Source organism: Sorex araneus, chromosome 5, assembly GCF_027595985.1.
Source record: "Sorex araneus isolate mSorAra2 chromosome 5, mSorAra2.pri, whole genome shotgun sequence".
NCBI lineage: Eukaryota > Metazoa > Chordata > Mammalia > Eulipotyphla > Soricidae > Sorex > Sorex araneus.
This window is the reverse complement of record NC_073306.1, coordinates 204,708,121-204,778,099: the sequence shown is the minus strand read 5'-3', so window position 1 is coordinate 204,778,099 and position 69,979 is coordinate 204,708,121. Positions and strand designations below refer to the sequence as shown.

The following is a 69,979-nucleotide window of genomic DNA, read 5'->3' as shown; positions in this document are numbered from 1 at the left end:
GCCCTCCCTGCTGTGCTATCGCTCCAGCCCCCCAAAATGTTTTTTTTTATGCTAACTTTTTTTAAGTTTTGAAAGCCTTCGCTTCATTTTTGTTTTGTTAGAGAACTGACAGAGAAGGATTTATTTCCTGTCACTTACTGGGCTCCTCTGACCCTGGTATGGGTAAGTAAAACATTTGTGTCTGGAAATTTATAATCCCCTGGTTATAGCGAAGATAATGTTATTTATTTTATTTTTCTTCCTTTTTTCGGAAGAAGAAGCACTCCCGGAAGTGCTCAGGACTGTCTCCGGGCTCTGTGCTCAGCTGGAGGGGTGGCTGTTGAACCACTGAAACTGAATCATAAACAGCTAAAACCACTGAAACCCGATCATAAACAGCTTTGTGATGGTCTAGCTCACAAATACTCAATAAAAAAAAAATAGATTTTTTTTTTTTTAAAAATAATGTGGAGGGGCTGGAGCCATAGCATAGCGGGTAGGGCGTTTGCCTTGCACGAGGCCAACCCGGGTTCGATTCCCAGCATCCCACATGGTCCCCCGAGCATCGCCAGGAGTGATTCCTGAGTGCAGAGCCAGGAGTAACCCCTGAGCATCGCCGGGTGTGACCCAAAAAGCAAATAATAATAATAATAATAAATAATAATAATAATAATAATGATGATGTGGAGTTCAGGCAGGCTGGAGGGGGTGTGGGGGTGAGGAGGGCTAAGGGCGGAGGACATTGGTGGTGGGAGTGTGCCCTGGTGGAGGGAGGGTGTTGGAACACTGCTTGACTGAAACCCATCACGAAAGCTTTGTAACTATCTCACTGTGATTTAATAAAAATATGAATTTTTAAAAATCTAAAAAAAAAAGGGGGGGCTGGAGCAATAGCACAGCGGGTAGGGCGTTTGCCTTGCATGCGGCCGACCCGGGTTCAAATCCCAGCATCCTGTATGGTCCCCTGAGCACCGCCAGGAGTGATCCCTGAGTGCAGAGCCAGGAGTGACCCAAAAAGCAAAAAAAAAAAAAAATCTAAAAAAAAAGAAAGCATAACAATATTTTTTTCAAGACCTCTACCGTGGCTCTGTCCCGCTGCTCGTCCTGAGTCCAGGCCGCCCCTTCCCCCTGCTGACCGCATCTGTCTGGGGTCCACGCAAGGCCACAGGCTGCCGCCCCGGCCCTGCCGCTCAGCCTCAGTCCCGAAGGCCAGGTCTGGACGGCGGCTGCCTGCGCGGCCTCCCCGCCCCCCGTCTTCTCCTGCCCACCCCCGTCATTTGTGGACGTGTTTATTTGGTTGGGGGGGGCCTCTCTCCACAGCACTCAGGGGCTCTTCCTTATTCTGTGCCCAAGTGCATCCCTGTGTGGGCTCTAACCGAGCATTTGCTTAGCCGGGCACACGGAGACAGTGCCGGGGGGGGGGGGGGCGGGGGGGGGAGAATAAGGCTGATGAGAGCAGGGGGGTGGGGCGGGGAGGCCAGGACCGGGAGCCCTGGACAGAGCTCAGGGGTCCCAGAGCCTTTTCACCGGGCCTTTCTGCAGACTCACTGTCGCTTTGCTTCACGCTCAGGCATCACGGGGTGGGGGTGGGGGGCCCGCACACGCGTGACGGCCTCTTATCAGTACGGCCACAGGGAGTTTCCTCAAAGCAGCATCTTCTTAGCCTGAAACAGGGAAGTTCACCCCCAGTGCAGACATGCTGGGCATCTTTTTAAAACTTTCCGCCCGCAAGCAAAAAGCAAAATCATCTGTCTGTGAGTGTGAGTGTGACTGTGTGTGTGTGAGTGTGTGTGTGTGTGTGTGTGAGTGTGTGTATGTGAGTGTGTGTGTGTGAGTGTGTGTGTGTGTGTGTGTGTGTGTGTGTGTGTATGATGAAACTAATCATTTTTAGGGAACCGAATGAGCTGTTTTCACAGTTACAAAGCTGTTCCTGATTGGGTCTCTGACACAATGCTCCAACAGCCGTCCCTTCACCTGGGTACATTTTCCACCACCAACATCCCCAGTTTCCCCCCCTGCCGCCCCCGGCCACCACCTGTATGGCAGACACTTCTTTCTCTCTCTCCCTTTCTCTGTCTCCTTTATAAAATCATCTCTTTGAAGTACATCCTGTAAATCAATTATAAAGCCAGAGATACACACAGTAAGTTTCCATGGTAACCGTGGGGCTCGGGGACCCTCTGTAGGGGGAGCGGCTGGCTCAGTGCCACCCCCCTGCCCCCGACAGCCAAGGCAAGGCCCGGGCCCCACCTGCCCTGTCTCTCCAGGTCCTGACCTCTCACCCTCAGCTCTCCCCTCACAGTCTCCCACCCACACCAAGGATGACCCACCCTCCGTTTGTCCAAACAGGCCGTGAAGGAATCCTCTCTTCCCTCCCCTCCACATCCCCCGGGAACTCCCGTGTGGCCTCTTCAAACCAGACCAGAACTCAACCACTGCTCCCACTAGGCCAAGCCCCTGCCATGTCCCCAGGACCCTTAGAATCCCCTACATGCACCTTCTCCCTGCCTCACTCTCTGCTGCCAGATACGGCAGTCAAAGTAATCTTGTGAAAAGCCGGATTCGGTCATTTTCACTGCTCCACTGAAAACTAAATTTTTTCTCTCATTTTCAGACCGAAAGTGCCAGTAAACAAAATGCCCTGCAAGAACTGCCTGGCCACCTTTCGTTCTCTCTAGTTCCATCCCTCTTCCTCCTTGTGTCAATAGCCCTGGTGTTCTCTGACCTCAGGACATTTGCACTTGCTTAGATCTCTGTCCTAGATGATCTTTCCAAAGATATTTATTCTCTTCATCTTTTCCTCCTCTCTGTTCTCTTGCTGAAGCCTCCTTAATCTTTAAAATTTAATCCCCTAAGCCCACTGAAGACACCTCTGATATCTTGGAGAGTTCTGCGTATGTTTTCCTCAGTGTTATTTCATGGATTCTGGTCTAACCTCAAGGTCTTTAATTCAATGTGAATTACCTTTTTGTGAACAGTGTGAGATTAAGATACATGTGATGATTCGGTTCTCTCAACGTCTTTTATTAAAGAGGCTTTCCTTGCTTGCTCCGTTTCATACACCCAGTCCCCCTGTTATAAATCATTAATAAATCTAAGCTTATCTCTGGCTTCTCAAGTCTCTGTCGCTGGTGTGAGACTCTCTATTCCAGGACCATGCCCTTTTTTTTTTTTTTTTTTGCTTTTTGGGTCACACCCGGCAATGCACGGGGGTTACTCCTGGCTCTACACTCAGGAATTACTCCTGGCGGTGCTCAGGGGACCATATGGGATGCTGGGATTTGAACCCGGGTCGGCTGCGTGCAAGGCAAATGCCCTACCCGCTGGGCTATCGCTCCGGCCCCAATCATGCCATTTTTATTACTATAGATTTGTGGTATAATTTGAAGTCAGGAAACACAGTATCTCCCATCTTCTTTTTTCTCAGAATGGCTTTGGCTTTTTCTCAAAATTTGGGCGATTTTATGATGCCACACAGATTTTAGTAGAGTTTGTTCTAAGAGCATGAAGAATGTCACTGAGATTTTGATGGGGATTGCTTTGAATCTGTATAATACATTGTGTAAGATACTTGTTTTGACAGTGTTAATTCTTTCCTTCCATGAATATGGAATATTTTTCCGTTTTGGGTGGCCTTTTCTATTTCTTTCAATAGTGACCTGTAGTTTTACATATATAATTCTTCCACATCCTTTGTTAGGCTGATTCCCAGGAATTTGATATTCTGGGACAATACTGTAAATGTCTCAAAACATTACTTTGTAAGAAATTAAAAAGATATATTTTTATTTCATTTTCCACTGGCTTGCTATTTGCATACAGAAATGCAACAGATGCTTGTGTACTGATTTTTAGCAAATATAGCATACTCAAGTAGCGTGCTACATTTGCTACTTTGATTTGTTTCCAAAAGTTTTAGTGAATTATTTAAGGTTTGCGATGTATCTGCAAAAAGAGGTAGTTTAACTTCTTTTCTAACAGACTAGAGGTGACATAGGGAAAGTGATGGGGGATCTGAGGCACTTCGGTGTGGTGGGGTGCAGTGACTTTGTCCATCAATGTCATAAATACAGCACTACGATAGTCATTTCCCTAACTACGATAAGGAATTAAATGTGGAAAATCTAAACATAAATGTACACATGTTTGAGTCACTGAACTAACATGTGTCCCCCTCCTTTAAAAAAATATTGAGTCTTTCGATTCCCAGCATCCCATATGGTCCCCCAGCACCGCCAGGAGTAATTCCTGAATGTAGAGCCAGGAGTAAGCCCTGTGCATCGCTGGGTGTGACCCAAAAAAGAAAAAAAAAAATTGAGTCAGTGCTGGAGCAATAATACAGTGAGTCGTGCGCTTGCCTTGCAGGCAGCTGACCCAAATTCAATCCCACGCCCCCCTCAGAGTCCCTGAGCCCCCAGGGGGTGATCCCTGAGCACAGGTAGCAATAAGCCCTGAGCACTGCGGGGACGGGGTAGGAGGAGCTTTTGTCCAATAGGGTCTGGGAGAAAGCTCAAAAGTCTGGAGCTCATGCTTTGAAACAGGAGGACCAGTTTTTTGTCGTTGTTTTGGGGCTTTATTGTTTTGTTTTTGAAACACACCCGACACTGCTCAGGGCTTACTCCTGACTGCGCTCAGGAATCATTCCTGGTGGTGCTGGGAAACCACATGGGATTGAACCTGGGTCGGCTGCATGCACGGTAGTTGCCCTCCTCACTGTACTACGGCTCCAGCTGCCAGAAGGACCAGGTTTAGCCCATGTCGCTTGGGCCCCTGAGCACCAGCAGGACTGAACCCGAGCACCGAGCAGGAAGCAGTCCCTAAGCACGGCCAGATGCAGTTCCAACACCACACCCAAAGAAATGAACAAAAGAAAGAGACTTTTTGGGAAGAAACCTGGCCGGTGGGCACCACACAGTGGAGAATGTTCCAGACCCCAAACCGAGCCGATAACACCGGGATGCCCTGGAGGGAGAAGGTACAGTCTCCCTGCCTTCTCCAGATGGAATCCTGGAGACATGAGCTGCTACTAACATGGCTATGGTATGTGGGGACCAGGACTATTTCTCCAAACTGCACGGCCGCGCGACCTTTCCTGGTGTACAAAGTACACTCAGGAACGGCTCCTCCACCCCTGAACGGCCATGATCCCAGAGCCACACAAACCAATCTCGGAACGCAGCGGCTGCTGGCAGAAATGCTCCTGGACTGTGAACCAAGCTACAGCCCCGTGCAGCCCCGGGAGGGGAAGGGTTTTTGTCCCTCAGTCTTTTCCCCTTTGTGGCAGCATGGCGACCGCCACCTTTCAGAGCCTATTGGACAGAGAGGTAGGAGCTTGCAGTGATGGGGCATGCGGGAAATCTCGAGGGGGGGGTGGGGTGTGGAACTGGCCCTACTCCCCGCCCAGACGAGACCCCAAGCGGCCGCCCACAAACGGCTCCTCCGGTCCTGAGCGGCCATGATCCCAGAGGCACACAAACCAATCTCGGAAGGCAGCGGCTGCTGGCAGGAATACCTCTGGACTTAATTAGTATAATACCAGAATTCCAAAACTGCGCTGCCACTTTTGCAGCTGTGCAACAGCGTATGCTCTTCCTTATCAGCAATAGAAAACAAGTGATCTTGAGGGCTGGAAGTGATAGCACAGCGGGTAGGGCGTTTGCCTTGCACATGGCCAACCTGGGTTCGGTTCCCAGCATCCCATATGGTCCCCTGAGCACTGCCAGGGGTAATTCCTGAGTTCAGAGCCAGGAATAACCCCTGTGCATCGCCGGGTGTGACCCAAAAAGAAAAAAAAAATGGGGCTGGAAGTGATAGCACAGCGGGTAGGGCGTTTGCCTTGCACGTGGCTGACCTGGGTTCGATTCCCAGCATCCCATATGGTCCCGTGAGCACAGCCAGGGGCAATTCCTGAGTGCAGAGCCAGGAATAACCCCTGTGCATCGCCAGGTGTGACCCAAAAAGAAAAAAAAAAAAGAAAACAAGTGATCTAATGGTGCCTTTTCGGTAGGTCTTGTTGTTGGGGGAAAATTCCAAATAATAATAGTGGGTTTTCTGTCGAAAATTGAATATAATCAAAATAAAGAGAGAGTAAAGTGATAATCATCTGCCACACAGGCAGGGTGGGGGGTGGGAGGGGGATATACTAGGGTTCTTGGTGGTGGAACATGTGCACTGGTGAAGGGATGGGTGTTTGATCACGTATGACTGAGACTTAATCCTGAAAGCTTTGTAACTGTTCTCACGGTGATTCAATAAAATAATAATTTTAAAAAGTCAGTTGCAAAAAATAAAAAAGGGGGACTTATATCCCCAACAACCTAGGAACTAAAAAAAAAAAAGACTTTTTTGTATTATAACCCATAATCCAGTGTAGGTGCATGTGCCTTTGTGACAGAACTATTCAGACTACTCAGACCTCTCTTAGAATTTTAATTTCAGTTCTTCATTTGTGTTACCTCTATGGGTCCTTGTAGTTTTGGAGATTTCCAGGCTTGTACTTGAAAAGGGGTCCAAACCCCAGGTATATTCCATTTAGGAGTATTTGTAGATTTTTCTTTTTGGGCAACACCCGGCAATGCTCAGGGATTACTTCTGGCTTTGCAATCAGAAATTTTTCTTGATGGCACTCAGGGGACCATATGGGATGCCGGAAAGAACCCAGGTCAGCCACATGCAAGGCAAACGCCCTACCTGCTGTACGTGCTGTACGGCCTGGTACTTGTAAATTCTTGGTTGAAGCAGAATGTAGAGTCTTGAGTGCTGACCATAGGTAAACTAATCTTCACCATGTTTTCCTGCTCCTGATAAATGTGGAAACTGGCTGAACGCCCCTCACCCTAAGTTTTTCTTTTTTTTGGTTTTTGGGTCATACCTGGCGATGCACAGGGGTTACTCCTGGCTCTGCACTCAGGAATTCCTCCTGGCGGTGCTCAGGGGACCATATGGGATGCTGGGATTTGAACCCGGGTCGGCCTCGTGCAAGGCAAACGCCCTACCCACTATGCTATCACTCCAGCCCCCCTCACCCTAAGTTTTGAGGGTACAGAAGTTTTGTCACATTGTGGAAAATAACAGTCTTTGTTTTGATTTCAGCTCATCACCTTGAAGCTGTAGATTTGTTTCGTCAAATGTATTAAATACGTCTGCCAAATTAACTGCATCTTTTCTGGAACCAATCAATCCATCTGGCTCGTAAAGCATCATCTTCGCCTTCTACAAACTTCAGCCTGGGTGAAATTGCTTATAAGCCAACCAAGGGGTCAAGCTATAGTATATAGCAGGAAGGCCCTTGCCTTTGCTCACGGCTGACCAGGATTCTTCCCCAGCACTGCGGAGCGTCCCCTTAGCCCCTCCAGGACTGATCCCTGAGTGCCACCAGGAGTGAGCCCTGACACCGTGACAGCCAGCCTTGGCCCAACCACCCACACCACCCCGCCAATAAAACAGCCCTAACAAGCCCCTTTTGGTAGCCAGTAGACTTCTGTAGAAAGAAGCAAGTGATTAAATCCTTCGTTGTTTCAACACAACGCTGTCCAAACAATGTCACTCCATGCGTCTGATTTTGTTCATCGCTTTGGTGACATGTAGACGATAATAACTATGTAGGGATTCAGTTTGATTTTTGGCAACCAAATGCCGATGAATGGCACAGTAGAAAATGAATACATTTGGACTCACCTTTTAAAAATTATGCAAGAAAACCCTTGTAGTGCCCCAGTCATTGCTGGGCACCACCAGCAGCAGCTGACAGTTATTACTCAAAGGCATTTCTTTTTCCTCTAAAAATTCCTCCAGTGCTCGAGAGAGAGAGAACAGAAAAGAGGCAAGGTAGCTGCCTGCCCTGTATGTGCAAGACCCTAGTTCAAATTCCTGGTACTGGGACGAGAGCTATGGTACAGTGGGGAGGGCTTTGCCTTGCAGGCGGCTGACCTGGATTTAATCCCGGGCATCCCATATGCTCCCCCAGGAATAATTCCTGAGTGCAGAGCAAGGAGGAGCCCCTGAGCATCCCCAGGTATGACCACCCCCCAAAATAAGCAAATTCCTGGTACCACACATGGTCCCCCGAGCTCTGCCAAAGGTCACTCCTGAGCACAGAGCCAGGAATAGACCCTGCAACACGGCCAGCTACGGGAAAAAACATCCTTTCGATGCACTAGATATTGATTATCTGTTACTATCAGTTTGCAAATGTTGAGCAAGCAATTCATGGTAAATTGTCTTCTTTTATGAACTGCACATATGCCGAAAATAAGGTTTTATGGGTTTTTTGTTTTTATTTTTTTTACTGGCACAGTTGACTCATAGAGCTGTATCGAAGCCTGGGATGTTTTTAAATATTGGCGAGTTTTCACCATTTTCAGTCATTTCATCAGTCCTTTTTGTCTATTTAGTTTGTGTTGGATAGACCACACCAGCAATGCTCAAGGTTATTCCTGGCTTTCGCACTCAGGAATCAGCCATGACAGTGCTCAGAGAACATATGGGGAATCAGGGATCAAACCCAGAGCAGCCCCACACAAGGCAAGCAACCTGCCCACTGTGCCATCGTTCCAGCCCCATCTCATCAATTCTCTGTGCTGTCTTACTGCTCGAAGAGATGCTCTCTGGGGTATCAGATACTGGTCTGTGTAACACAGAGCGAATTCCCCCACTTACAGGTGCTAGGCTTGGTTCTTCACAAATAGTAACCAGCGTTCCCAATTTAGGAATCACTGATCCCCATCACCCTCCGGTGTGGGTGCTATTGAGAAGGTCTGACAGTGTCAGCTGTCTAAAGAGATGGTTTTGTTTTGTTTTTTTTTTTCTGATCAGATTTTTTTTTATTTTTTTAAAAATTTTATCACCATGTGGAAAGTTACAGAGTTCTCAGGTTTATGTCTCAGTTATACCGTATTCAGACACCATCCCTTCACCAGTGCCCATATTCCACCACCAAATCCCCAGTATACCCCCCGCCCCCCACCCCAACTGTATAACTGATGAATTTCACTTTATTTTCTCTTCACCTTGATTACGTTCCATATTTCAACACAAAACTCACTATTGTTGTGGGAGTTATACCCCCAAACAAGATAACTCTACTAAGGAAGGATTTGATAATTAGTTTTCCATTAAAAGATTGTATGTTTTCAGGTTTTAGAAAAGGTCAGATGTGTCCCAGTCCCGAATCCTAGAGCCGTGTTAGTTGCTCAGTGTCGCCAGGGCTCCATCTGGAGAAGGTGTGCTGGCAGCATCTCCTCCTTCCAGCCCCCCGGTGTTGCTGGCCCCGATTCGGGTCCGGAGCATTGTCCAGGCCGTGTTGCTCACCAGAATGCCTGCCGCTTCTCTGTGGATTGTGGCAGCAAGATGGCGCCGAGGGTGGGTCGAGGGCGTGACTTCCGGCGGCCGGGACCACTTGGAGTTTTGGGCTGTAAAGAGATGTTTTTAAGGACTTGAAAACAAAGTAAGTCCTTATTTTTCTTCTCAGCATGAGCTTCTGCTCTGGTAGTCTTGAAGGCCACATGGCTTCATTTGATAAAACTTTTCAGCATATCAGGGACAAAGAATACATGAGGGGCTGCAGAGGTGGGGTGCTTGCCTTGCACACAGCTGACCCTGTTCAATCCCTGGCATCCCCTATGGTCCCGAGCTTCCCCAGATGATCCCTGAGTGCAGAGCCAGGAGTAAGCCCTGAGCACCTCTAGGTGTGGTCAAAAAATTATTTTAAAAAGATAGTTAATTGGGGGCTGGAGTGATAGCATAGCGGGTAGGGCGTTTGCCTTGTACGCGGCCGACCCGGGTTCAAATCCCAGCATCCCATATGGTCCCCTGAGCACCGCCGGGAGTGATTCCTGAGTGCAGAGCCAGGAGTAACCCCTGTGCATTGCCAGGTGTGACCCAAAAACCAAAAAAAAAAAAAAAAGATAGTTAATTGTAGGCTACTGAATAAAGCTATGGTACAAATAGTCTATACTATATTGTGATGGCAAAAGACAAAATATTAATGAAGCTATTAAATTTTGTTTTTTCAGCATTATATATGTATGAGATTAAATTACCAAATACCTAAATTTGTTAAAAAAATTAAGCTAAAATAATTTAAATGATTAAATTGCCAAATAAGCTAAATTTGTCCAAAAAACGTCTAAAAATATGTCACATGCTTTTAAATCAGTTATTTCAATAACTGTTCCTTATTATCATATACCTAATTTGCCAATTAACACAGATGATCCTAACAGACATTATGTTAAAAGAAATTGGTTTGGGGGCTACACCCAGCTATACTCAGGGCTTACTCCTGGCTCTGTGCTTAGGGTTCACTCCTGGCAGTGCTCAGGGGACCATATGTGATGCTGAGGATCAAACCTGGGCTGGCCTAATGCAAGGCAAGCACCCTCCCCTCTCTCTCTGGCCCAGATATAAATAAAAATATCACATGGTGTGTTTTTTTAATGATTTTCCTTCCATTTTTGTTACAATTGTAATTTTTTTAAATGACAAATGTACTGTACACTTCAGAGAGTATTATACTGCCACACACATGCTCTGGTTTTATTAGTAGTAAGCCCTAGAAGGCACAAGAGACCCAAATGTTTCAGAAAACATCTAAAAACATTCCCGTGTGAATTGCTGTCACTGAAAACAATACAACTCGATCTTTGTGTGATCGGATTTGGTAAAGGCCAAAGGCTTCAAATATGGGGCTGGAGCGATAGCACAGCGGGGAGGGTGCTTGCCTTGCATGCAGCCAACCTGGGTTCGGATCCCAGGATCCCATATGGTCCCCTGAGCACTGCAAGGAGTGATTCCTGAGTGCAGAGCCAGGAGTAACCCCTGAGCATCAGCGGGTATGACACAAAAGGAAGGAAAAAAAGACATCCATAAGTTCGATTTGAAATACTTACTGCACGATTGTTGACACAGCTGAGAAATGATCATTTCGATTCCATGCGTGTCGCCTGTTTGTCATATCCCATTAACAAGCCGGCTCCCGCAAACATTCCAGACAAGCATGTCGCCACACTCCGGCCCGCTATGACATGTCAGCACTGACCACTCGCAGCATGATGGCACATGTTCTGCACGTATTTGGAAAATAAAGCAATCACCTTTCCCTATGCCACACACGTATGACTGTTCTTTCAGACTTCTGCCTCTATGTTTGGGGTGGGAGGGGTTCCCACATGGTGCCGGGGGGCCCAGGGGTCGCGGGGGCTCCTGGCCGGCAGCTCAGTGCAGAGGAGGTGGCACTGCCAGTGGTGTGGGGCCCCCCAGGGTTATGAGGGTCACTGGGTTATGGGGGGTGGGGCATGCACTGGTGCCAGGTATCGAGTCAAAGTTAGACGCGTGCCTTCTCTGCAGCCCCTCTTCTTCCTCTGCACTCACACTGTCCCCTATTTTCCTTCGCCCGCATCCTCAACTGCCCGTAATGCCCTATTCTGGATCACAACAAAAATTACTTCCAGCATCTCCCACACCTTAAGTGCCCGCATTCTAAACAGGGCGTGAAGTGAGTCTCAAATCGGACTCCCTGCCGCGTAGCTTCAGAAACAGGAGTGCGGAGATCTTATTCGAGGAACGCAGAATAGACTTCCGGCTTATCTTCTCGCCCCATTTTTATTGAGGTAGGGTGACTTCACTGTTAGGTCATTGGGCGCAGGTGAGGGAAGCAGGAAGCAGGCCCAGGCTTCCTGCTTCCCAAGGAGGAAGCAACGAAATCGTGCAGTGCAACTTTCCTTAGAACCCGGCAGCACCCGCCGTGTCTGTGCCGGTTTCTTTACCCACTAAGCTGTACTCGGAGGCTCCGGTGGCTTCCAGACTCGGGCTGTTGTGACGGGCTGCAACGCACAGGAGGGCAGATGTCTGTTCTCAATAGGTTTGGGGGCCTCCGGGTCGACGCCGAGAATTGGTGCCAGAATTGCTGGGTCCGATGGAAGCTCAATGCTTAGGTTTGTTTTGTTTTGCTTTGAGAACCATCGATATCGTTTTCCAAAAGGGTTGGAGCTGGTCCACACTCCCACGGGCAGTGGGGGAGGTTCCTTCCCCTCCCCCAACTCCCCCTCCCACCCACCCACACTGCTTGTTTTCCTTTTTGTTGTTGGTGGTGTTGTTGTTAATGTGTGTCAGTCTCACTGACGGGAGCTGATTGCTGTTGACACTTGCATTTCCCTGCTGATCCGGACATGGTGCATTTTTTTCATCGGCCACACGCTGTTTCCGTGAGGATGTTCCACTCCACTCTGCAGACTAGGACATTCTGGTGGGGGGCTGGTGTTGGGAGGTTGTTCCTTGAAACCCTCTCGGTATTAGGACTACAAATCACGGTGTAAAAAAGAAAATCCTGGGCGGGAGCGATGGCACAGCGGGGAGGGCGTTTGCCTTGTACACAGCCAACCCGGGTTCGATTCCCAGCATCCCATAGGGTCCCCTGAGCACCGCCAGGAGTGATTCCTGAGTGCAGAGCCAGGAGTAACCCTTGTGCATCGCCAGGTGTGACCCAAAAAGGAAAAAAAAAAAAAAATCGAGCAAACAACTAGCAGGATCGACTTTTCCACTGCTCTGGGACCACGTGGAAACTCACAGCGACCAGCAGGGGCGCTTTCATCAGGAAGAGCACGTGGGGGCCCAGGATACGGTTCAAGGTGCAGCGCGCAGGCACCCCCAACAGTCACTCGGAGCAAAGTGAACGCCCTGCCTCGCCTCACTAAGACACTTTGGAGGGGGGGCCCTCGCTTAGCGTGTCCCTCCCAGCTGGGATGGCCATGAGGAAAACAGTTGGCTCCCAGCCGGGGGAGGGGAGCAGAGAGAGGCCGGCCTCACTCCCGATTGAATCGCGGTGGTTGGTTGTTGTTTTTGTTTTGTTTTGTTTTTTATTAGTGAATCACGTGAGGATACAGTTACAGATTTATACGTTTTTTGTGCTCATGTTTCCCCCATGCAAAGTTCGAGAACCCATCCCTTCACCAGTGCCCATTCTCCACCACCAGTAAACCCAGCGTCCCTCCCACCCTCCCCAGTCCCGTCTCCCCCCACCCCACACTGCCACTATGGCAGGGTATTCCCTTCTGTTCTCTCTCTCTGATTAGGTGTTGAATCGCGGTGGTTGGTTTTGAGTTGTGTTAGCTGCGGCTGCTGCAGGCCAGAGGCCGGGTGTCTCACGGACTCACTCGGCAGCCTCAGGGTCTGGGCCTCAGGCTGCAAGGCTGCTCCCTCCCCCTCTGCTCCTCCCGCAGCCCACACCGGGTGTTTGAAACAAGGAAACTTCTCTTCCTTTAGAAGCTGCAAAGTCCGAGGCTGCAGTTCTGGCCAGATCACGGTTTGGGCGAGGACTCTCTGCTCTTTTGTTGCCTTTTGGTGTTTGAGGACACACCCCGCGGTGCTCAGGGCTCAGTCCTGGGGGGATCGATCCAAACAGACACTGTTCAAGACACTGGCCTTGAACGCAGCCGACCCTGAGTGCCGGGCGGAAGAAACCCCTCAGCACTGCCGGGTGTGGTCCAAGCTCCAACGTTTGAAGTATTTTTTTGAATTTGGGTTAGAGCGATAGTACAGTGGATAGGGTTTTCGCCTTGCACACGGCAGACCAGGGTTCGCATCCTATAGGGTCCCCGGCATCCTATAGGGTCCCCGGCATCCTATAGGGTCCCCTGAGCACTTCCAGGCGTGATTCCTGAGTGCAGAGCCAGGAGCATTGCTGGGTGTGACCCAAAAAGCAAAAGTAAATGAAGCATTTTTTTAAATTAAAAAAATTACATAAATCCCTTTGAAATGCAGATGAAAACCTGGTTCTCTAAGAATCAGACCTTTTTCTTAAGGTGACTCGGGGAGCAAATTGGGGAAACACTATCTTTCCGTCTTTGGAATAGCATTACTAGTTCCCCCCAACCACGCCGGACTCTCCTATCTAGAGTTGGGCGCCATCTGCCGTACCTGGCCGGGAGCGCACGCTTGAGAGGCTGCTGGAGAGATGGCGCCACCTGCTGGGCAAACGCTGTGCGCACAACTCGAATGGTGTGTGTGTGGGGGGGGGGGTCATTGGGTGGGGGGGCAGGGGGCAGTGGAGGGTGGTGGGAGCGAGGGGAAAGGGGAGTTAGGAGTTAGATCAGCTTCCAGAAGGTCAAACATCCTTTTGGCCCAGGGCCCAGTGACGCCCAAACTGCTGGGCGTTTTTAAAGATTCCCCATTCTCAGGCCACTCTGCTGAGAAGCTGTGGAGTGACCGACTGGCCACCAGGAGCACTGCAGAGAGAGCAACAGACGGGCCGTGCACCACTGCAACTGTCCCCGGTGCTCTCTGCAGACAGAACAGAGCCTCTACGCTTCTCGGAGGTTCCAGGGCAGGACCCTGAGTTTAGCCGGGTTCGCCTTCTAGCTCACTTCTCTCTTCGGGGCTTTTTCCTCCTCACGAACCAGGACTTTCCTGTTTGGGTTTGTGTTGGGGCCACACCCTGCTCCAGGCTCTGCACCCAGGGGCCACTCCTGGTGGGCTGGGGGACCGTCTAGGATCCAGGGGACAGAAACAGGTCAGCTGCATTCATGGGGGGAGGGGCGTACTCACCCCTCTGCCGCCCCAATCTACTTTTTAAAAAATTTTTCATAAAGTTGTTCACAGTAATGGATTACATCCAATATTTCGACACCAGTCCCATCACCATGACACCTTCCCACCACCAGTATTTGGAATTTTCCCACCACCACTCAAACCTGCCGAAAAGACAGATGCTAGATAATTTATTTTGTTGTTGTTTTGTTGTTGTTTTTTCTTTTGGGGTCACACCCAGCGATGCTCAGGGGTTCCTCCTGGCTCTGCACTGAGGAATTACTCCCGGCAGTGCTCGGGGGACCATATGGGATGCTGGGGATCAAACCCAGGTCGGCCGAGTGCAAGGCAAACGCCCTCCCCGCTGTGCTATCACCCCGGCCCCAGATAATTTATTTTGTATTGCTTGTTATGAATAGCCTAAGACGTCGCATGGCCATTCTTGTGGCTGTGCACTCCTGGAATTCCAAAAGTTTATATCATTAGGGTCTGGAGAAATCTCTGCAGTGAGCTGCTTGGTTCTTTTGTGTGTCTCTGGACCATGGCTGTTAAGGAGCTTAAACATCAGCCGGAGACAGTTCATGGCCGTGACCTCCAGGGTCCCATGGGGAATGGGGGGATGAGAAGGACCAACTCTGCCCCTACCCCTAGAGGCCTGGAGTTTGCCGTCACTGAACCCGCGTCCCTGCACTTCTCATTGGGTTCTGGAAGTTGGCAGCGGCTAAGAATCCCAGTGGTCGCCGATTCCCAGTCTACCTTCTACCTCGACTTCTTCTGAAGCTCCTTTCCCTCCACTCGAAGTGGGAGTTTGTCAGGACCTAAGACTTAAGCCATCTCCTTGCCCCTCCCCCCTTCATGTCTTATGACCCCAAACCGCAACTTTCACTTAATTCTTCAACCTAGACTCGTCCTCACCGACTCAAGTTTCTCCTGTACCCTTTTGATCAAACAGTACCTGGGCTTCTTGCTGTACCCTGGGATGTTGGTTGTTGCCCTAAATTCCTAAGCTAAAACCTAAGCGCCAGTCCCCCTCCCCTCACCCCCCCTAAACCACGTTTGATGGGGGGGGGGGTCTTTGACACTGAATGAAGGGGTCAAGAAGTCCTTTCTCTGGGGCTGGAGCGATAGCACAGCAGGGAGGGCATTTGCCTTGCACACGGCCAACCCGGGTTCGAATCCCAGCATCCCATATGGTCCCCTGAGCACTGCCAAGGGTAATTCCTGAGTGCAGAGCCAGGAGTAACCCCTGTGCATTGCCGGGTGTGACTCAAAAAGCAAAAAAAAAAAAAGTCCCTTCTCTGCTGCCCTGGGCAAGTCAGAGCCCAGCCCATGAGCACACGGGCCTCCCAGGACACTGCCTTCGTCAGCAAACCACAAGAAATAAAATGCCACAAGCCATGCGGTCTCAGGCCTTTGTTACAGCCCGAAGCAGGAAGCCACCTCTTCACACCCCCCACCAAAACACTCTGCCACACCCGCTCTTTCCCGCTCAATTCCTTCCCAGATGGGCGTGTCGCTCTGTCTGGTTCTTCCTGGCTTTCCAGGATCCCTCAGTATCCTCAGGAGACAGACACCTTTTCCCATCATCTTCTCATAAGCTTTCCCAGAAACGGTAGTTCCGCTTATTAGGAATTTGTCATTTTACTCTGTTACAAACTACTTCTATTTCTAAGACAAACTCATTTCCTTTCTTCTGCTCTGGTGTATTTCGTACTCTTCATATTTCATATCTAGCTGCTAGGAAATAAAAATTAGCAAGATAAACGGTTTGATATTCCCTACCAACTCATTTGTGAGGCTATTTCCTTTATTCAAAGCATCCCCAAGATTACTCCTCCAGACGTCATTAGTTTTTCTGTAATTAGATTAATTAGAACTGTCTCCTGCAAGGATTTTCTCAGCACTGTTGTCCCATTGCTCATCGATTTGCTCAAGCAAGCACCAGTAACATCTCCATTTGTAAGACTTGTTGTTACTGTTTTTGGCATATCGATTAAGACACAGGTATCTTGCCAGGCTCTGCCATGTGGGTGGGATACTCTCAGTAGTTTGCCGGGCTCTCCGAGAGGGACAGAGGAATCGAACCCGGGCAAGGCAAATGCCCTACCTGCTGTGCTAATGCTCCAGTCTAGAGAAAGGGAGGTAAGAAAATAAAAGGTGTTGGAGAATTATGTATGTTATAATTTCAATTAATATTTACATTAATTGTATAGCAGGCAGAGAGTCTCTTGCCCGCACACCTGGCTATCTTCCCCAGGGCCCCTCGGAGGGGATGGGCTCCAGCTTCCCTTCCTGTCCCGAGCAGAGCTCCCGGCAGCCGAAGACCACCAGAACCTAGCCACAGCCATGCTCGAGGCCCCTCTCCACACGTTCAGACAGGCCTCACACTCACACATGAAGGTACTAGCAGAGGAACCCAAGTGTGTGTAATCCAACGGCCAACATCCAGAGATTTAAAAGCAAGCTCCCAGAAGCATGTGGCCGCTTTGCGGCCGCGTGATATCTTGTGACCTACTTCTCCCTCTGGGAGAAACTAGCAAGCTATTGAGAGTTTCCTACCCACATGGGACAGCCTCACAAGCTTCCCATAGTGTGTTCATATGCTAAAGCCATAACAAGCTGGAGCTCATTCCCCTGACCCTGAAAGAGCCTCCAATGCCGCATCGTTGGGAAGGCCGAGTGGAGAGAGGCTTCTAATATCTCAGAGATAGGAGAGGTCACTGAGCCCGCTCGAGAAATCGACGATCAACGGGATTTCGTGATTCGTGATTCATGAATTGCATAGTAAATTAAAGCTAGAAAGTGAGTTAAGATTTATGCTTTTTAATATCTTTAACGTTAGCCCTCCACCTGATGTGTACTGTGCAAATATTTCCCCTCATTCACTACAGTGTCTTGATATTTCAGCCCAAGTTTCTTTTGCTCTGCAAAACCGCTTTCACTGTCTGTCGTCCCTTCCTTGAGGCTGGGTTCTCGTTCCCGGCGGGTGAGCACTTGCCAACGCTGGCAAACAGCAGCAGGTTCCTGACTCGCTGTCCCCCCTTCTCCACGTACCCCCTCCACGGGGCTGTCTCTGGCTTGTCACCTTCACAATAACCCAGCGAACGGCCAAGGCAGCGTTTTCACGAGCTCTGTGAGAACCATAATGATCTCACCTGCAAGGAAAGAACTTTCGGGAAACCCCAGTGTCTATGGTGTGCCTGGACATGCGTGTGGGGAGCCAGGGGCCCGGGATTGGCAGCCGGCACCTGGGGCAGTGCGGAGGGCGGACGCCTTCGGCTGAGTAGCACCCACACTGGGGCAGGGGGAGCTGGGTGCCCAGGCCACCTGGGTGTTCACTGTCAACGCTGCATCTCACCGAGGTCCAGTATTAGAAATGCCAACACGAGAGCAGAAGAGTTTGGGTCAAAGAAGAAGCAATCACAGTTCTGCATAAAAGAATTTTATTGAGTGGTCAGATCCCAGTGGAAAACGCCCGTCACCCTCGAGCCCGCTCAGTGCGCAGCTAGATGTGCTCTGAAGAAAGGGCATCGCCAACGCCGTGTGTGACAGGACTCTTCCTGCACTCTGTCCTCTGCTGCATTTCAAAAGGATAAAAACAAAAACCCAGATTCTGCTAACATGTGCAATTACAAGTGCTCTGAGGAAAGTGCACTTACCCAAAGCAGTTTAATTCGGACTCTGTAGGGGAAACTTCCTCTTAAGAAAGGAAACTTCCTAAACTTTGTCCTTTGATACACTTTAAAAAGTAGAAAAATGAAAAAGAAGAACCCGAAGTTCTATTTGAACACAATGCATGTCCCTTGGGCTCCCTGCAGTAACATCATCCTTCTGTGGGGGTCGCCCCCGGTGATGCGCAGGGGTGACGCCTGGCTGTGCGCTCAGGAATCACTCCTGGCGCGGCCCTTGGGATATTCGGATTCAGGGATGGAACCCAGGATGGCCACGTGCCAGGCAAGCGCCCCACCTGCTGCTCTCCGCCCAGCCCCTCTCTCAGTGTTTTAAACAGAGTGCTCCCGTCTGACTCCTCCCGCCTGCCCCCCTCACTCCTGCTCCTGACGTGTCTTCTCTGACTCACGTGGCGCAGCCGAGTGTTTACATCTCAGCATATTCCTGCGACTCCTGCTCGCAGGCTCGGACTATTCTCTTCAACGGACCCCGGTGGGCCAGACACAGGGCGGGGAGGCGGGAAACACAGAGAGGGAAGAAAGTCACGACCCCTCTCTTCCTTGGTGAGCTTGGACACTTGGTTGAATTTAAAATTTTTTTAATTTATTTTATTTTATTTTTTGTTTTTTCGGTCACACCCGGCGATGCTCAGGGGTTACTCCCTGCTTTACTCAGGAATTACTCCTGGCGGCTGGGGGGTGGGGGGGACACCCTAGGGGATGCTGGGAATTGAACCCAGGTTGGCTGCGTGGAAGGCAAACGCCCTACCCGCTGTGCTATGGCTCCAGCCCCTGAATTTTTTAAAAAAAACATCCTTCATGTGGTATCAAATCCCAGGTCCATTGGGAGAAAATGTTTTTGTTTTACACTTCATGGTTTATCCTTTTTTTCCTTTATTCTTTTTTTTTTTTAAGGAACCATCCTGCATGTCCTGAGAACTCAGACAACGATGTAAATGAAATGCAGGAGTTGAGTTTATTCGGGTTCAAACATGAAAAACAGAATGCGTGGGGGCGGGGGGAGGTCCCCGCAGACTTCGTGGCTGCCTGTTTGTCTGAAGCGAAGGAAATGTCGGCAGAGAAGCACAAAGAGTCACGCGCAGGGTGATCAGAGCAGGTCCCGCTGATCTCTGTGGAAAACAGGGACCTGGAGCACCTGGTGGCAAGCAGCAGGCTTCGGGGGAGGGAGGAAGGGCTTCTCATCCTTGAAACCTGGGGCCCCTTTTGAAAGGCTGCTCCCCCCCACCACACCCCAGAGACACGGCTCTGCTGACGGACCCCCGCCCAACACTCAGAGCAGCACAGCCGGCCGTGGGTTTCCGGGAGCTGTTTCACCGACAGCAGGGCTCCGGACTCACAAGTGCTGGTGTGGGTTGTGTTCCCCTAAGTGTGTGTACTTTGCTTTGAAGACATCCCCACAGGATTATCCTATTTATCTCAAATGAGGCTCAATCCTGTTGCTCATCGATTTGTTCGAGCGGGCACCAGTCTCTCATTGAGAGACGTTACTGGTGCCCGCTCGAACAAATCAACGAGCAACGGGACGACAGTGACATGAGACTCAAGAACCCAAGAAACCCAATATCCCGAGTGCTCCAGCGAAGTGGCATGACCACTGAGGTTAACCATATACGCAGCGGCCAAGTGACAGTGGCTTCCCTCACTCCGTTCACACACACACACACACACACACACACACACACACACACACGAGAGCAAGAGACAAAATCCATATTTTTTTGACTCCGGCTTTCCTCTTGTTCACGGTAGTTACGTGGCAGAGTCCCAGGGCCAACCACTGACTAACAAGGACCGAGTGGAGGGCAGAGCAACAGTCCCGGGAAGGGCACCTGCCTCACACCCGGCCCGCCCAGTTCTGACCCGCCGCATTCCCTGGCCACCAACCAGGAGTGACCCCAGAGCACTGCCCGGACTGCAAACCCACCCCCAAAACAAAACACTGAGTGAAGAAGAAAACGCTTTATTAATCACAACATAAAACTGATCTTATTAGATTCAAACAAGGATAAATTAATGCCATTATAAAATTTACATTTCTCAAATTCATTTCAGAAGAAAATATCACGGAGAGGCGATTCATCTCGACAAACTTCCTTCTAACATTAAACAGCAGGTAGCGTCACTCCCGAGCTGTGCCGAGCGGTTAGAAGGCGACTGTCCTATCCACCGGCACGATCAGGATGGCCGCGATGGTCCCTGAATCTTCCTCGTCTCGCCGTCACTCTTGGCGGGGAGGCGGTGGCCGCTGAGAGGGTCACGCCACGACCACCGGCGAGTCCCTGAAGCCAGTCTCGGTGGGCCCAGGCTCCGGAGTGCTCCCTTTCCCGATCTCGCTCTTTCGAGCAGAAACAAACGGCTTTGCCTTTGGGTTACGGGGAGGCTAACGCTTCCAAACTCAGCTACTAGAATCTTCTCGATCACACAGGAGGGAAGTGAACAACTATGAGGAAGAAGACTGCGAAACACATCCAGTTTTGTTTTTTTTTTTTAATAACGAGGCTTCAGAGTAAGTTCTAGAACCCATCTTTCCATTTCTGTACACGAGCTCAAAACACGCCACACCTGACCTTGGTGGCCGTCGCTTCTCCCGTGAGCCACACGCTGGCCCTAACACAGCAGTCGGGCTCCGGCTTCCGGCACTTTCTCAGACCCATCCTGTGTCCGTCCAGAGGCTTCTTCCCGCACGAGCTTCCTCTTCCGGGAAACAAGTTTTTTTTTTCTTCTTCTCACGTATGTGACTCTGAAAGGCAATGTGGACACACACACATATGTACAGGCACGGACACTGGGACGCACGCGTGTGCATGGCTGTGATCTCGGAGCCCTCCGGCCGCGGGGCTAGGCGGAGGCGGGCAGCGCCAGCTCGCTGAAGGACGTGATGAGGCGGTAGTAGGTCTTCTCGTCGTCCGTCAGGCCCGCATTGCCCGGTCGCACCACCACGGCCACGTGCACGTCGGCAGCCTCGGCCGCGCTGGCCTCTGCAGAGAGGGACACGCGTGTCAGGAACCGGGGTGGCCCTGGGGACCACGACTATGTGCTTTGCTGGGTTTTATGGCTTTTGGGGTCCCACCCGGGGATGCTCAGGGGTTCCTCCTGGCTCTGCACTCAGGAATTACCCCTGGCGGTGCTCGGGGGACCCTATGGGATGCTGGGAGTCGAACCCGGGTCGGCCGTGTGTACTATAGCTCTGGCCCTGGGACCATGACTGCGGAGCGGGAGACGGGCACGGGGGGCTGACTGGACTGCGGCCCACCGTGCCCAGGACGGAACTGTCATCCCCCCCCCCCGCCGCAGTCCAAGCATCTGGGCGCGCAGCTGCAGCTACAGGCCCCGAAGCCAGGCGGAGGAGAGGAGCCGGAGTCCTGAGAGGCGCCCCCAGGCACGCACGGGTGTTCCGAGCCGCATGTCACACACGCCTCAGGGCCGGCACTGCGGCTGGCCCCGCTGATGGCCACGCCGGCTCCTCATCATGGACAGAACCGAGGAGCAGAGGGTGTGTGGGCGCCGTCAGACGTGAGGGTCACGCTGCACAAGTAGGACACTCAGACGCCAGTGTAGACTCCTCCGGACTAAGCCAGCCAGGGGCCAGGGTGTGCACATCTCACTCCCCACTGCCCTTCGTGTGTGTGTGTCTGTGTGTGTGTGTGTGTGTGTGCGCGCGCGCACGCGCGCGTGTGTGTGCGTGCATATCTCACTCCCCCCTGCCCTTCCTATTTCTCTGTGTGTGTGTGTGTGTGTGTGTGTGTGTGTGTGTGTGTGTGTGTGTGTGTGTAACTGGAGAGCTGGACAGGTCCGTGACCACTTCTTTTTTAAAGATTCTTTTCATTTTCGGGCCCCCGCCATGCAACCGGCCGAGCTTCCCGACTACTTCAGCAGGGCGGGGGCTTGGCCGGACCCCTCACGAGGTCACCCTGGATTCTCCACCGGGGATCGGCTTATCTGAGAAATTTTTGTGGCTAGCTGATGTCTTCCGAGATTTAATCGTGAGTCTCTCTCTAAACTACGTTTTGATCACTTCACTTGCCGTTTTATTGTGACAAGCAATATAAGTGAAGTGAATTATTCTGTGACGGCAGAGGGGACAGGGCTGGGGGTGGTGGGTGGGACACTGGGCCCAGTGGTGGCGGAAGGTCACTGGTGGGGGGTTGGTGCCGGGGGCGCCGAGTGTCTGCGACAGCTGCACTAGGAGCAACTCTGCAAACCAGGACGCTTGAAGACTTAGAAAAACCCAAAAAACCTCGGGGGCTGGAGCGATAGCACAGCGGGGAGGGCGTTTGCCTTGCACGCGGCCGACATGGGTTCGATCCCTGGCATCCCATATGGTTCCCCTGAGCACTGCCAGGAGCAATTCCTAAGTGCAGAGCCAGGAGGAACCCTGAGCATTGCTGGGTGTGACCCAAAAAGCAAAAAAAAAAAAAAAAAAAAAAAAAAAAAAACACCCACAAAACCTCATCTTTAAGGGCCCCCACAAATTTATTCTTTTATTTCTTAGGCTTTGGGGCCAACCCAATAGTGTTCAGGGCCGACTCCTGGCCCCGTGCCGAGGGAGCACTGCTGGAGAGCTCAAGGGATACACATGGTATGGAGCACGCTGTGCACAGTCCCTATACTCTCTCTCCAGTGCTCACCTAAGACGGAGCACGTGCGCAGAGCCAGTTCAGTGCCGCCCCAGAACGTAGCAGTATGAGCCGTGCCGCCACTCACTCACCTCCAGTGACGTCCGTCAGAAACAAGATGTTGTTGGTGGAGCAACCGATGCTGTCTGCGATCTTCCGGTAACTCTCGCTCTCCACCTTGTGTCCGATCTTGGTGTCAAAGTGGCCGTCAACGAGCTGAGCACAGGACGGGAGAGACCCACATCAGAGACGCTTGTCTCCAGCCCCCCGACAACCCAGGTGACTCTAGAAATACTTAAAATCAACCGAAAAGAGCACCCTAGGGGGGTTACAAAAGTCAAGAGTGATGATTCAATAAAAGAATAAATTTTAAAAATAAATAAAATAAAAATAAAAAGTCAAGAATTATTTTGGAAAAAAAAAAAGAATGATTTTGGAACAACAAACCCTTGGAACAAGAAAGCTGCCAACCCGACATACACTTTATAATCAGCAGTTTCCCGCCACTGGGATTAATGGGTCTATCAAAAATACTCTCAAATATGCACGCCCTGCTTTCTATTCTTAAAGCACTATTTGAATCCAAACTAATTACTGGTCTGGGTTTCACGCCTAATAAAATGCTCCAAATATCCCTTTGATCCCAGAATGAAAAGATCTCTCTAGCTCCACACTGACAAGCTGTTATATGTATCAGCAAGAAACTTTCCTTTCCTTTTTTTTTCTTTCCCCGGAGGTGGCTTTTGGGTCACACCCGGCGATACTCAGAGGTTACTCCTGGCTCTACACTCAGGAATTACTCCTGGCGGTGCTCGGGGAGAGGGGAGCCACATGGGATGCCAGAGATTTGCCCAGGTCACGTGGGCAAGGCAAATGCCTTCCCCGCGGTCCTGTCACACCGGCACTAAGAAATTTTTATTTTCTAATTAAAATATTTAAAAACTTCTACGAGAATTTGTATATGCCCTGGTCACCCGAAGAATATCTGGGTTGGGGCTGGAGCAATAGCACAGCCAGTAGGGCGTTTGCCTTGCACACAGCTGACCTGGGTTTGAGTCCCAGCATCCCATATGGTCCCCCGAGCACTGCCAGGAGTAATTCCTGAGTGCCTGAGCCAGGAGTAACCCCTGTGCATCACCGGGTGTTATCCAAGAAAGAAAAAACAAAGAAGCAACCCCAAGTGATTCATATGCACAACAAAATTTAAGAACCTCTGGTGCAAAAAGTGGTATCTCAGAATATTTCCCGGTGATGGATTCCCCAGTTTCCCCGCTTCTTTTTATAACCTGCGTATGAGAACATGGACTCGGCTTGCGGCTGTAGCGTACTGCTTTCACGGTCATATAATTTCACGCTTTTGTAATGTCAAAAAGTAAAGCCCTCAGTCGTCTTACCTCAAGAATATCACCCTCTGTAGAATGCCCAAATAGTAGCTTCTGTGCCTCGACACTCCCTGAAGAATAGATATACACCTTCATCCCGGCCTCTCTCCATTTCCTGACTGCCGGAACTACGTCTTCAAAGAACCTACAAGGAAGATGAGAAAGACCACCAAGTTGAAACGGAGAACATGTCATCGTAGCCAGATGAAACACAGCTGAGACAGTGGTCACAGGTCACTGTGCACAAACAGCCACTCCCAGTAGCAACTCCACAGGACCATCGACTCCGGCAGACGGCAGGGCAGAAGCCACACTCCCCACGGAAGGAACACCGGTCTTGCCAGACAGCCATAGTCGTGAGGGCCAGGGGACGGGGACACGGCCCCGCACACACTCAGCAAGCCAAGGCCCCAGGCAAATGCCCGGTCCCCAAGCACATGGCCCGTAGGACCAGCCCCTGGTATTTTGGGGGCCATACCAAATGGGGCGACACTGGATGTGACCCCCAAAGTACCACAAAGAACGAGAAAGTGATCCTTTATCATTCCGCAGGAACTCATAAAAGCAGACAATAGTGCTATACTGTTATCTACCACCTTTCATATACCCTGTGACAAAAGGCTAAGCAACGGCCCAAAGGGCGTGGGGAAAGCAGGGAACATGCTGGGGAAGGCCCAGACAAATGAAAGAACAAAAGCCGAGTGGGTTCAACGTCATTAAGATTTGCAGGCTAGGAAAGCAAACATTTCCTGAGAACTAAGGAAACCTAAATTTTTTTTTTCTTTTTGGGTCACACCCAGCGATGCACAGGGGTTACTCCTGGCTCTGCACTTAGGAATTACTCCTGGCGGTGCTCCTGGGATGCTGGGAATCGAACCCGGGTCAACCGTGTGCAAGGCAAATGCCCTACCCGCTGCACTATTGCTCCAGCCCCGGAAACCTAAACTTTCAATGTATTCGAGGATGCCATGCACTCAATTAAGACACTGCTCTGTCTCATATGGCCCATCACTGGAGTCTTGTGTTTTCTGTTTTTGAGGGAGGGGTTGGGCCGTACCTACCGGTGCACGGGGCTCACTGCTGGCTCTGTGCTCAGAGATCACTCCTGTCCATGCTCGTGGGACAATGTGGAGTGCTGGGAATTGAACCCGGATCAGCTGCGTGCAGGGCAAGTGCCCTACATGCTGTCCTACCGCCCTGGTGCCCCGTCTGGCCTTGTGAAACCTGACGCTCGGCCTTACTCCTTAGTCTGTGGGGACCTCCACGCGCGGTGGTGGAATCACAGGAGATGAGTGAGGTGAATAGCAGAAGGAACGGGGAGGTGGACTGCTAGCTGAGGAAAGAAGAAAGCGAGACGCCCTAGACGGGATCCCACCCTTGAGCGGATCTCCTGGGAATCTGGAGTAATCTCCTTAGATTACTTAGATTTTGTCCTTGAGTTAATCTCCTGGAGGAGTGGCCTGACCTCTCTTTGTTGACTTGTTAATGTTCAACCCCACCGCTGTGTCCCCCCTACATAATTTCTATATAGACTAGGCTGTAAGCGTGGGCTGGGGGGATCCAGAGAGAGAAGCAGGAGAACCAGGAGAATGGAGAGGAGATTGGAATAAACTGCAACTGACACCAACATATGTCCTTCCTTCCTTCCTTCCTTCCTTCCTTCCTTCCTTCCTTCCTTCCTTCCTTCCTTCCTTTCCTTCCTTCCTTCCTTCCTTCCTTCCTTCCTTCCTTCCTTCCTTCCTTCCTTCCTTCCTTCCTTCCTTCCTTCCCTCCTTCCCTCCTTCCCTCCCTCCCTCCCTCCCTCCCTCCCTCCCTCCCTCCCTCCCTCCCTCCTTCCTTCCTCCCTCCCTCCCTCCCTCCCTCCCTTCTTTCCCTTCTTTCGCCTGCCCATTGCCATCCGCCATCGGCTTCCCCAGGGTGGGGGAAGCGGCGTGGCCCCTCGTATTTTATTTGTTGAATACACAATCTACTGAATGAAACAGCTCACTATTTTTGTATGAATTATAAATGAGAGACCAACTAATCCCAAAGCAGTCCAGGAGTACCGAGCTCCTGTTACTCTGTGAGCCATGGGGAGAATATTCTTTCATGCACAAAGAGTTACCGCTGCAAAGGGCTTTAAGCTTTAAACTCTACGCTATCCCCATGCAAGCACCTGGCTTTAGAGCAAAGAGACCAAGAGGAAGAAAAGGGAGCGCTGAGTGCCTTGGGGGTGGCTCCTGACTGCTCTGAGTGTTTACAAAGCAAACCAGCTTTGACATGATACTCCATCACTGGAACATCCTCAAACGCCACCTCCTGTCAAAGGCGGATGCGAGGCCGGAACAAGAAAACAGTGGGCAGGGCACTTGCCACGCATGTGGTCAACCTGGATTCAATCCCTGGCATCCCACCTGATCCCGCGCCTGCCAGGAGCAACCCCTGAGTGCAGAGACAGGAGTAAGCCCCGAGCACCACCAGGCACCAGGGAGGACCCAAAGACCAAATCAAGCCAAATTAGACCAAACTGGTATTAAAAGGTGGACGCTAGGGGTAAAGCACATAAATTAAGAAATGACATCTGGGAGCCGGAGCGATAGCACAGCGGGGAGGGTGTTTGCCTTGCACACGGCCAACCCGGGTTCGATCCCCCGTATCCCATAAGGTCCCCCAGCACTGCCAGGAGTAATTCCTGAGTGTAGAGCCAGGAGTAAGCCCTGAGCATCGCTGGGTGTGACCCAAAATGCAAAAAAAAAAAGAAGAAAAAGAAATGCCATCTCATTGGAAAGGAAAATATATATACAGGTAGCCAGAAACCAGCTTGGTTCTCAAGACTCACATCAGGAAGGTCTAGAGTCTTGTGCTAGTGTCTCAGTGAGGACTTCTAACAGGGGTCAGAGCGGGAGGGCGGCAGGGTGGGCACCGGCCTCGCACGCGGCCAACCCGGGTTCTCCCAGGAGCGATCCCTGACTCAAATCCTGAGCACGGCCGGGTGTGCCCCCCCCCCCGGCCCAACCCAAACAAACACCCTTCATAACTCACTTTTAATCTGGTGGCAGGGCTCAACCCGGGCTGCGTACGAATACGCAGAGTGCCCCGTCCCTGAGTCATGCCCCGGCCTGAGACCTGGATGCGTGCCCGCTGTGGCGGGAGGCCAGCAGCCGCGCGCTACTTACTCTGCTTTCACGTGGCCGGCCGTGAAGGCCGCCCTCCACATGTGGCCCTGCAGCTGCTTCAGCGCGGTGCTCTTCCGGTCCAGGGACATCTGCCAGCACACGTTATCCACCACCGCCTGGATCAGCCGTGCGGGCTCCTCGCCCCCGCTGCCCCCGGCGGCCGGGATGGGGACGGCCCCATCCAGCTGCGAGTCCTCTTCGGCCTGCAGGAAACAACGTGCCGTCAACGACAGAGCTTGGCTTCCAGCCGATCTTTACCTGAGATCTGAAAAGTGGAGCTTTCTGCAACTCTCTCTGGCCCCCAGCACACAGCTGCAAAGTAAGGCACCAAATTCTATGATTCCTTTAAAAAAAAAAAAAAAAAGCGAGGATTCTGGGGCCGGAGCGACAGTACAGAGGGTAGGGCATTGCCCTGCACAGGCCAACCCAACCCAGGTTCGATCTCCGGCATCCCATAGGGTTCCCCAAGCAGCACCAGGAGTGACCCCTGAGCATCACTGGGTGTGACCCTAAATGGTCACTTTTTCACTACAGCCAAAACTTAGAGCATCTAGAGGCATGTTGGATGCGAGAAGAACCAAGTATAATGAGGTAGTAAAACCTGGCTTGTTGATTCCTCTACTAGGATCAGCAAACTTCAATGAAACTTCTTTTGAAAAAAAAAAGCAAATCTCAATTTAAAAAAAAAAGGAGGGGGCTGGAGCAATAGCACAGCGGGTAGGGTGTTTGCCTTGCATGCGGCCGACCCAGGTTCAAATCCCAGCATCCCATATGGTCCCCTGAGCAACGCCAGGGGTGATTCTTGAGTGCATGAGCCAGGACTGACCCCTGTGCATAGCCGGGTGTGACCCAAAAAAGCAATTAAAAAAAAAAAAAGTTTAGGGGCCAAAGAGTAATCCCTGAGTACCTTGAGTGTGGTGCCAAAAAAGCAAAATACATAAAAACAGCCTGTGCCGAGGGGCCGGTGAACAGCAGCCGGCAACGCAATGTCTAGGGCTGGTTCCCGCCGACCTCCGCCACCGTCCTCGCCCTGCAAGCCCCTCACCACCTCTTTGGAACCAGACTGTGGCAGTGCCACGCCCACCTTTGAGGATTCCAAGGTGGCGACAAGACAATGAGGGAATAGGAGAGTACTTCTGGCAAATCCTAAATCATCTAGAAACTTCCACCCAGGCTCCAAAGGCTGCGATTCCATCTCCCATCCTAACTCGTAACAAGAAAACTTCCTATCGCTACCTGCCACACTGCCCACTCAACAAAGCCCCCTGGAAACAGCGCGGGAAACTGCGGCAGGAGCCAGCCCTGCAGAGCGGGAAGCTCTGCCACTCGAGCGGTTTCCAAGAAGGATCAGGCGCTGCCCAGGCGTTACCTGCATGAGGACAGACAGTGCAGGCCAGAGGGGTCACTCAGCCAGGGGCGCCAGCGGGGTGGCACGCCTGATGGGTGGCACGCCTGATGCGTGTCACGCAGAGAAGGCTTCACTCTGCGAACGGGTAATATGCTCAGGAATCTGGAAGCGACCCCAGAGGTGCGGGAGGGTCCGTGGCCTCCCCAGCGGGCACATTTCAGCCGCTGCCAGGCCCGGGGACCCCAAGCTCAAGCTTCCTGCTCTAGGGACGCCTACGCCCCACGTCCTCGACTCTGGGACGCTCTCGGGTGTCGAAGCAGTGGAACCCAGACGTCCCAACCTGTTTCCTCAAAAGGCTGACATCCTGCTGGCACTCCTCTTCTTCCCAGTGGGTCTGCAGATACTCCTGAACATTTTCTCTGATGTAAGGAAATAAAATGTCCTGGAGAAAAGAGCAAGAGAGAAAGAAAAAAGAAGAAGAAGAAGCTTTAGTTACGTGCATGAGAACGAGGCTGCCAATAATCTCACCTTGGCACACGTGAGCCACGAAGCCCCTGCAAACCCCCCTGGAGCGTGAATCGCCGCCGCGGCCTTCGGAGAGAAACAGAGACCACGAAACCCACGAACCGGACCAGACTCGGCGACACCAAGGCAGGCGGCAAACCCAGCCCAGCAGCTACGCGGGTAAAGGAACCTTCACTGAACCGCCTTTGTTCACAGCGGCTCTGCCATCCCAGGCCCCGACGGGAACCGCTTCCACCCGGCCCACACGCCCCCGCTGCTGACGCTTCAGAGGCGGCCTCGGACCCCTGCACTGGCTGGCTGCTGGGGCAGGGCTCCCTGGGGACAGGACGCAGCGCCTCTCGCCCACCGCTGGGTCTCCGGGCCGCTCCAGGAGACTGAGCAGGTGTCCGTGACTCAAACCTCTGCTGGGAGGGCCTCGTCCACAGGTGTTTTAAATGAGACCTGATTACAGTTCTTCTTTTTTTTTGGGGGGGGGGGGGTAATGACTACCCGTAGAACAGTCTAGAACAGTCCACAGAAAGCTGTGAAGCTGACCTGTCAGTACAAGCGCAGGATTTCTCTTAGGTCCAAACGCTCACATTTATTTATGACAGCAACTTAGGTATCAAACGGACCGCATGGACCAACCGGGGGTGCGAGGGGGGGGGGGTCAGGGGGCACCTCTAAACAGTGCTCAGGAAGCCTGGGGCTCACTCCCAGCAATCCCTGAGCCCGAGGACGCAGTGCCACCAGGCCACTGGGCAGCCTTTGACCTGCACCCAGTGACGATCAAGGGCCCGAGCAGGGCCGGGAAGCCCACAGCAACCCTGCACACGCCCCCCGCCCCCAGCCCAGGAACAGGTGTGCGAGTGCTGACCTGATGTCGGAGAGGCCGGCTGGGCCAGTGGAAACCAACTGGGCGGGGCAACTGCTTTCCACTCAGCTGACCCAGGTTCGGGCCCGGGCACCGTGTGGGTCCCTGAACCCTGCCAGGAGTCATCCCGAGCACTGTTGAGTGAGCCCCAAAGCAAACAAACAAAAAAATAGGCTGGTCCAGGTGGGTCACATAGAAGGGAACAAAGGAGGCAAATCGATGGCGAAGCTGAAGGAAGACGCCGGGGAAGGGGGCGGGGAGGGCAGGGCGGGAACCCGGACGCAACAGCCGAGGCTGGCGCGGGGAAGGAGAAAGGGAACATCAGCCTCAGCGCAGGCCGCAGGCGCAACTCCGGGCAGGCCCCTCGCTGTCAGGCAGACCCGCGAGCGCGCTGACTCCGAGGCCTTGTTTCTCAAGCCGATTCTCAGCTTTCCGATACTGACTGACTCCAGAATCAAAGGGCGGAACCAGCAAACGCCGTCCCCCATTCCCATGACGCACGCTGAGGCGGCCAAGGGCCCTTTAACGGTCAAGACAAACGGTCCATCAGAGACTGGTACAGGCTGGGCATGAAACGGGACAACGTGGCCACGAGAGGTGAGGTGGGGGAGGGAAGGCTTCTCCGGAGAGACGACCAGGGCAGAGACTCTCAACGTGACCCAGGAGCCGCGGCCCCCCGAGCCCTCTTTGGAGAGAACACGGTGTCAGGCTCTGCAAAGCAAGACGCTGTTCCCCCTTCCACTTGCGTTCTTTGAGGAGGGACAGGAGTTTCCAAAGGCCCCTGGTGCGTGACAGAGAGCACAAGGCACCAGGTGAGGCAGAAGCGATGCCGAGCTCTCCCCGGCTCTTAAAGACACATTTGACAGCGTTCTAATTCCTAGGACAGAGTTCACATAACCGGAAGCTCTCTGGGTGGGGAAGAACGAGGGACGCAGTGGGCTGGGGAGCTGGAACTGCGGGCGGGGCGCCTGCCCTGGGTTCGAATCCCCGGCTCCAAACAGGGTCCTGAGCCGTGCTGGGCGGGATCCCTGAGCAGAGCTGGGAGGAAGCCCTCATCAGCCCTCATCAGCGCCTGGAGTGGACCAAGGACTAAGCAAACAAGAGCATAAAACAGAGATTCACAGACGTATTTGGCTGACTTCCGGGGGGGGGGGCTCCAATTGCACCCAGGGCTGGAAAAGGGGGTGCCCTCCCGCTGTGCCAGCACTCCCGGGGTGCCACCCACCCTGAGAGAGGTATAAAGGCACCCTGAGAGCAGAAAGGCTGAGTCGGGACCGGAGTGGGGGGGCAAAGGGTAGGGCGCCTGCCGTGTGCACAGCCGGATCAGACTCAATCCCCGGCACCCGTATGGCTCTCCAGGCCCCAAGAGTGAACCCTGAGCACAAAGCTGGGAGTACCCCCCGAACACGGCCAGGCGTGGCGCCCAAAAAAGCAGGGCGTCTAAGAGCCACCGAAGCTGCACACAACTCGTCCCGAAGCACTGCCGGCCCCGCCTCCAGGGGAGGCCTCGTGCATTGACACATCATGTCTGGGGCGGGGGGACACGGCGACCAACCCAATACGCTGTCCCGTATTTCTGTCCCACCAGACACCAAGGAACTGTTCTGGCTCAGGGCGACAAAACTGGCAAATGAGAATACCCGCCTTCCCGGGGGCGGGGTTAGACCCCGCCAAGGCACGGGGGACACTCTAGGTCTGTTTCCACGCGGCCCAAGGGCAGCGTTCTCAAAGGGCCCCGTTAAAAGCCACAGAGACCCTGCGAGCTAATTAAAGACGCTGCCGCACGGAGAGCGGCAAGGCCAGATACGGGGCTGCTCTACGGGCGAGCGGCCGTCTCAGTGACGGGTCAGAGAAGTAGCCAATAAAATCGTAACCCTAGTCGTTACCCGTGAAGACGGGCAATAAAAAGGTAATGAGTCTGTCATAACACGCAAAAGGAGAGAGAGAGAGAGAGAGAGAGAGAGAGAGAGAGAGAGAGAGAGAGAGAGAGAGAGAGAGAGAGAGAGAGAGAGAGAAAGGGAATGTGCTGCCACCGAAGCAGGCTGGCGGGCTGGGGGGGGTGGCGGGGGTCCTGGGAACACTGGTGGTGGGGAACGGCCCTGGTGGAGGGATGGGTGCTCGATCACTGTATGACTGGAACAATCACCAAGGTTTCTCAGTCTGTAACTGTACGGGATTCATTAAAAAAAAAAAAATTTTTTTTTTTGCTTTTTGGGTCACACCCGGCGATGCACAGGGGTCAGTCCTGGCTCTGCACTCAGGAATCATCCCTGGCGGTGCTCAGGAGACCAAATGGGATGCTGGGATTTGAACCCGGGTCGGCCGCTGTGCTATCACTACAGCCCTCATTAAAAAAATTTAAAAAATTAAACAAAAAAAAGGTGATGAGGCGGAAGTGCTGAACACCCCCTGTTTGCTCCCAGGCCCCCCATCCGCCCCCGGGCATGGCCAGGGTGCCCTGACCTCGGAGCCAGGAATGAGCCCTGGCCTCTGCGAGACGTGCCCCAAAGCCCTCAACAAGGGGAGAAGACACACAAGAAACAGGTGATGGGTAATATTCAGGCGTCCGGCTACTCAAACCCTGTGAGAAGCCTCCTGAGGGCTGCAGAGCAGCGGAGGGCGCGGCCTGCACGCGGCTGGCCCAGACTGTCTCCGGCCACACGCTCGGCCCCTCGGCCCCGCCAGGAGTGACCCCTGAGAGTGGGGAAGGAGTCAGCATCAAGCAAGAAAGGCTCCGCCAGGGGCTGGAGCGATAGCACAGCGGCGAGGGTGTTTGCCTTGCACACGGACGACCCGGGTTCAATTCCCAGCATCCCACATGGTCCCCTGAGCACCGCCAGGAATAATTCCTGTGCATCGCTGGGTGTGACTCAAAAAGCAAAAAAAAAAAAAAAAAAAGAAAAAAGAAAAAAAGAAAAGAAAGGCTCCGCCAAGGGAACCACACAGTACAAAGGATTTGCAGCGTCTGAGAGCTTTTAACTTTTTCATACAGAAAACCAGACAGAAGCCGTACACGCGGGCTAGTATCTTTACCTCAGAGGAGAAACAGCAAAATCGCTGTCTTAAAAACAAGCGACATTCTCTGAACAAACAAAACAGGTCACACACGCAGAGGGCACAGGGCCTGCTCTGGGGAACCGGCCTTAGGGCAGGAGGAGGCTGGAGCGAGCCGCCTGCGGGCAGGAGGGGCCCCACACCACGGGAGCCGGGGCCCTGTCCCGAGCAGGAGGGGCCCCACACCACGGGAGCCGGGGCCCTGCCCCGAGCAGGAGGGGCCCCACACCACGGGACCCGGGGCCCTGCCCCGAGCAGGAGGGGCCCCACACCACGGGACCCGGGGCCCTGTCCCGTCTGCCCCAGCCCAAGGAAGGAAACAACGAGATGACGGCCAGAATGCGCAGAACCCAAAGGCTCACCAAGATTCCCTCTCAACCGGTGCGGTTACACGGGGAACATTCTTGCGTCATCTATTTTCTACAAAGAATAGGTGCGATCTTACAGCAGAAATTAGGCCAAATTTAGTTTTAAAAAATCGCCCGGGGCTAGAGCAAAAGTGCAGCGGGTAGGGAGTCTGCCCGGCACACAGCACCCCGAGCTCAGTCCCGAGCACCCGTATGGTCCCCTGGGCACCGCTAGCAGTGATTCCTGAGTGCAGAGCCAAGAGCAACCCTGATACTGCACAGTATGGCCCCAAACAAAACAACAAATCACGGAGGCTGGAGAGGCAGCTGCATGTGGCCAACCCGCATCGCATACGGACTCCGAGCACCACCAGGAGTGATCCCTGAGCACAGAGCCAGGAGTAAGCCCTGAGCACCACCAGGTGTGGCTCAAAACACAAAAACAAACAGAAAGAATTAAATCCCAGATTTGCTGGCTTTAAATCAAACCACACATTACAAAAATAAACACATATAAGTAAATAAGAGGAAGCTTACCCAGAGAATAAAGTTAGCAGAAACTGGGCACAACAGAGAAGAGTACTTATCTCCAGTACCCCGGCTGAAAAACTGGACACCCCCAATTCCAGGCTGAATGATGACTGCCGGCCCCAGAGGGAATTGAAAACAACTGAACTGTTACAGCAGGAAGTTATCGCACGCTGAGTCTATTTACTCATAGGCAATATTCATTTTGCAGGGACCTGAGAAGGCGGGATTTAAATGACTTACATAATCACAAACAGTGACCACTGCCTCTCTCCCACAAGGTTACTGACCCCTAAGGGCGTGAACTTTCACCCCAGAACACCAGCCCTGTAGCCCTGCTGACAGGTCTACCAGGGGCTCAGAAACCAAGTCCTGCCACTACTGCCACTATCACTGTCCCTTTCACTGCGAAAGCCCCTCTCGAAATGTTTTCCAAACAGCACTCTTATTTCCCCTCCCATTCCGAAATTGAGCGGGAACTGCATGCGGCCAGTGATGCAGTATATACCGCCAGTGATGCAGTATATACTGCCAGTGATGCAGTACGTGATGTTCCGGCCACAACCTCTTGACTAGGTATTTGCAACCACAGGGTCAGGCGTTCAGTCTAGTTCCCACCTGGAGCCACGGAGCCTCAGAGATACAGAACCTGGCGGCCAGGTCGTCACAGAATAAGCAAGCTCCACCAACTCCCTTCGGAGCTGGACCTTGGGAACGGACTTCCGGAGCTGTGTTCCCAAGGATGTGCTGCTGATACTGGAAAGTGTCTTCGGAAGCCTACTGGGAAGATTACACTGTCATTGACGACAAGCCCTAATCGAATTAGCGACAGTGAATCACACTGCAGAGAAGAAGGTTATCATTCCCCGGGGATGAAGTCCGGAAACAATTTTAAAGCACAGGGCCCCGAGGGACAGTCCGGCGGGGAGGGCCCTGGCCTGGCACACAGCAAACCGGGTCCCATCACCAGCACCCTCTACGGTCCGCTGAGCCCCGACGGGAGGGATCCCCAAGTGCAGAGCCAGGAGTGAGCCCTGAACACCGCCAGGGGTGGCCCCCAAAACACCCCAAAATAAGATACACCCAGTAGAGCGGGAAGGGCACTGGCCTCGCATGTGGCCAGCCTGGGTTTGAGCCCCAGCACCCGGCATGGCCCCCAAGCCCTCCAGGAATGACCCCTGAGCATTGCCAGGTGTGACCCAAAGCCCAAAATCAAATCAAGAACAGAGACCCAGAATAGGGCGCAGGGATGAGCTTCATGGTGAGAGTAGACGCTTCACAAGGATAAACCATCGGGACGACAAACCAAGAAGCTTCTGAGCCTCAAAGGAAATGGTGACCAGGACACAGAGACAGCCCACAACATGGAAAAGATGATTTACCCGATACCCATCAGATAAGGGGTTAACATCCAAGATGTGTAAGGCCCTGGTTGAACTTTACAAGAAAAAACATCCAACTCCATCAGAAAATGAGAAGAAATGAACAGAAACTTGCAAAGAAGAAATACAAATGCCCAAAAGGCACATGAAAAAAATGTTCTACATCAGCGTGAAATCATGAAATTTGCATACAAGTGGGTGGTCATGGAGAGTATCATGCTAAGGGAAATGAATCAGAAAGCGAGGGACAGACACAGAGGGGACTGCACTCCTTTGTGAAATATACAGTAACATGATAGGAAACTAACACCTAGGTACAGTCGAGATAAGGGCCAGGAGGATCTCCACAGCTTAGCAGCCGGCCTCACATGCTGGGGGCAAAGGCAGCCGGGATAGAGAAGGGACCACTAAGTAAATGATGCTTGGAGGGATCACTCGGGAGGGGAGATGCGTGCTGAGAGCAGACTATGGACCAAACAGGATGGCCGCTTGGTACCTGTACCGCAAACCACAACACCCAAAAGGAGAGAGAGAGAGAGAGGGAATGTGCCTGTCACAGAGGCAGGCGGTGGGAAGGGGTGGGGGTGGCAGGAGGGACACTGGGGACATTGGTGGTAGAGAATGAGCACTGGTGGAGAGATGGGTACTGGAACATTGTATAACTGAAACATAATCACCAAAGTTTCTAAGTCTGTAACTGTATCTCACGGTGATTCATTAAAATAAAATTTGAAAAAATGTTCTACATCCTTAATCTGGAAGATGCAAATGAAAGCAATGAGATACCATCTCACACCACAGAGACTGCTCACACCCAGAAGAACAAGAGCAGCCAGTGCTGGCGCGGGAGCGGGGAGGAAGGGACTCTCCTTCACTGCTGCTCGGAATGCCGACCAGCCTGGCCTTCTTGGGAAAACAATACGGGCATTCTCACACAAAGCTAGAAACTGGGATCCCATACGACCCACCCAGCAATACCACTTCTGGGAATATACGCACAGCAGAAACGCCATCTGCACTTCTATGTTCATCGCAGCATTATTTACAACAGCCCGAGAACAGACGGGATAAAGAAACTACGGTACATCTACACAATGGAATACGATGCAGCTGTTAGGGAAAGCGAAGTCATTAAATTCACTTATAAATGGATAGAGACGGAGAGTGCCATGCTGAGTGGAACGGGGAAGAGGGAGAGGGACAGACAAGAATGAGTGACGAGCTCCTGGGCTCAGGGTGTGTGTGTGTGTGTGTGTGTGTGTATGTGTGTGTTTGAGTGCGCAAAAAGGAGAGGGACAGACACAGAATGAGTGATCAGGGGTGTGTGTGTGTGTGTGTGTGTGTGTGTGTGAGTGTGTGTGTGGGTGTGTCCCCAGGTGAATCAGAATACACATGACCTCCAGAATCTAGTCACCGCCCAGCACCACTCCTCATACCAAGCACTCACCATGTCCTCATATTACGGGCTTGCACGATCTCTCTCCAGTCCTCACGACAACCCCCGGGAAAGAATGCCCTACTGTTCCCTCCGCTTTCCAGCCGAGAGGCCCGTGACGGTGAAGTGCACAACAGAAAGTCAGGGTTTCTGCCCAGCCCAGGCTTCCCTGCTGTCTGTGATCAGACACCACGAAGAGAAAAAAGAAATGAGCCCTTCACGGACGTACCCAGCAGACAAAGAACCCCTGTCTTGAGACGTCAGTCTCGGAAAAGAAAACTACTCTGAAATCAGAGTCCCCTGGGAAGGGGTCCAGGGAGCTTCCGGTCCAGGGGGGCCCCTGAAGACGGAGCTAGTGACCTGGGGGGAGGACGGAAGGGGCCAGAGCATCAGGGAGGGGGGAGCACCCCTCCCTCGCCCTCCCGACCTCTCCCAAGAACAAACCCCATTTTGAATAGCAAACGAGCTCAGGATGTGAAGACCAAAGGCTGTATGCAAAACCACACTTGTACAGTAAGGATACGTCCTACCTTGTTTTCCTCGGCGGAGAGCTGAAAGATGGAAAATACAAACTTCCAAGAGGCAGGAATAAGCGAAGTGAAAGACACCCCTTGCAGCTTACCTGAGCAGTCAGGACGCCAGGGCAGGGCACCGAGTCCGGGCACCACGGGGGTGGCCTGGTGCCCCTGGCACTGCCCCCATGGCCCAGCTGACGGAGAATCGCCAGCCGGGTCCCTGGGCCTCCAGAGCGACTCCCAGGAGGCTCCCCCACCCACAGGAAACGCCGGAGCAAAAGCTCAGAAAGGAGGCGCAAACTCGGGCCAGTGGCAAAGCTGGCACGTGAGGCCTGGGGTTCGCTCCCCACGACCTGGAAATACGTCAACGTTAACAGCGGGGGCTTCCCAGGGCGGGGACAGCAGTGGGCTGACCACGGCTGTGCCCGAGCACGGGGTCTGCGGCTGATCCCGCCACGCAAATGACGCCCAGAGCAGCAGCCTCACCTGAGCACAAAACCAGGAGCAGCCTGTGAGCACTGCCGAGAGGAGTCGACACACAAGCAAATCCGGTTCCCTCGCACTGCTAAGTACAGCCCCGGAGCGCCGGGCACCACAGGCCTGTGGGATGACCGCACCCTGGGCTTCCGGGCTGCAGACATTGAGCCAGGTGGCCCAGGATTGCTGGGAGGGGCTTCTGGGCACCCCAAAAGTGGGGACGGTCAACTGGGCTGTGTTTTTCTCAAGGCCCTAAATGACTATTCATGGGGGGAGGGAGGGGGATGAAGGCCAGTCCGCTCTGGGGGTTCTGACGTGGTAGGAGCCTCGCTGTGTCGCCCACTGCAGTCCCGTTTGTGGGGGGGGGGGGGGGGGCGACAGCGGCTTCCGTCCCCAGGAGCCCTGAGGAGTCTGCAGTGACCAGGTGGGCTGAGACCCCCACCGGAGTCCCTGTCGTGAAGGCCGGAAGCAGGAGCGTCGGGTCTGAAGCACAAGGCCAAGCAAAGGGACTGGAGACGGGCCCCAAGCGTCTGAAGGAAGGGCTGGAGCTTCTGTGCCCGCTGAGATGAGCGCCTGGAGCCCGGGGGGGAGGAGGGCGAGCACTTGGCCGGGGAAAGGGAGCAAGGGAGCGGCCTTCCAGGGAAGCCGCTGGCACCAGGCGCGTGTGGACGGGCCAGGCGGCCGCGGCTCTCACAGGCCCTTCTCTCCCGGCCACAGCGGGTGCCGCGGGGGCTCACACTCGTGTGGGATCTGTGGAGGGGAGAGACGGGCCCCTTCTCTCCTGCCCGCCCCCAACCCGGCTCCTGACCCCGCAAACGGCGAAGGGACGGAGAGAAGCACCAGGAAGGCGCAGCTCGTGGCAACTGGGCCCCAAAGCGAAGACAGTTTCTCTTTCCCAAATGCCACCGGCCACAGGACAGCTGCGCGCGCCTGGGGCTTGCAAGGCCGTCAGCAAGCTGGTCTGCCCTCGGAAGGCTAAAGGACTGAGCCCGACACCTACGGCACGACGCTGTCGAAAGGGGGGACCGACGGCCCCACGGAGCCACGCACGGCCGTTACTCTGAGAGGTGCCAGCTCCGGGAACTGCCGCCAGAGACCTTTCCTTTCCAACCGTGAGGCTTATTGATGAACTTGTCAGTTACTGTCAGCGGGACCCAGCTTGTCCCGTGACTGGCGGGGGCACTGGGGGGACTGAACTCCGACACCACTGGTGGCAGGGTCCCTCACGGACAGAGAAATCCCGGGGGTCCCTCCAGACTGGGATGATTTCTAAGCCCCGGTGTTCCGGAAGACTCAACTTTCACGGGGCTGGAGCAATAGCACAGGGGGTAGGACGTTCGTTCGCCTTGCACGCGGCCGACCTGGGTTCAATTCCTCCGCCCCTCTCGGAGAGCCGGGCAAGCCTCAGAGAATATCTCGCCCACACGGCAGAGGCTGGCAAGCTCCCCGTGGCATATTCGATATGCAGTAACAGCAAGTCTCACAATGGAGACATTACTGGTGCCCGCTCGAGCAAATCGATGAGCAACGGGATGACAGTGATAGAGTGATACAGTGATCAACTTTCATACTGTGGCCAGGATTCACTTAAAAACACGACACAAAACGGGCCCAGGGCGAGCAGCTGGGTAAACACGCGGCCATCCCTCCTGGGTCCATCCCCAGCATCCCATACGGTCCCCTGAGCACCAAGAGGAGTGACTCCTGAGCGCACAGCCAGGAGCGTGGCCCAAAAACCAAAACAAACAAACCCCCCCCACACACACACAAACAGCAACAACAACAACAACAACAACTTGGGAAGGGGGAAGAATGGGGGCCACAGACAGCTGTACTCAGGGTGACGTGGCCGGGTCAGGCAGCGGGGGCTGTACCCAGGCAAGTAATCGCTTGAGCCGCTGCACTGCCTCCTCGACCCCCAAAACATTTTCCATCCCTAAGAATTAACTACTGTTCGAACGCTGCCTCGGAATCGTGGATCACTAGTTCCCGCACTGCTGAGAAACGCCTTTACAGCTCTAACATAAACCTTTTCAGGCACGCGTTAGGTTTCTGCGAGGACTGTTTAAGTATAAACTTCCTACCCAATGTCAGCGTTTGTCTAAGAGACGATTTTAAATTAAAAAGAGACGTTGTAGGGGGAGGGCAGAGGCTGGGCGGCAGGGGCCCCGAGCTGGCGCCCAGAGGAGCCTTACGCAGTGGTGAGGAGACACACAGGCCCGGAGAGGTTCCCACCATCACAGGGAGGCACCAAGTGCCCCAGACACATTTTGGCCAAACTCGAATACAAGCCGCCCTCCTTATCTGGAGATTAAATGTTTGCGTTTCTCACCTACCAAAACTGAGGCTGACATCAGTCCCCCATACACTTTTCTCGTCCTTTTTGGTTAGGTACAAGCACATAGCATCACAAAACATGAAACCCAGGGGTGGGAGCGATAGCACAGCGGGTAGGGCATTTGCCTTGCACGCGGCCGACCCAGGTTCGAATCCCAGCATCCCATATGGTCCCCTGAGCACCGCCAGGAGTAATTCCTGAGTGTAGAACCAGGAGTAACCCCTGTACATCGCCGGTGTGACCAAAAAGCAAATAAACAAACATGAAACCCAAGGGGCATGACCCCCTACAAGCCCCTGGCATTCTTGATTACAAGAAAACAGACGAGTCCTGTTAATACACAAGTGTTTTACGGCGTAAGTGCCTCGAGTGGGGTGTTCGACGTGAGTCACATATGAAGTGAAAGGCACCAAGCCAGGTGTATATTCGCCAGCTGATGACAAAGTTCCGATCAAAGGCTCCCAGACCCCACCTGGTGTGTTCTCTAGGAATTCTGCGAGGCCCGGGCCTGCCTGCGTGAGGCCTCCAGCGCAATCCCCGGCAATCCCAGGCACAGCCGCATCCTTTGGGACTCAGCTACAGCAGCAGAAGGAATTTCAAGGTTTCAAGAGTATCAGTGCGCCTGACACCGCCAACACCGAAACCAGAAAGGAGCGTTTACAAGGACGGTCTTGCAAACCCCCGATTGGCATCCAAGCTCTCCCCAAGTGACTTACAGAAAAGGAATCAGCGATTCCGTAGTGGCTAATAAAAGGGTTGACCTCAACCTCACAGAACAGAAACGCAAGCCGGCTAGGTCGGTACGCGGCCTGGCTCAGTGCAACAGGGAAACCACGCGATCAGAGAACATTTCCAGGGAGGAGACGCCATTTTCCTCCCACTTCGAAATAACAGTTGTGGGGACAGAGCGACAGTGCAGCAGCACAGCGGGTCCAGCACTGACCCTGCACACAGCTGACACGGATTCAAACCCCAGCACCCCAACTGGGTGATCGAGAGTGATCAGAGCCCACCAAGAGTGACCCAGGAGTGAGCACTGAGCACTGCCAGGTGTAGCCCCCAAACGAAAGAAAAATATACTTAAGGTGGGAGGGAAATGGGGTGGGGGGGTGGCCCCACTCAGGGAGGGAAGCAGCACCTATGCAGGCATTGATTGGAACCCTGCGACCCACGGTGACTAGGCAAAAAAATACACAGAGTTAACAATAGTAGTGACAAGCTCACAACAGAGGACCGTGCTACTGCACAGGTCTACGGAGAACAAGGCCAGGAAGTGAGTGTTAGGTCACGAAGGGCAAAGACCAAGGGGTGGGGGGGAAATCCACTCACAGCAGGGAAGGGAAGAAAAATGAACATTCACGCCCACTTCTTCGAATCTCACCTTCAAGTTTCGATTTTTCTTAAAACCTACTGAGATCGATGAATACACACAACGTACAAGCAATACTGGTAGTGCCTGCATTCACTCTGACAAAGAGCAGTAGGACGTCACCGGCTCTCGGATACGGAGGCCCGAGTTCCGCGGCGCCACGGGGCTGGTGGCTTCAGGAATCGGACGCAGTGGGGAACACCCGAGGAAAACTGGGCTCTGCCTTCACTCTGTCCCCTCCCCCGCCAGCTGTGCTGAGGGCCACACGGAACAACTTAGCGGCCATCAACTGACTCATTTATTTATTTATTTATTTATTTATTTTGGGTCACACCTGGCAGGATGCACAGGGGTTACTCCTGGCTCTGCACTCAGGAATTACTCCTGGCGGTGCTCAGGGGACCACGTGGGATGCTGGGAATCGAACCCAGGTCGGCCGTGTGCAAGGCAAACGCCCTGCCCTGCCCTACCCTGCCCTGCCCTACCCTGCCCTGCCCTGCCCTGCCCTACCCTGCCCTGCCCTACCCTGCCCTGCCCTACCCTGCCCTGCCCTACCCGCTGTGCTATCGCTCCAGCCCCCAACTGACTCTTTTATTCAGATGATCCCTGCGGCCTTCTTCCTCTAGAAATTGAACAATTCTTTAACTCAGAGAAAATGAGACCTAATTGGGAGGAAGTAAAACCAGTTTTTGCCAGCAGCCTGAGGGAATATGGCGAAACTATTTGCACGCCCTGAGCAAGCAAAGGACGGTCTGTCGGCCCAGAGACAGCCTTTCCCACACTGAGAGTCTGTGGCTGGATTCTCGGTATTGTCTTACCGGGTCAGGCGGCCTCATATGCAAATCAACTGGAAACTCCCAGAAAAAGAGAATCCAGGAGCTGGGCTGCACCTTGTGGGCCCCGGCACAGCCAGCAGCAGCTCTGCAGACCCCCACCAGCTGTGACCCAGGCAGACCCGGGAAGTCACAGGACTACAACTCCTCAGTTACTTGCTTCCATTCACCAGGCCGCAGAAAGTAAGACAAGTTCACATTCTGAATGGGATGGAAAGAGCCTGAAGTGAACGCCGCCCAATTCCCAACTCAGCAAGGACAGGACTGAGCCCTTCTCCTGCTACTCACAAGTTCAGTCCTTGAGGGGCTCCAGCGATAGCACAGCGGGGAGGGCGTTTGCCTTGCACGCGACCAACCCGGGCTCGATTCCCAGCATCCCATATGGTCCCCTGAGCACCGCCAGGGGTAATTTCTGAGTGCAGAGCCAGGAGTAACCCCTGAGCATCGCCGGGTGTGACACACACACACACACACACACACACACACACACACACACACACACACAAAGTTCAGTCCTTGAATGTTTGCTCACAAAAATCATCCCATCCCTAAATACTCTTGCTAGAATAGAAGCACTTATTGTCGCTTCAGTTAAATTTCTAAAATACTACTTACTGGGAGACTCGAAGCTCATGTGTGATATGAAAATCCTGAAAATTGTACAATGAGGAAATTTTGTTGATGTATAAGAGAGTACAAGGGTAGGGTGCTTGCTTGCATGCATCCAACCCAAATTTAATTCCCAGCACCCCGTATGTTCCCCCCAGCACAACCAGGAGTGATTTCCGAGCGCAGAGCCTGGAGTAAACCCTGAGCAGCCCCAGGTATGGACGAAAAACTGGAAAAAAAAAAAATCTTGGGGCTGGAGTGATAGCATAGCGGGTAGGGCGTTTGCCTTGCACGCGGCCGACCCGGGTTCAAATCCCAGCATCCCATATGGTCCCCTGAGCACCGCCAGGAGTAATTCCTGAGTGCAGAGCCAGGAGTAACCCCTGTGCATCGCCAGGTGTGACCCAAAAACCAAAAAAAAAAAAAAAAAAAAATCTTGTTGAACATGTATAGCCTATCATTTCCCAGGGGTGCATTTGATAATGGATCCTGCATATTTATAAAAAAAACATCCATAGAGACCCCATGTTCTTCTGAATATATTCTTCTAAAGATCAGTTTTGATGAATTTGCGTGTAGCAAATTAGGAATAAGTGAGATTACATGACAGAATGTAAGAAATGTCCTTTATACAAGAACCCCAAATCATTTTTTGGAGCTTGCCTTAAATTTGTCAACCGAGGGAAAACACACACACACACACACACACACACACACACACACACACACACACACACACACACACACACACACACCTATTTAGACCCCTGTGACACTTGGCAAAAAGCTCTGCAAACAACTAAGCTAGCAACTACGAGAGGTGCAAAAATATATTCTGGCATAAGGCACAGGTGGGAAAGGTGTTGTCTTGTGTTTTATCACAAGACTAATTTGCTGCAGGTATCTTATTCCCTAAAACCGTTTTCCAAGAACGGTACAACTCTCACACCACATGAAGGCCTCTCCTATCACTATCCCTGGGAGCTAGAGATGCTTGCCTTGCATCTGACCCATGTTCTATCCCAGCACCTTCTTTGGTCCCCTGAGTCCAACAGGAGTGATGCCGGAGCCCCAGAGTACAGAGCCAGGGTAAGCCCTGAGCACAGCCAGGAGCACAGCCAGATGTGTCAAAAATAGATAAGCAAGGGGCTGGAGTGATAGCACAGCGGGTAGGGCATCTGCCTTGCACGCGGCAGACCCGGGTTCGATTCCCAGCATCCTATAAGGTCCCCTGAGCACCGCCAAGGGTAGTTCCTGAGTGCAGAGCCAGGAGTGACCCCTGTGCATCGCCGGGTGTGACCCAAAAAGCAAAATAAATAAATAAATAAGAGTTAAAACTGGGAGAGAATAGTCACTGCAAAGACTCGGACCTTCCCTTACCCTCCCTACACACCACACACACACACACACACACACACACACACACACACACACAAACTTCAAGAAAATGAATAGTTTCTTTGTCATCGGTCCACGAAAGTCGATTCAATCAGCATATGAGCAATCCTGAGTATATACTTTTTCAAGTGTTTGCGCCATACCGCCATACACCTGGCAATGCTCAGGGCTTGGCTCTGCACTCGGGAGTAATTCCTCCCTGCGGTGCTCAACGGAGCCAGATGGGATGCCAGTTGGCAGCGTGCAAGGCAGGCACCCTACTCCGGTAGTGTATCTGCAGCCTCAATCCTGAGTCTTTCTGAAAATGTCGCCCTGGCTTAAAATTGGGGGGGAGGGGGTGGTGTTCATGAATTTCAGAAACTCCCCGAGTACTACTATGCAGGACACTCACTTCTTCTGAAAGAACACTGTTGTCGTGGAGCCTGAAAAGATACACTACATCAAGATTATTCCTGGGGCTGGAGCCACAGCACAGCCCAATGGGGCCATTGCCTTGTACGCTGCCGACATAATTTGATCCAAGCACCTAGTATTGGTGCCCCCCCCCTCGCACCGCCAGGTATACTTCCTGAGTGCAGAGCCAGGTGTAGCCCCAAAACAAAACAAAACCAAAAATACAATTATTCCTCACTGGTAATTGTTCAAAATAAAACTTAATAATTTAAAACTCAGGAATGCGGGGCTGGAGTGATAGCACAGCGGGGAGGGCGTTTGCCTTGCACGCAGCCAACCCGGGTTCAAATCCCAGAATCCCATATGGTCCCCTGAGCACCGCCGGGAGTGATTCCTGAGTGCAGAGCCAGGAGTAACCCCTGCGCATCTCTGGGTGTGACCCAAAAAAGAAAAAAAAAAAAAAAACTCAGGAATGGGCAGAAAAGCCTTTATCGTCCAGACTGCTCAAGATTATTGGAAGTTTTTTATTTTTGGAAAATATTTTCCAAAAGTTGGCAGATTTTTCTTACTGGTCAAGGACATCTAAGGGCTAACAGTACACGAGTCCCTCTAGTGAACACACTCGGCCAAAATCTCTAGCAGTTGTTTTTTGGGGGGTAGGTCACACCCGGCTGTGCTCAGGGATCATTCCTGGCAGTGCTCAGGGAGGGACCATATGGGATGCAGGTGCTCCAACCACGGTAAGCCGCACGCAAGACAGGAGCCCTACACGCTATACTATCTCTTCAGTCCCCCTAGCAGAATTCTTTTTTTTTTTTTTTTTTTTTTTTTTTTTTTGCTTTTTGGGTCACACCCAGCAATGCACAGGGGTTACTCCTGGTTCTACACTCAGGAATTACCCCTGGCGGTGCTCAGGGGACCATATGGGATGCTGGGATTCGAACCTGGGTCAGCCTGGGTCGGCCGCGTGCAAGGCAAGCGCCCTACCCGCTATGCTATTGCTCCAGCCCCACCCCCTAGCAGAATTCTTAAGGGCTTCTGTTTTTTGTTCTTGGGGCCACACCTAGTGGTCCTGAGGGCTTACTCCTGGCGGGAATCAGGGAATTGCATGGGGTGCAAAGGATCAAACCAGGGTTGGGTGCGTGCAAGGCAACTGCCCTACCTGTTGGACTTTAAAAAATTTAAAAGCAAGACTAAGATTTGACATTTACCTGTCTGGACAGGCTAGGGCGCCGCACCTTTTTTTCTTTGCTACCATGCAAAGCCATAAACTTGTGGCTTAGGTTGCAGGCCAGAGCTGCAAAATAAACTCTTAGACATCTGAAGACTTCTTTTTCTATTATTATTATTATCTCTAAGGGTTGGGTCACATCGGCTGCTCAGGGGGTCATTCTTGGCTCTGCACTTGGGACTCCACCGGGCGGTGCTGGGGGTGGCGGGGGAGGGGGGAACCCCGTGGGATGCAGGATGCCCGCTGTCCATCTCTCTCCAGCCCCTGGGAGGAAGGCCTTGCGTTCTAACAGCGTCGACCTTCCCAGTTCTCCCGAGAAAACGACCGTCATCCAGCCGTGCTTCCAACATCAGTGCGGTCTTCCCCGGCGCGGGGCCCAGGGTCCGAACAGCGTGCCGGGCGGTCCCCACCGGCAGGGCTGGGACGGAGTGACCGAAGCCCCAGAGGCCAGAGAGAGCTGCAAGGTCCATCTGGGCAGCGTAGCCGCCTAGGAGGGAGAACGCCCGGCCGAGCGCGAGCCGGCAGCACAGGCCCGGCGCTTACCTGCGGGGCTGCTCCGGGGGGACTTGCGCCCCTGCGCCCAGGCCACCACCCCACCCCCACCAGCACCGAACCCGGGCTGGGCCCTGCAGCGGTGCAGACGGTGCAAGCGAGCCCGGCACCCTGCCCGTCTCCCTCCTCCTCCCCGCGTCCCACAGCGAGGCTGCCAAAGACGCACAGCCGCCTCCAGGTCTCTAATGCAAAATCTGCAAGACTTTTTCTTTTTTTAACAAATCAACCTTTTTTTTTTTCTATTCAAATTGCATGTAAGCACAAGTCAGTCCCCCGCTCTTTCCGCCCCTCACCTTCACGAAAGCAATCGGGGTAGTGGTACCTTCGATATCTAACAGGATCACGGTGACTTCGGCGGGCACCGAGTGCACGACCATCTCCCTAGCGGATGCTCCCGCGGGGCGCGGCCTACCGCGGGGTGGGGGGGGGCGGGCGGCGCCAGCTGCGCCCCCAGAGCCGTCCGGGGGCTGCCCGCGGCCTCGGAGCCGGGGCTGCGGGGATGGGGGCGGGCGCGTGCGGCGTGGGGGGGCCGCGGGGGCCAGCAGCCACCTGCGAGGGAGGCCCTGCGAGCGGAGCCAGCCGCGGGCGCGGGGACCAGAACTCGCGAACGACCCGGATCCGGGGAGGCCGAGACCACGTGGGCACGGGCGGGGGAGGGGGCGGAGCTCGCCGGGTTCCGGGGAGGGCGGGGCGAGGGGGGGGGGTGCCAGGCGCCGGCCCCGATTGGCTACCGGGGGGACGGGGCGGTGCCTGGAACCCGACCCGTGTAAATGGGCCGCGCGTGGGCGGGAACAAAGGAGCGAACGCGGGAGCCGGGGCGGCGCGGGCGCGCGCGCTCTCCGCAGTGGGCTCGGCGCGAGCGGGAGCGGCCCGGGGCACGTGGCGCCGCCGGGGACGTGAGTGCCCCCTCCCCTCCCCTCGCCGCCCGCCGCCTCCGCTCCCGCTCGGCGACAGCCGCTCGGCCGCGCCGGGTCGTCCGGCCCCCGCCGGGAGCGGCGGCGCGGGGTGGGCTCGGGGCGGCCCCGCCGCGCCCCCTCGGCCGGCGCGCGCCTGTCTGGAGCGGAAGCGGCTGCGGCGCGGCGGCCCGCGCGCTTCCTGTCCGGCTGGTTCCAGCCAGCTCGGGGGCGGACACGCGTGCGCGCCGCCAGCAGGGCCGCCGGCAGCCGGCGCGGCGCGCCTTTGATCGGAGCAGCCGGGCGCTCGGGGGCTGATCGATAGAAGCAGCAGCGGCCGCCGCAGCTGGTGGGGAGAAAAAAGGAAAAAAAAAACAAAAAGGCGGGGTTGCCAGTGGGCTCCTGGCTCAGGAGGGGGCTGGACCGGACGCCAGAGACAAAGCCAAGGCAAGAGGGGCGCCTTTGCCCAGCGCTGCCCGGGATTTGTGGGTGTGTTGGGCTTTTTTTTTTCCCCCCCTCCACCACCTAGCTTTTTTTTTTTTTTAATTTCCTCCTGCCGCGGCGCTGCCCAGCCCGCGCCCCCTCGCGAGATGGAGGTCCCGCCCCGGCTGGCCCATGTGCCGCCGCCATTGTTCCCCGCGGCGCCCGCCGCCGTCGCCGCCCGCAGCCTCTCCCATTGGCGGCCGCGGGCGCCGCGCCAGCTCGCCCCGCTCCTCCCCGCGCTCGCTCCCGGCGCCGGCCGGCAGGGGGCGCGCCGCGGCCCGCGCCACGTCACGGCGCAGCCGCCGTCGCGATTGGCGGGCGGGGCGGCTATAAAGGGAGGGCGCAGGCGGCGGCCGGATCTCTTCCGCCGCCATTTTAAATCCAGCTCCATACAACGCTCTGCCTCCGCCGCCGCCCCGCGAACCGCCGCGCGCCCGCACGCCCCGGCCGACCGCCCCGCCGCCATGGAGGACATGAACGAGTACAGCAACATAGAGGAGTTCGCAGAGGGCTCCAAGATCAACGCCAGCAAGAACCAGCAGGATGACGGGTACCGCACGCGTCGCCCTCCTCCTCCCCCTCCCCAGCCCCGCACGCGCGCCCCCTCGCCTCTCGGGGCCGGGGGCAGCCCGCGCGCTGCCCTCCCCGCGCTCCCGGGCCCGGCCCGCCGGCCCGAGGGCAGTGGAAGCCCGAGCCGTGGGGGTGACACGGAGGCCCGCGGGCGGTGGGGGCAGGGCGGGGCTGGCGGCCCGCGGCGGCGGCGGGGCCCGAGTGCGCAGGCGCCGCGGCGGGGGGGAGGGGCCGCCGCGCTGCGCCACACGCTGCAGCTGCCGCCGCCGCCGCCTCTTCATTGTGTCCCGGGCGGCGGGCGGCGCCGTGCGCGGGCTCCGGGGGGCTCGCAAAGGGACAGCTGAGAATTTCTTTAAAAAAAAAATTAAAACTGGGTCGGACGTAAACGTGGCCACCCGCCTCCCTCTCCCCGGGAGCAGTTGTGTGTAGCTTGCACGATGGGCCCAAGGGGGCCGCCAGTGACGTCGTGGACGGCCGCTTTGCAGAACCTGGACACTGTGCAATGCGCCGGGCAGGGCTGGCAGGAGGGTCCGAGAGCGGTGGAATTGGAGAGCGCGGGCTGGGGGTTCTTGCTTGCTCCCGTAGGCGTGGATGGAAGTTGGGGGGCGCAGAAAGGGCAAGTTTCCCCATTCAACCCTCGTCCGCTCCCGAAGTTGAACTGATCTGGGGTTGGTTGCGGTGGTTCGTTTTTTTTCTGTTTTTGTTTTTGCTGCTCACGTTTTTAAAAAAGAAATCACTTTCGTTCCTAGTAAAATGTTTATTGGAGGCTTGAGCTGGGATACGAGCAAGAAAGATCTGACTGAGTATTTGTCTCGATTTGGGGAAGTTGTAGACTGTACCATTAAAACAGATCCGGTCACTGGACGATCAAGAGGATTTGGCTTTGTGCTTTTCAAAGATGCTGCTAGTGTTGATAAGGTAGGAGCCGCGGCTCGGACCCGGCGCCTTCCCTCGCCGCAGCAGCGCGTTCTGGGCCTGGGCTGAGCGTGGCTGTCGGAGTAAACCCATCTGTCTTCTAGGTTTTGGAACTCAAAGAACACAAACTGGATGGCAAATTGATAGACCCCAAAAGGGCCAAAGCCTTAAAGGGGAAGGAGCCCCCTAAAAAGGTTTTTGTGGGTGGATTGAGCCCAGATACTTCGGAAGAGCAAATTAAAGAATATTTTGGAGCATTTGGAGAGGTGCGCTGTGTGATTCCATTTTGCTTATATAATCATCTCTGGTCTGTTTAGTGCAGAACACGTTTGTATGTCAGGTGAGGTGGGGGTTAAATGCTCAGGTCCCTTCCTTTGGCTTTTCTATGCTATAGTGAAAACCAGTATCTGGTTTTTTACCAAAATGGGCGTTTTGGTGTGATCGGGCTTATTAGCTCATGTGGCAATGTATGTGCAAAATAAGGGGGAGGGGGTAAGGGGCTGGGTGGGTGCTTTCCCACTGAGTTACAAACTTGCTGGCTGCTAGCTGGGCTGATGGCTGCTAGCGCACCTTTCGAAGTTGCTGATAGCATGCATGTCTTGTGTTGAAACTTGGGCAAGTGACTGGCAATCTGAGCATCTACAGCTTTCTGCCGTTACTGCATGATTGAGTGTGCGTCTTGATTTCAGATCGAAAATATTGAGCTTCCCATGGATACAAAAACAAATGAGAGAAGAGGATTTTGTTTCATCACATACACAGATGAAGAGCCAGTTAAGAAATTGTTAGAAAGCAGATACCATCAAATTGGATCTGGGAAGGTAAAACCATTTTGTAGATATTAAGTGAAGGGCTTGAGGCTATGTTTCCTGGGGTAGAATTACCTGTCTGATTTGAGTGATGTGGCTTAATTAGGCTTCAGTAACAACACCGTTTTTCCTTTTCAAAACTTGTTTCTAGTGTGAAATTAAAGTTGCACAACCCAAAGAGGTATATAGGCAGCAACAGCAGCAGCAGAAAGGAGGAAGGGGTGCTGCGGCTGGCGGACGAGGCGGCACTCGGGGTCGAGGCCGAGGTGAGCGGTGGGCACCTAACGTCTGGCTGTCCGTTAACTGTGTGTGAACCTTGGAAGTAAACTTCACTTTGGAGCTTCCAAGAGGGGGGAGATGCTCAGGCTGAATCGGGTGGGGGTTTTGCTCGGTTTCACCTCCTCGAATGGCCACTCCGTGTCCGCACTGGGGGGAGGTGAGCAGAAAGAGTAGCATGATGCCGTGAAACACCATGGCCTGAGAGATGTTCTTGTGCGTGGTCCTTGTCCAGCAGCTAGTCTGCCTGTCTTCACCTTTGTCCCGGTTTGCCCTTGTCTAATGGAAGTAGGAAGCTTGATACTGGCACAATTGGACTTTCTGCCCCCTTTCTTATGGTAATTAGAAGCAGATGCCAATAGGGATGCGCATTCTGCCTTTCTCAGATTTTACTAGTGAGCCACAGGAGCAAATTTTATGTTAGGATTGGGGGTCAGAAGTTATTTCCTAACTGTCATTGTGCATTGTTTCAGGTCAGGGCCAAAACTGGAACCAAGGATTTAATAACTATTATGATCAAGGATATGGAAATTACAATAGTGCCTATGGTGGTGATCAAAACTATAGTGGCTATGGCGGCTATGATTATACTGGGTATAACTATGGGAACTATGGATATGGACAGGGATATGCAGACTACAGTGGTAAGAATATTTAACTTAATTCATGACCCAATCCCATTCTGAATTGTTGAAATGTATGAGCTTGACAGACCTATTTATCTGAGGGATGGGGGCTACGTTGTTGTTGTTGTTTTTAAGACAAGGTGATAACTAAAGTGGTAGTTACAAACGTTCTAGAATGATACATTGCTTTATATTGATATTGTATCTGAACTTGTTTTAATATTTAGCATGCAGAATTTTACAGTGTTTTAATGTATCTGATGAAGCCATTTTACAGATGATTAATATGCTTTGTCTTTTCTAAATAGGCCAACAGAGCACTTATGGCAAGGCATCGCGAGGGGGTGGCAATCACCAAAATAATTACCAGCCATACTAAAAGAAGACATGGAGAAAGACAGGTGTGTATGAGTACAAGAAACCAGTGGAAGTGTCTAATTTAATTTAAAGATCAATAGACAAATGAAAAATAAGTAAAAACAAAATAATATGTAGCCTGTTTTTACTAAATTGTTAATTTTGTAATTGCTTTGATAAGCCTGTTTTGCCTAAAGTGTCTATAGATCTTTAACTTTAAAGTTTTATCTCACTTTCTTTAGTATTACAGAAAAACTTAAGAGTTTTTCTGTTTGCTTTGTGTACCAGGTGGTCTAGAGGAATAATTAAACTTTTTTAGAACTATTAACAGGTAAAGTACTGAAATGGGTACAACTTAAGGAAAACAAGAATGTTGTCTTCTAACTCTGACATTATACCTTGTTTGTACCCGCCAGCGGGAACTTCATTGCAGGCCGTGTGTCACCCTGACCACGTCTATCTCTGGGGGTCGCACGTTGCGGGCAGAGCGCAAGGCATACACCAGAAAACGCTGTCCTGTGGTATGGTCTCTTCCAACTTCATGTACCAGCGTAAAGATTAAAGTGGAAAACTTCAGACTTTGGCTTCTTTTTTAATCTTTTTGAAGATTAAGTGTCTAAACTTAACTTAAATGGTTTTTTACAGGAGTTAAAGTACATAAATGCCTTTTTACAGCTTAATCATTTTGGTCTTCTGTTTAGTGTTGTATTTCAATTGTGGAGCCTCATTTTAAGTGTTCATTCTTTAAGATTTAATGCTTGCTTTTTCTTTTTATAGCTAATAGTGAAATCTACAAACCAAAACAACTTTTAAATCTGGGATATAAATTAAAGATCATATGCACAAAGCAATTCGTGCTCTTGAAATACACTATTCCTATTAGGAGCTTGTGGCTACAATAGTATTTTGCTTGGCTTACTAGAGATGTTTCTAGTAGTCTTTAACCCAGCGGTATTCCAGTCTGGAATAGGGGAAGGCAGCGTTCCCAGAGTCTTTTCTAATTTTCTAACTAGATTGAAATTTAATGTTTGAGGATTCTGGATAAATTATTACCCAAATGGGATTTTGCCGATCAGTATGCATGTGATCTTTAATTGTTGTCGAAAAGAATAAAGTGAGGACTTAAAACAGTTCATGAAAGTGGACCTTTGAAAGCTTGTCAGTGTTGCACAGGTCTAACTGCTATTTTGTTTTTGTTCGTAGGGGGAGATGCTTAAAGTTACCCATCTTGCAGGACAACATCGAAGATTGATCATCTGTTGATCTAAGATGATTATTTTGTAAAGACTTTGTAGTGTACAAGACACAACTGTGTCCGACTGTATATAGCCGCCAGTTAGTTCTCTTTGTTTTTACTTTGTCCTTTGCTATCTGTGTTATGACTCGGTGTGGATTTGTGTTTATACAAATTTTATTTGTATGATTTCATGTTAAACCTCAAATAAATGTTTCCTTATGTGATTGTTTTTCTGCGTCAGGTACTAAATAGCCCTGCAAGGTATAATTTTAAATAAGCAATAATAAGGGCACAGTTTATTTGGTAGGAAGTATGGGTCCATAGGGAGGAACTTTCTTTATGAATAGCCAGCTACACTGTCTCTGTTTTTTCAGATGTATTTACTCTGAAGTGTTTGTGTCCCGGTTCATCTGGGGCCTTGTCACGAAAGTCTCTGTGACATAGCCAATAGTGTTAAATTAGCAGAAGCTTTCAAGTAGACTACAAGTCCTAGACTGTTTATTAAGGAAAACTGTTGGGGCTGGAGAGGATATCTGTGTCTTAAGCTACATTTGCTAGGGTTTGTTAAATTGAGTCGGCTAGCAAAACATTCAGCTAATCACACTGCCCTGAGTATTGATTTCATGAAAATGACCAGACCAGATGTACACGGGGAGAGAGCACTGAGCTATGGTGTGAGAGTTATCTATTCAGAAGAGACTTTTGGTGAATAAAGGTTATTACAGTTGAGCTAATTAAGTATTAGAGTAAATTACTTGTATTTGTTGGTATGGTCTCATAGCAAGCACCAACTCGGACAGTATTTTTAGAGGCAGTCTTGCTGGTGTGAATGTGTTGAGTTAGAGAAGAAAAGTACTTCAATACAGTTAGCGCATGAACTGAAATGTTGCACATATCTGTAGACAGGACTAGTGGAAGAGTTGAAAGTCTCTTCTGTATGTTAATAGTGTACATCTAAGTATTCGTTGTGTCATTGCAGCATTTAGACCTGGTACATTTAAAAATAATTGAGCAGTTTGAGCTGTAGATCTTGAACAATTTCCTGGGTGAATTGAAGCTTAGAATTCTGTTTGCTGTAGTTACTAGATCTGAAGTTTTGTTTCCATGGTTCCATATTAGCTGCTTAGATGGTTTATGTGTTCACATGCAGAGAAGGTGACCTGACCCTCAACTCCCAGCATAAATTTTTTTGTGATGAATCTGCCTTTTCGTTTTCTATGGTGCCTGCAATTTTTTTTGTTCCAGTGACATTTGTGCTTGGTGGACTATCAAGTTACGATGTTCCTGGCCTTGTTTTGCTCCAGTTCTGCTGTTTGACCTTCCAGCTAAGGCTGTTGACTCTGGAAGCGGAGATTCCCAGTTCTGAGCGGCTGTAGGATCTTTAGGACAGTGAAACCTAGATACACCAGTTTACAATTAGGTGATAAGTTGATATACCATTGTCCTTTCCTATTGAAACATACAGGCTCTTTTTTTTTTTAATTTTTCAATCAAGTCTCCATAAATACATTGTCTAGAAATTGACATTTACATAGAATTGAAGTGGGGGGATAAACCTGTTCTTTTTCCCTCCGGGGAACTTTGGACTTTAGACTCCAAAGGCCAAGTGAAATAAATTTGAAACTCCAAGGCAAGTCAGTTTCATTCTGAAATACTCAGAGACTCGGTAAAAGTCATCTAGTTACACAAGTAATTTATGTTAATAGAACATGAGCCTTTTTAGAAATAGAATTCAGATATCAGAACAATTGTGGATAGCCACTTCATTTGAATTTTTTTTATGTTTAGAATGGTGCAGAGACCAGACTGCTAAATAGGTTTAAACACATCAGGAAAGGGCATCATTGGTTAAAAAAAAAAAGGGGGGGTCAACTGAGGTGCTAATAAGTTCCGTTGAAGAAAAAGGTGACTTGAGGACACTAAGTATATAAACATTTTATAGGTGGTGTGTATGCCATTTGGTAGAAGACTTGGGCGAAGTCAAATATTTAAAAGGTTTGCCCCACACTTGTTACCTAATGAGACCTCGTGTTTAAGCAACGGTAAGGCACTATTTTCAGTCACTGAAAATTTGTCTTTCCCTTAATACTGATTAGTATTGAAATTGCCAGTCAAATTGGGATGAGAATTTTAATTTTGGTTAAATGGCAAGAATTCACTGACTTGAACACTGCTTTTTGTCAGGAGTTAGTGGACTAGACATGGAGGGTCCGTAGGTGGTCTCCCGGTTTGCTCAGGTGTGTGTCACTGGAAAGCTGGTGGGACTTGGGTGGAGTTGGAAAGAGTGTACTGAACATACCCTCTATTAAGATCTAGAAAATTCAAGTGAGCGTGAAGGTTTTTATCAAAAAACAGCAGAATTCAGAAATCTGCGGACAAGTTTTCTCATTGTTAACCGGTTAGTTTCTTGTGAGAATGACAAATTCCAGGTGGAGAGACACATGTCTATGAATATTTTAAATGTAGTTTGAGGGAAATTATGGGAGACCATCTGTAATGGCTTTCAGGGAAATCTTTGAAAGCCATCTGGCTTAAAACATTGTTCAAATTGATTTAAACTGGCATTGATACGGCTGCTCAAAGGAAATTCCTTGAGGTGTTTTCTGGGTATTTGTGTGTCTTGGCTGAGCACAGGGTACTGATCAACCTCTCAAGACCCTACTTAACACCTGCAATTTTTTTTTAATGTGGAAATAAGCTAGTTGAAAATGTCAGTTCATGTTTTAAAATTAATAAATTTGTATTACATTCCTATTACAGTATTAAGCATCTTTGCCTGAATTTTAAAGTCATTTTCTTTGAATTACTAAGTATTGAGACTGGTCAGTAGTGTTTAATTGTTCATTTGTGAGTGATCTTTTGAAGGAGGTTAGGATTTTTTTTTTTTTTTACAGTGGATTAACTCTTGCTCCGTTAATGTAACAAGCCTGGATAAGTAACATTCATTTTATGAGAGTTCTGTCCTGTGAAATTTACCGTAGATTGCTGATCATAATTCTTATAATTGGAACATAGTTTTTAGTAAACCATGGGAACCAAGGGACAAAAAAAGTGTGGCAGTGGAATACTAGGATAGGTAGCAAGTTTTCTAAGACCGGGAAACCCTTTTAATATTTTCTTCCTTGAATTGCATGTTTGAACGGTTTAATTTGTTAAATGACACTATTCTCACGGAGTGATATTTCTGTTTGAGGGAGAGCGCTGTCAGTCAGAACCTCTCAGAGTGCATCACCCCCAAGTCAGTGCAGTGCCAGCAAGATACTATTTTGTTACTTGAGCAATTTCTTAATGTAACTTCTATCAAGTCTTTTAAAATATTGGAAGTTCAAGAGTTCGTTACTACTTTCTGAGTCTTTGAAACTACACTTAACCACAACTTTGAAGATAAAGGGGTAAATGCATTTTTAAGAATGCATCAATTTTATAATCTGGAGAATGACATTTTGAGATACTTGGTATAACTATGGATATAATTTTTAAATATCTGCTTTTGAATTATCCCATCAGAAATAAAGACCCCCTGAATTATACCTTTGCTCTCACTTATTAAGGTATTTTTTTCTTACGTATTCTTTAGCTATTTTCAACACTTTTGAGATCGTTTCCTCTCAAAACTAGAACAACTTCTCCTGGTCTTATTTTCTTTTCGGGAGATGCAGATGGAAGGGAACACGAGAGGTCCTCTCGGCGGTGCCGGGGGGTCCAGCCTAGGGCCTCACCGTACAGTTCGCCCGTCACTATTTTAGTTAGTATTGTGTTGCTCGTACGCTGGACTCGAACAGTTTCTCTGGCTGAGCAATGCTGGGCTGGCAAGGGTGCTAAAACTGGGGGGAGGGGAGGAGTATGCTTTGTTCGCCTAAGGAAGATTCTCAGGAGGGCACTGAGTGGTTTTAAGAACAAGATACAAATGTCAGCCAAGGGGTTTTCTTTGTTCAATTCCCTAGTCAAGACAGTGCAAATTCTGACATGCCATTCCACTTCTGATTCTCTGCTAAAGGTGAGACTTTCTTTTAACTCGAACTCGCAAGGAGTTTTGGGGTTCCTTTGCTTTTGTTTTTGGGCCACACTTGGCAGTGCTCAGGGATACCTCCTGGCTGTGCACTCCGGTATGACTCATTGAGTGTTCCAAGGGACCATACAGGGTGCGTGGGATAGAACCTGGGGTTAGCCGCATGCAAGGCAAACACTACCTGCGGTACTGTTCCTCCGGCCCCCAAGAACGAGCCTTACTGGTGTCCATGCCAAGTGAAGAGGTTTAACATCACCCAAAGTCAAGATCCACAGAACGACCAATTAGAATCCCTGAATTTTTTATCCTTGACCCTTTTCAGCTTTTCTGAGTATAAACAGTTGCCCGTTGATAAAATTAAGCCTTTCTAAGAATACATAAACAGAATAGTCCGTCTATTTATAAGAGTGAGGATTTGGAAGCGGCCCGGTGCCCCAGAGCAGAGCAGGCAGAGAACGTGTGGTATGTGTGTGCATAAGGCAACCCCACTGAGCCAAAAGAAGATGCAGCACTGGCCTTAAGGCAAACTGGCATGTGACAATCCCACTTTGATCCCTGGCGCCACATGGTCAGCTAAGCACCAGGGTGGCGTGGCTAGTTCCTGACGCACAGGGCACAAGCAGCATCACCGTCTCCGGCCCTTGCACTGCGAGCATGACGGCTGGCACAGAATCCCCGGGAAGGGCCCCTGGGTCTGCTGCAATGCTGGGGAGCTCCCCTTCCAACCTAGCACCCCCGGAGATTAAGCCTTGCCTTTTGCAACTGCGTGAGGGACACTGGAGAATGTCATGCTAAGTGAAGTCAACTTACAGGGAAAAAGACATGCCAGATGATGGCACTCATCTGTGGTATATAAGACAAAGCAAGAAACCAGGTGACGTGAATGGAAGCAAACCCTTAGACTCCACTCCTGAGGAACGGACTGTGGGGGTCGGGGGGAGACTGGCGTTCTGCTAATGTGTTGTGTGGCAGTGCTCCTAAAACAAGCATGGTCCTGTAAACCAGCTACAGGACCGCAGTCGGCAGTGCGTGCTTTGCATGTAGGAGCTCTGGGCGCAATCACCAGCACCACAAAAAAAAGATGAGGCCCAGATCACGAAAGTACAGTGGGGAGAGTTGGCCTTACACACAGCAGACCCAGATTCGATCCCTGCACCCCCTGTGGCCCCACGGTCACTGCCAGGAGTGTCCCTGAATGCAGAGCCAGGAGTAACCCCTGAGCAAGGCGGGGTGTGACCCCCAAACAAAAAAGTGCTTCCCTCTGGGTTACCCAGGCTCCCCTCGGCATGTTTGGGATCTGCTTTACTCCAGTCTGTAGCCCTCGGCACAGGGGAGTGTTACTCTCCTTGTGGATCGTAGCTAGAGAAACCTGGCGACAGTGCTGGCTGTGCTGGTCTCCACGCGACACCACCTAAATGCCCCCCTGCCCCCCTCCACCGTCTGCACCAATATCCTTCCCTTGCTTCTAGTCTTTTGTTTTTCCTTTTCCTCCCCAACTTGAGAATCTCAGTTGCATAATCCAGGGCCAAGGATCTGTCATCATTCTATCCTGTCTGTGCCCTCGGTTTGCTTCTCTGTATGTCACAGGTGAGTGACATCATCCAAGATTTGCCCTCCCTCTTCCTTTGCTTGACATCGATGCTCTTGGGTTCCACTCAAACGAGCAAACTGCGAGATTGCATCTTTCCTGATCTCCGCCCAGTGTTCCATAGTGCGTGCCAGTTCCCTTATCCCGCCGTCGGGTGGGAGGGTTGGGCTGTTTCTCCATGCTTTTGGACTGGGTGCTGCCGTACACGGGCACACATAATACCGCTTCGAACTCCTGCCCTAGGCTCGGGGGAGAGATGGCAGGATGTAGGCTTACTGGGTCACACAGAAGCTCTATTCCTAGGGTTTGAAAAGCCTCCACGCGGCCTTCTACGGAGGCTGAGCCAGAGGACAGTCCAGATCCCTGTTCAGTACATCACCACCAACACTACTTCCTATCTTGTTTTATTTTTATTTATTTTATTTATTTTCAGTTTTGGCTCACACCTGGTGGTACTCAGGAATCACTCTGAACTCAGAAATCACTTCTGGCTGTGCTCCTGGGACCACAGGGGATGCCAGCGACTAAACTCAGGTTGAGCGCGTGCAAGGCAAATGCGCAACCCAATGTACTATCACTCCGGCCCCACTTCTAATCTTTTTATATATATTCCAAGGAAAGTGGAAAAATTAAACTAGGGATATACCATTGGAAGCCAGGAAGATGGCCCAAAGAGCTGGACTAGCACACGCTTTGCATGTCGGGGCCCTAGTTTCAATCCCCAGCTCCACATGGTCCCCATGACACCAGAGGTGGTCCCTTAGCTGTGCCAGGAGAAGCCCCCCAGCATCTTTGGATACGGCAAAAAAAAAAAAAAGAATAGTCCGTTTCTCCAATAAATGGAATAATGAAGGAAAATGTAGGAAATAGAGGCGGTTCTCAGATTGAGACTCAGTAATAAGATTGTGGTTAACAAGTATTTAAAGTACACATCATAAAAGCGGTCACTGTCATCCCGTTGCTCATCGATTTGTCCGAGCGGGCACCAGTAACGTCTTCTCATTGAGAGACTTATTGTTACTGTTTTTGGCATATCCAATACGTCACAGGTAGCTTGCCAGGCTCTGCCTCGCGGGCTCGATACTCTCGGTAGCTTGCCAGGCTCTCTGAGAAGGGCGGAGGAATCGAACTCAGGTCGGCCACGTGAAAGGCAAACGCCCAACCGCTGTGCTATTGCTCCAGCCACATAAAAGCGGTTAACACTTGCCTTGCTACACTGCCAGTCCGAGTTTGATCCCCAGCAGCCCATATGGTCCCCTGAGCCCACTAGAAGTGATCCCTGAATGCAGAGCCATGGCTGGGTGTGGCCCCCAAATAAATAATAGTCTTGCTCTTCCATATAAATATTCTCACACATCTTTCTTTTATTTATTTATTTATTGCTTTTTGGGTCACACCCAGCAATGCACAGGGGTTACTCCTGGCTCTGCACTCAGGAATCATCCCTGGCGGTGCTCAGGGGACCATATGGGATGCTGGGATTTGAACCTGGGTCGGCCGCGTGCAAGGCAAACGCCCTACCCGCTGTGCTATTCCTCCAGCCCCTCACACATCTTTCATGCTTGTCTGTTTCTTTGCTTGCTCATTTCCACTCTGGAGAAGCCTGTGCTCTCTTCTCCCATTCTCTCCCTTCACATCTCTCTAAACAAGTTTCAATAAACACTATACGAAACTTGCTTCGGGCTGGAGAGACAGCACAGCGAGTAGGGTGTTTACCTTGCATGCGGCCGACCCAGGTTCAATTCCCAGAATCTCATATGGTCCCCCGAGCACTGCCAGGAGTAATTCCTGAGTGCATGAGCCAGGAGTAACCCTGAGCATCGCCGGGTGTGACCCAAAAAGGAAAAAAAAAACTATCCTGCTTCACCAAAAATAAATAAATTGGGAGCAGAGTGATTGTACAGCAAGAAGGGTGCCTGCCTTGCATGCAGCAGACCCGGGTTCAATCCCTGGCATCCCATATGTTCCCCATATGTGCCAGGAGTGATTCCTGAGTGTAGAGCCAGGAGTTATCTCTGAGCATCGCCAGAGAACCAAAACATAAATAATAAAGTACAAGTGGCCCAAGAATCAAAAACATAAATATTAATAAAGTACAAATCATGGGCAAGAAATGTGGTTGAAGTGGTAGAGCACATATCTTGCATGTGTGTGGCCCTGGGTTCGATGCTTGGCACCTCGAGCGAGACCCTGAGCTCTGGAGTGTCACTCGGTGTGGCCACCACAGCAATAAAAAGTTACGTGTTGGGGACTGGAAAGGGTGGGAGAGATAGTATCGCTGGTAGTGTGTTCGCCCTGACCCGGGTTCAATCCTGCTATCCCATGTGGTCCCCAAGCACTGTCAGGAGCAATTCCTGAGTGCAGAGCCAGGCGTACCCTCTGGGCACTGCTAGATGTGGCCCCCCGACAAAAAACAAAGCAAAAAGACAGCACAAAGGTTACGGGCTCGCTTCATACCCAGGCAACTGCAGTTCAAGCTTCCAGCACCCGAGCACTGCCGGGTGTGGCCCCAAAACTAAAAACAATTAAATTTTTTTAAAATATTGATCCGGAGAGATAGTAGAGTGAGTGGGTAAGGCGCTCGCCTTGCAGGGGGCAGACCTGAGTGTGATCCTTGTCACTGTCTATGGTCGCTGAGCACCGCCAGGAGAGATCCCTGAGGACAAAGCCAAGATTAAATCCTGAGTACCCCTGGGCTGGCCTCAAAACAAAACAAAACAAAACAAAATTAAGTGCACATTGTTATTCTTTACTTAGGACATTTGAGTGAATTTCCTGGCGAATGGAGAGTACTTTCTTCCCATATTACTTTCCCGTGTTTGAGGAATTACCGTTTACATTTGCTTGGTAAGAAGCAAAGAGTACTGCTACCCAGTATGAAAATTGGCCAGTCCGGGTTGTGGGGGTGGGGTTTCGACCACACCCACTGGTGCTCAGTGCTCGAGGGAACCGTGTGGGCCTGGGGATCAAACCCGGGGTCTCTCACGTGCAAAGAGAGGGCTCCATGTCTGCGCTACCTCCCTGCCTCACCCAACGTATACATTTGTTTGTTTATTTATGGTGTTAGACCACGCCCATCATTGTTCAGTGGTTACTCCTGGTGGTGCGTGGGGGACCACATGGGGATGCAGGGAATTGAACCCCGGTCAACTGCGTGCAAGGCAAATGCCCTCACCACTGTTCTGTCACTCTGGCCCAACCCATTGTTCATTGATTTGCTCGAGTGGGCACCAATAACATCTCCATTGTGGGACTTGTTGTTACTGTTTTTGGCATATCAAATATGCCACAGGTAGCTTGCCAAGCTCTGCCGTGCAGGCGGGATACTCTCGGTAGCTGGCCGGGCTCTCCGAGAGGGATGGAACAATGGAACCTGGGTCAGCCATGTGCAAGGCAAACGCCCTACCCAAAAAGCAATTGGAGCTATTGCTCCAATTCGCCCCACCCAAAAAGCAAATTTGAAAATTATTTCCTCATGTTTCCTTACGTCAGAACATAGTTATGTGACATCTTTTCTAGCAAACATAATTCTTCTTCATTAGACTTGGATGCAAGAGACAGTATGTCACATTCATTCGGGAGGATTATATAGCCGGGGTGGAGTTATTCTCTCAAAGAAGCAAGGTCCACTTTCTAGTACTGATAATGTCGAAGTTGGAAGAGCAGTACCGTGTGTGAAGCCAGTTCTCTGGGGTGATTTTGGAAAGCATTCCTGGATGTGAGTTCCCAAGAGTGACGTTCCAACACTCCAAAGGGAGTCTGTGTCCCAAAATAGTCATTATTAAATTCAATTTTAGGTTAAAAAAATAAATACCCATCACTGTGTCTGGCACCCTGATGTCAGGAGTGATGGCTGAGTGCAAAGGGAGGACTCCAGACCAAATCGGAATAGACAGATGAAGATGAGGCTGGGAATTTTGCTGAGCGATATCGAGCCCATATTTTTTTTTTTTAATTTTTTTTTTTTTAATTTTATCACCATGTGGAAAGTTACAGAGTTCTCAGGTTTATGTCTCATTTATACCGTATTCAAACACCATCCCTTCACCAGTGCCCATATTCCACCACCAAAATCCCCGGTATACCCCCCGCCCTCCACCCCATCTGTATAACTGATGAACCTCACTTTATTTTCTCTTCACCTTGATTAAGTTCCATATTTCAACACAAAACTCACTATTGTTGTGGAAGTTATATCCCGAAAAAAGATAACCCTAATAAGAAGGCATTTGATAATTAGTTTTCCATTCAAAGATTGTATGTTCTCAGGTGTTAGAAAAGGTCGCGCGGCCGCGTTAGCGGCCGCGCGGCTCGGATCTGTCCCAGTCCCGAATCCTGGAGCCGTGTTAGTTGCTGCTCAGTGGCGCCAGGGTTCCATCTGGAGAAGGTGTGCTGGCGGCACCTCCTCCTTCCGGCCCCCCGGTGTTGCTGGCCCCGACTCGGGTCCGGAGCATTTTCCAGGCCGCGTTGCTCACCAGAATGCCTGCCGCTTCTCTGTGGATTGTGGCATGAAGATGGCGCCGAGGGTGGGTCGAGGGCGTGACTTCCAGCGGCCGGGACCACTTGGAGTTTTGGGCTGGCGCTGCCCCACTCCAGTGGCCCCCGCGGCTCGGATCTGTCCCAGTCCCGAATCCTGGAGCCGTGTTAGTTGCTGCTCAGTGGCGCCAGGGTTCCATCTGGAGAAGGTGTGCTGGCGGCACCTCCTCCTTCCGGCCCCCCGGTGTTGCTGGCCCCGACTCGGGTCCGGAGCATTTTCCAGGCCGCGTTGCTCACCAGAATGCCTGCCGCTTCTCTGTGGATTGTGGCATGAAGATGGCGCCGAGGGTGGGTCGAGGGCGTGACTTCCAGCGGCCGGGACCACTTGGAGTTTTGGGCTGGCGCTGCCCCACTCCAGTGGCCCCCGCGGCTCGGATCTGTCCCAGTCCCGAATCCTGGAGCCGTGTTAGTTGCTGTCGAGCCCATATTTTGTATGTATTTTGGTCCTGGGTTCCATCCCTGGCACCCAAAAATTAAAATTAAAAAATAAACAACTACTGGGCTCCTTCGCTCCTGAACACCCATGATCCCAGAGGCCCACTAACTAATTTCGGAACCCAGCAGCTTCTTGCAGAAACGCCTGTAGATTGAGAACTAAGCTACGTGCCACCCCGGGAGGGGAAAGGTTTTTGTCCCTTGGCCTTTCCTTTCGAGGCGGTGGCGGCAGCGGCGTGGCGACCACCATCTTTTAGAGCCCACAAGACAGAGGTATGAGCTTGCAGTGATGTGGCTTCTGGCAGAAATTTCTCTGGACTTAGTCACCAAAATACCAGAAATCCAAAACCTCATATGCTCTTCATTCTCAGCAATGGAAAACAAATTATCAAATGATGCCCTTTCGGCAGGTCTGATTGTTGGAGGAAAACTCCAAATGATAGTAGTGGGTTTTCTGTTGAAATATTGAATGTAATCAAAGTAAAGAGAGAGTAAAGTGAAAATCATCAGCCACACGGGGACTGGAGGTGGGATGGGGGTTACACTGGGGTTCTTGGTGGTGGAACATGTGCATTGGTGAAGGGATGGATGTTGGATCATTCTATGACTGAGACTTAAGCCTGGAAGCTTTGTAACGGTTCTCATGGTGATTCAATTTTTAAAAAGTTAAATAAACAAACAAATAAATAAATAAACAATGACCATACCCCAGAGAGGGCTGGAAGGGCCAGAGTGCACACTCTCCTTGCCCCACATTCCATCCAACACCTCTTGTTTCCCTAAGCTCCACTTGGAATGACCCCGAAGCTGGATGTGGGATACAAAAGTACAAAAGGGTGGGGGCTGGAGTGATAGCACAGCGGGTAGGGTGTTTGCCTTGCACGCAGCCGACTGGGTTGGATTCTCAGCATCCCATATGGTCCTCCAAGCACTGGCAGGAATAATTCCTGAGTGCAGAGCCAGGAGTAATCCCTGTACATAGCCGGGTGTGACCCAAAAAGCAAAAAAGTTTTTAAAAATTTATAAAAGAAAAGACAACGTACCAGGGGCTGGAGAAATAGTACAGCAGATAGGGCGCTTGCCTGGTACACAGCCCTGGGTTCCATCCCCAGCCCTCCCAGAGGGTCCCACAAGCCCCTGCAAGAGTAATTTCTGAGGGCAGAGCCAGGAGTAGCCCCTGTGTATCGCTGGGTGTGGCCCAAAACTCAAAAATAAATAAGAAAAGACAACGTACTATATATATATATATATATATATATATATATATATATATATATAATTCTTAAAATCCATCCTGTCGGGGCTGGAGCAATAGTACAGTGGGTGGGGCATTTGCCTTGCGCGTGGCCAGCTGGGTTTGATCCCTGGCATCCCATATGGTCTCCCAAGCACTGCCAAAAGCAATTCCTGAGTTCAGCAGAGCCAGGAGTAACCCCTGAGCATCACCAGTATGACCAAAAACATCTAACACACACACACACACACACACACACACACACACACACACATCCTGATCTCTTCTTCCCAGCTGCAATTATTTCTCCATCTGCTAATACCCTGAACATACCCTGAATGTCAGATTCCCTACCCTAGAGTTTCCTCTACATTTTAGGCTCTGGGTAGCGTATTTTGCACCAGCACTGCTTTATATGCTGCATACATTTTACCTTATAACCTATTTAATTTTCCCAAAAGCTCCGAGCAGAAAAATTCCATTCAGAGGTCATGGAGTTCTTGGGGCAGCAGAACGGAAACTGGTCCAGCGTCTGGGCCTCTTGCAGCCGGATGGTCTAGACTCCGGATGGTCTAACTAGAAAGCTCCTTGCACAGGTCGGGAGATGGTCCACGTGGTAGAGCCTGGTCTAGTGACGGCCCAGGCGTGGATCCTGACACCACATGGGCCCTTGTGTCTAGCTGGATGTTCCCGTGCGCCCTCGGCCCCACCTGGAGGCAACAAAGTTGCCCTTGGACATGCAGTCCTGGATGCTTTGCTCTGACTGACTCCAGCCCTCCTGCCCTGCAAGCGGCACTCAGTAGCGAATAAGATGTTGCAAGCATCCTGTGTCTGTGTGTATCTGGAGAAGCAGTGGTGCTCCAACCCAGACATGCAGTGCTGATGCCTGGGGGGTTTGGGGGCCACGCCTGCTGGTGCTCAAGGCTCCAGGCTTTGAGGTCATTCCTGCAGTTGCTCAGGGAAACTTACAATGCCGGGAATCAAACCAGGCCCCCTGCATGCAAAGCACGTGTTCCAGCCTTCTGAGCTAGCTGAGTTAGCGCCCTGCTCTCTTCTTCCTCCTTCACATTTTGTTCCTTTTTGGTTTTTTTTTTCTTTTTGCCTCACACCCAGCAATGTTCAGGGCTTACTCCTGGCTTTGCACTCAGGAATTACTCCTGGCGGTGCCTGGGGGACTATATGGGATGCCAGGGATTGAACCTGGGTTGGCCACGTGCAAGGCAAACACCCTAACCACTGGACTATCGTTCCAGCCCCTGTCTTGTTCTTGTCTTATTTTATTCTTTTATATGTTTCTGATTCTGTATAAATATTTATCATGCTGCACAAGGTGTTTTTTTTTTTATTTTTGGGTCACACCCGGCGATGCTCAGGGCTGATTCCTGGCTCATGCACTCAGGAATCACTCCAGGCAGCACTCAGGGGACCATATGGGATGCTGGGATTCGAACACGGGTTGGCCGCGTGCAAGGCAAACGCACTTCCTGCTGTACTGTAGCTTCAGCCCCTGCTCAAGGTTTATGTATATATATATATATATATATATATATATATATATATATATATATATATATATATTGCTTTTTGGGTCACACCCAGCAATGCACAGGGATTACTCCTGGCTCTGCACTCAGGAATTACTCCTGGCAGTGCTTGGAGACCTTATGGGCTGCTGGGATTCGAACCCAGGTTGGCCACGTGCAAGGCAAACGCCTTACCCGCTGTGCTATTGCTCCAGCCCCAATAATGTGAAATTCTTATACAATTGTAAATCACAAATCCTTAATATATTAGTTGGAAATTAGAACTTCCAAGTTTTAGACCTTTAAAAATAAGCACTGGAGCACTGTTGTCCTGTTGTTCACCGATTTGCTCCAGTGGGCACCAGTAACATCTCCACTGTGAGACTTGTTGTTACTGTTTTTGACATATCGGTTATGTCATGGGTAGCTTGCCAGGCTCTGCCAAGCGGGCAGGATACTCTCAGTAGCTTGCCGGGCTCTCTGAGAGGGACAGAGGAATCACACCCGGGTTGGCCACATGCAAGGTAAATGCCCTACCCGCTGTGCTATTGCTCCAGTCCCTGAAAATAATACATAATCTTTTGATACTTGAGTAACTTCTAAGTAAAACATAATTTAATTTTAAAAAAATGGCAGAATCTCCTGCCCCTGTGCCAGGCTGTCTTCACCAGGGCCCCTCGGATAGGGGTAGGTTGAGTTTCCCTCCCCGCCCCAAGCAGAGCCCTGGCAGCTGAAAACCTCCAAAACTCAGCCACAGCCACGCTCAAGGCCCCTCTCCACATGCTCAGACGAGCCACACCCATGAAGGAACCCGCAGAGGAACCCAGATATGCGGGACCCGTGGCTGAGATCTCCAAGCCTGTTTGGATCAAGACTGGGTCTCCTCTGCCCAGATCCCCAGTTTTCCACTAGCTTGGCAATCACACGCACAAACTGCCCCACCCCCACCCCCAGAGCCGTGTAATCCCATCAACGGCTAAGATCCAGAGACTATAAAACAAAGCTCCTGGAAGAGAGTGATGCAGAATCTCCTGCAGATTGGGAGCACCTGTAAGGGCAATTAGAGTCCACCCCCAAAGCCTCCGTCTCTCTCGGAGAGTCCGGCAAGCTACCAGGGTATCCCGCCTGCACGGCAGAGCTCGGCAAGCTCCCCATAGCATATTCGATGTGCAAAAAACAGTAACAATAATATGCCTCATTCCCTGACCCTGAAAGCAACAGGGACGAATGGAGACGTTACCAGAGCCCACTCGAGCAAATCGATGAACAACAAGTGATATGAGTGAATAAAAAATTGGAGTCATGAAATATAATTTTAATTTACTCTTATTTTTCTGGACTAAAAATGACTGAATAATAGAATATTAAATGATTTAAATGATTGGCATATATAGATTTATTTTTGCTAGTTTAAAATTTATTTTGAGGGGCTGGAGCGGGTAGGGCATTTGCCTTGCACACGGCCGACCCGGGTTCGATTCCCAGCATCCCATATGGTACCCCAAGCACTGCCAGTAGTAATTCCTGAGTGCAGAGCCAGGAGTAACCCCTGTGCATCGCTGGGTGTGACCCAAAAAGCAAAAAACATTATTTTGAAAAAAGTCTCAAATGTGAACTCAAAATAATTAGGCAACTATTTCCCTAGTTTACTGTTTTCTAAGTTTTTCTATGTCTGGAGAAAACAGAAGTTAGTAACTTTAGTAAAAGGTGGGAATGAATAGAGTATATTAAAAAAAAAAAGAAATATTTACACAGCATAATAGATATAAGTTGTCTGTTTCTTAAGTGGTTTACATAAATATAATTCCAGTAACACATAAATTCAATATGTTAGATTAATTTTATCTTGTATCACTTCTCATCCCATTGATTTTCGATTTGCTCCAGCGGGCACCAGTAACATCTCCATTCGTCCCTGTCCAGTGCTAGTGTAGCCCAATGATATCTGCCTGATCCATGAACACGAAAAGCCTCAAACAGTTCATTCAGGGTTTTGACAAAGAAGTCTGACCATCTCATAGGTGGGCGGCCACTCGGTCTTTTGATGTCCTGTGGAATCCAGTGAGTAACAGCTCTTGTCCAGCGGTCGTCTCTAAATCGCATTATGTGTCCAGCCCATCTGATTTTCAACGCCTTGGCAAACAAGACAGCATTCCTGAGTCTTGATTGTCCATGGAGGTCGAACTCCGGATTCCTTCTCTCACTTAAATGAAATGTGATACTCCAAGCATGGCTCTCTCAATTCCTCTTTTATCTTATAGTAAAAAATTAATTCCTTATATTTATATTGCCTTGTACTTAGATATGTGATTGACCGTGTTGAACATACATATATAAATGCCTATCAGGGTGAATTTAAGGGTCCTATAATGTGGCTTGCTGGTAGTCTGCAGTGAGATCCCCTGGTGGGTAGCATGTTTGTCACGATTTATTATGGAGGTTTGTGTCATCTTTATGCCCCATTAACAGAAATTTCTTGGAGTCTTGTAGCTGGTTCCCTCTATACTTTGTCCTCTCTGGCCCTTCAGTCTGATTTTTAACCAACGACCACTTGTGGTGAACCCCATAGCTCCAGGGTGGCGCTTGGCCATAATATGCTTCAAGTTGGAACTTAAGTCAGGTGGTGTCAATCTCTCCTCCACCATCATCATCTTGGTGATGCTTGGGAGATGCTCACAGCTCTGTGCTCAGAGGTTGCTCCCTGTGGTTCTCAGAGGACCGTGTGGTGCCACTATCAAAACTCAGGCAAGTGCTTTAACCCCTGAACTATCTTCATCCTGAATGTCCCATTGTGGTTGCTATTTCCAATAATTTTCACTTCAAAGACTCTAAAAATAAGCTATTCCAACTTCACTTTGCAGATGAAGGGGGAAAAAGTAAGAGCCAGGAAGGTTAAAAGTGTAATAGCAAAGCTTTGTACTTGATCAGCAACTCAGAATTGCACCAATTCAGACTACTGCTATTTTCAAAAGTATTCAAATTCTAAATTTAATTCAAAATATGCATGTTTTTAAAATGGGTTAGCTGTTCCAACCCTTACATTTGACAGATTTTAAAAATGGCAGGCATATTCAGGTGATGGTGTGTGAAAGCAACACTGCATTCCTGAAACATTAATATTAACCATATTGTAGTGTTGCCTAAAGAAATAAAACAAAGACCAAAAAAAAGAGATAGAGAAATAAAATGACAAGTTTACTGTAGTGAAATTGGATTCATGTTTATAAAACTTTGTATTAAATGGTCTATTAGTATAACTGGTAAAACATACAGAAAGAGTTGATGAAAGGGTTGTGGATGTGTGGGTGAGAGAGAGATGAAGAGAGAGAAATACAGAGACAGAGGCAGAGGCAGAGAGATGCTCTGGTAAGCACTACTTCAAACTTAGATTACAGAGTGGGTTTGACACATTCGTTTTCTATCGTCATAATAGCATTAAAGTAAAATAAAAAAGTATTCAGTACTTGCATCTGTTAGCTGTTACAAAATGGGTTGTATTCTGAGCTCGAATACGTTGTAAGTAAAACTTCATACAAGGCATTTTATTACTTAGCCTCATTTTAATCATTTACCAAACAATGGCCTTAGAATAGTTCATATCTAAGATCTCTTTAACATGTTTTTCTTCTATTTCTGTTGCATGATCTCTAGCATATTTGTACTGCGAATGTTTCTACTTTCTCTAGTTAGGATGTAAAATTTCACTTCAAATAACTTTCTTACACCTCATTTCTTCCTTTGAGGTTCAATGTTTTTTTTTTCCTTCTTAAAGCTAAGTCTGTTGGGGCTGGAGCGATAGCACAGCAGGGAGGGCACTTGCCTTGCACACAGCCGACCCAGGTTTGATTCCCAGCATCCCATATGGTCCCCTGAGCACCGCCAGGAGTAACTCCTGAGTGCAGAGCCAGGAGTAACCTCTGAGCATCGCTGGGTGTGACCCAAAAAGCAAAAGAATTA

The 69,979-nt window shown here is 51.1% G+C and overlaps 2 protein-coding genes across 4 annotated transcripts; one reads left to right on the top strand and one right to left on the bottom strand.

Moving 5' to 3' along the window:
* Positions 1–20,135: 20,135 nt before the first annotated feature.
* ENOPH1 (enolase-phosphatase 1) lies at positions 20,136–47,158 on the bottom strand. The gene is made up of 6 exons (XM_055138926.1): positions 46,825–47,158; positions 29,033–29,134; positions 27,345–27,547; positions 24,202–24,334; positions 22,900–23,023; positions 20,136–21,169 (listed from the first exon to the last, which is right to left on the bottom strand). The coding sequence occupies exons 1-6, from the start codon at positions 46,906–46,908 to the stop codon at positions 21,030–21,032; spliced, it is 786 nt and encodes a 261-aa protein (XP_054994901.1). The 5' UTR covers positions 46,909–47,158; the 3' UTR covers positions 20,136–21,029.
* Positions 47,159–47,958: 800 nt separating this feature from the next.
* HNRNPDL (heterogeneous nuclear ribonucleoprotein D like) lies at positions 47,959–52,921 on the top strand. 3 transcript variants are annotated; one of them, XR_008630222.1, is made up of 9 exons: positions 47,959–48,457; positions 49,227–49,395; positions 49,497–49,658; positions 50,082–50,213; positions 50,353–50,467; positions 50,951–51,121; positions 51,412–51,504; positions 51,877–51,981; positions 52,664–52,921. XR_008630222.1 is itself a non-coding variant. In XM_055138698.1 (8 exons), exons 1-7 carry the CDS (start codon positions 48,015–48,017, stop codon positions 51,480–51,482), a joined length of 1,263 nt encoding a protein of 420 aa, XP_054994673.1. In that variant the 5' UTR covers positions 47,959–48,014; the 3' UTR covers positions 51,483–51,504; positions 51,877–52,036. The 3 variants fall into 3 exon arrangements, 2 of the variants coding, with proteins under 2 accessions (XP_054994673.1, XP_054994672.1); XM_055138698.1 differs by lacking the exon at positions 52,664–52,921 and having other exon boundaries at positions 51,877–52,036; XM_055138697.1 differs by lacking the exon at positions 51,877–51,981 and having other exon boundaries at positions 47,962–48,457.
* The last annotated feature ends 17,058 nt before the right edge of the window (positions 52,922–69,979 follow it).

What these genes read in the sequence shown, in the direction of transcription:
- ENOPH1 (XM_055138926.1), bottom strand. Translation starts at nt 46,908, where the DNA reads ATGGTCGTGCACTCGGTGCCCGCCGAAGTCACCGTGATCCTGTTAGAT. An exon ending in GCCGGCCACGTGAAAGCAGA is followed by an intron (nt 24,335 to 27,344) that starts GTAAGTAGCGCG and finishes TCTTCCTTGTAG; the next exon opens with GTTCTTTGAAGACGTAGTTC. An exon ending in TCTGACGGACGTCACTGGAG is followed by an intron (nt 21,170 to 22,899) that starts GTGAGTGAGTGG and finishes CCCTCTCTGCAG; the next exon opens with AGGCCAGCGCGGCCGAGGCT.
- HNRNPDL (XM_055138697.1), top strand. Translation starts at nt 48,015, where the DNA reads ATGGAGGTCCCGCCCCGGCTGGCCCATGTGCCGCCGCCATTGTTCCCC. An exon ending in ATGCTGCTAGTGTTGATAAG is followed by an intron (nt 49,396 to 49,496) that starts GTAGGAGCCGCG and finishes TCTGTCTTCTAG; the next exon opens with GTTTTGGAACTCAAAGAACA. An exon ending in ATTTTGGAGCATTTGGAGAG is followed by an intron (nt 49,659 to 50,081) that starts GTGCGCTGTGTG and finishes TCTTGATTTCAG; the next exon opens with ATCGAAAATATTGAGCTTCC.